Source organism: Phasianus colchicus, chromosome 5, assembly GCF_987193195.1.
Source record: "Phasianus colchicus chromosome 5, bPhaCol1.hap1.1, whole genome shotgun sequence".
NCBI classification, from domain to species: domain Eukaryota; kingdom Metazoa; phylum Chordata; class Aves; order Galliformes; family Phasianidae; genus Phasianus; species Phasianus colchicus.
The window spans coordinates 43881567-43953655 of record NC_143440.1 but is presented as its reverse complement, the minus strand read 5'-3'; the positions used below and the strand labels follow the sequence as shown (position 1 = coordinate 43953655).

At 35.1% G+C, this 72089-nt stretch overlaps 1 long non-coding RNA gene across 3 annotated transcripts; it reads left to right on the top strand.

Annotated features, from left to right (window-relative positions):
- Positions 1–23573: 23573 nt before the first annotated feature.
- LOC149917888 (uncharacterized) lies at positions 23574–71082 on the top strand. Of its 3 annotated transcripts, XR_016467320.1 has the most exons (5): positions 23574–23750; positions 51134–51208; positions 66461–66727; positions 69509–69754; positions 70795–71082. It is a non-coding gene; the product is annotated as an uncharacterized LOC149917888 (long non-coding RNA). The 3 variants fall into 3 exon arrangements; XR_016467321.1 differs by lacking the exon at positions 51134–51208; XR_016467319.1 differs by lacking the exons at positions 51134–51208; positions 66461–66727.
- Positions 71083–72089: the final 1007 nt, after the last annotated feature.

Sequence of the window (72089 nt, the reverse complement as noted above, 5' to 3'; positions counted from 1 at the left end):
ATTCTGATTATATTACTGTCTTTGCAACTCAGTCTATTCGCTTTGATTATTTACAGCTGGGTTTTAAGCAAAACACTGAAACACTATATATTCCAGCATGTTATAGTAATTCCAAAATACAAAAATTCTTTCTCTTAGTGTGACAACTTTCCTTGTTTTGGGTTTTGGCTTTAAATGAAAGCAAGCAGATGGTCCTCACTGATCTGGAATATGTATGAGACATCTCAGTTCTTTTATGTCAGGGCACAGATTTATCTAATCTAACAGTGGCAAAGAAGCAGTTCTTTTGTGTGTTTATTTAACATTTCTGGTTCAGATGGCTGGCAGCATGCACAGTCCAAAGATGGCAGTCCTCAGTTAATATGGTGTTGGGGATAACTAGTGGGGGGAATTGAAATGAGCCAAGGAGGGTGTTGTGTTGTGGTATTGTGCTAAAATGTTATTTTCATATGGAATCTATCCAGAGTAAAAGAGAAAAACAAATTGTCTGCCAAATGTTTTGTCAAGATACCAGTATAGGCAAAAGCTGGCAAGCAGACGTGGCTGCATGCCTGGTGGTGACCAAGTGTTCTCCAGCATGTCCATCCCTGCCTGAAATAGAGTTGACTTAAGAAGAGCTTGTGGAACAGTTTTGATTTATTAAATAAAGGATGATAACATTGAACAGAAAATAGAAAAGCATAATTTTTAGAAGAAAAGAATTTCTTCTGGAAGTGTAAGAGAAAGGTGAAGTTTCATACCAGAGAAAAGGAATTTAGACAACACACTTTTTGTCATGGTACCTTATTTTTAGACAGCTTTTTGAGGTGCAATGTTTTGATGTGGAGGCCCCCTTTCAGACTCCTCCCTCCTCCCCAAAAAGAGTCCATTTCAATTGTACTATAGAAACATCACTCCATATTTAAACATTTCTCTTCCTTAAAGGCCTACTATTGACCAATGCTAGATACAACATACTTGAGGAGGTTAATGCTGTTTAATTATGACCAAAAGAGATTTTTGTGGTAAAGACTACTATTTTAAATAGTTACAATCTCAGTGACTGGGTAATTCATATATGCATTTTAGAGCACCTATAAGGTTCAGATCCCTAGCATTTCTCTTGTGTTGTAATGATTTTCTGACCAGATTGGAACAATATACCAGCCATGAGGACATTTAAATTTGGTGGTTTCTTGACTCTAGGCTTTTTATATGAATTTGTATTTGTTGAAAGTAGAAATATGTAGCTCCCAAAATGGATGCATATAGAATTTTGGATTTGCTTAAGCTATTAATTTAGATACATAAAATAGATCGTCAACAGAATTAAGCTCATTTTTAAGAAGGTACAAAGTATTATATATATTATTTACATATGCTATAGAATAATATTATATGTATTATTATATATTTTATATCACTTTTCAACCTCTAGTTTTTTTAAGTTTTTTTTATTGTTATTCTTCCTATACAGATTGAAAAACTGAGTCGTAGGAATGTGGTGCACTTGCCAACAGGCTAGAGACACTAGGAGTAGATTAGGCGTAGAACATCAGTTTTTAAACTTACTTGTTTGGTTTTACTATATCACTTTTATTAAGGTCAGAAGACAGAGCTTTCCTTGTGCAGTCAACACCACACACACACACACACACACAGTGTTAAAAATGCCAGAAGTAATGTTTAATTGAATAACTTGTAACAGTCTACCAAATTCAACAAAATTTAACAATGTTTGATGCTTGTCATAATATCAAGTCACAACTGCATTTACATTATTTCTCTGTCATTATTTTACTGTTAGTAAAATTTACATGCTTTTTATTGAATCACACAGACTTCCTGTGGAAGACAGCTGTTCACTGTGACAAATCCTGTTTCATCTTGCTAGGCAAGAAGAAATGAGAAAAAAATGGGTTTATGCATGTTAGTCCCACTGCCCATTTCCTCTTATATGGTGTGTGACTAACTGATAGCTAATGGGGTTTAGGAAAGGATGCAACAGAAACTTGTACTATCATGTTCTCTCAGCAAGAGTAATAGAGAGCAGAAAGGCTTTGTGGGAGTTGGGTTGAAGAACATGAGAGATGAGCTTGATATTGTGAACTTTCTTCCCCACACTTGTTTAAGATAAATTAAGACAAGAATGCCTTCTTTATGATTCCAAGCAGGAATAGTTTTCCTCCTGAGAGTTTGCTCTCCCAAGTGATTCCTTATTATGTAAGCTTTGTTATGTAACTGTGATTAGATTTCTGTCTTTCTTAATCAAAATAAACTGTTGTCTTTTTGGCTAGCTATTTCTTTGATAAAGAAATGCTGTAGAAAGAAGAGACAAGATGCAATTTCTGACATGCTTTCCAGTATTTTCTTATATCAGGCACTGGAATGGGCTGCCCAGGGAAGTGGTGGAGTCCCCTTCCCTGGAGGTGTTCAAGGAACGTTTGGATGTTGTGTTGAGGGATATGGTTTAGCGAGAACCACTGGTGATAGGTGGATGGTTGGACTGGATGATCTTATAGGTCTTTTCCAACCTTAGTGATTCTGTGATTTTGTGATATCACTGGAGCTTCTGCTATTCTGCTGTAGTCTTCATAAATATAAATTAATATCTGCATATTAAATCATTTGATTTAGTCATTCATTTACACAAGTTTAATTTGCTACTTAATCCTCCGTTTATTGCAGAGATACTTGGGAGATTCACTGGAACCTCCCTTCTTATCAAGATATGAAGTAGAGAAAATACCTTTTCCTCTAAGCAGTCTATCAAAATGACACAAATTTTTATGAATTTACTGGTATACAGAGTTGATAGTTAAGCCTGGTAAAGTTCATTCAGTGAATTATCAGTACTTGTTTGGAATGTTGAAAACGGAGAAGAAAGGATGTCTTTTTTTAACAGTGCACATTCTCTTTAGGTCACCTTGAGTCACCTTCAGCTTTCTAGCCAGTATGGCTCTGAGCATAGACCAGTGCTTTTCCTCATGCTGCACTACACCAGATAGATATTCACATAGTAAGTGCATGGTTTTACTTCAGTTCATCAGGAAGAGAAAGACCCCTGCCAGGAGCAAATCTCTCTGATGAATTAAATTCAGGAAACTAACTCATTTCAGGGCATGAAGCCTTTCCCAGCGCCACTGTTTCAGTATTAATATCAGTGGTAGAAATAAAACCCCACAGTGTATAGAAAAGAAGATTGTGAACTGTGACAGTATTCATGACCACAGTCCTTGTAAAAATATGTTCGGCTGATTGGGACTTTTTAATATTTTCCGTAATGGGAAGGTGAAAATTCTCAGTGATTTTAATTGCTAGGGAAAGTGTTATAAATGATGCGTTGAAGGGTAAAATGAAGTTACAAGATGAACTAGCAGGAGGGTAAAAGGCATTTGTACAAGAAGGATACTGAGAGATTTTCACTTAATAAAATAAATCAATTTTTAGTTTTCACACTCTCCTGTGTTCTCTTGATTTGCATTGACATTTCTTTCCCAGGCAGTAATGTGCCGGTTGAAAGAATTTTCTCAGTAATGAATGACATTGAACTGATGACAAAGCAGAATGTGAGTACAGTAAGGGAAGAAAATAAAAAAGGCTAGCACAGCTGTTAAGATGAAACACCTGCTGTGAGTGCCATGAAAGGCTGCTGGGAAGCAAGCAGCTTCTGAACAAATCATTTTCAGAAGAAAGCTGAAAAATTCCTACCTGCCCACAAGGCTTTCTTTCCTTTATCTCCGCAGCCTCTTTCCTACTGATTGTATGTGTAGACATCCTATTGATTTCATGTGTATATTTTCATTGCCACATTGTTAACAACTTGTGATACAAAAGTTGCACATAAACAGTTTTTGTTTCAGACTGATATTTAGTCAATTTTTTTCTCTTCCAGTCCAGTCATTTTTAAGATAATAGATAAGATAATTTAAATTTAAGATAATTTTAAGATAACAGATTCGGAGCACCCCACATAAAATTCCACCAAGCCCTTTTTTATAATTCCCTAAGATGTGGTGATAGTTGTTTAAGGGTTTAAACAAATCAACTGTTTCAAGTGATAGCTCTGGAGACCTCCACTACACTGGCTCATCTTTCTCACAAAAAAGTCTTGTTTGAGGAGGCTAAAAATGGCATTTCTAAATCTTGCTTTTAGCAAGTAGTGTGATTCATTCCCTTGTAAATGCATTAGAACGTTTGACAAAAGATGGCACTGATATTCTTTGCAGCGTGCACCCATAAGGCTCATCCTTGGCTGGTGCTTAAATTCAGTTTTGACTGTCATAACGCTTCCTAAAAGGGCATGATACCCACCTAACAGATGGATGTATGAGAGAACAAATATGTGCTTCAACCTTGAGTGCTTCAGGCACTGAATTCCACCAGGGAGTGTTTGGAATGCTGTCTGCTCTAAGAAACATCAGCAAAGACCAAGAGAACTTGGGATTTCTGGTACTCATTGTTAGTTTTATTAACTTTGGCTTTTGATATAACGCAAACTTTTGGCCCTAGTCGGTCATGGCTAGTATTTGCTCACAAAAGGAATGAATGAGAAGGAAAGCTTTAATTGTTTGATAGTTGATTTGAAGATCATGGCAGTAGAACTTGATGTAAATATTAGTGGAGTTTTCCTGGAGTGAGATAAAACTGGCATTTACTGTTGCCTTTTCCACAAGACTGTCTCTTTATTAGTGTTTCAAAATAAATATTTATATTAGTGTGGATAATATTATTTTAATTTAGTCTTCTCTGCATGCAATAAATTCACCAGCTAAAAATTCACTTTTTTTAGTCCTAAACAGGAATATAGTGAATATTGCCTATACAGAATATCTCTCTATACAATTATTTTTCCCCCTTATCTTTAAGTAAACAGTGCACTGAGCACAACTAAATTGTTTTCTAAACAATGTGGAAAAGAAAAGGTAGGTTATCACTGAACTGGAAGAGAACCATTCACAAACTGTGATGACTGCCCCAAAGAGTAGACAGAGAAGAAATATTTAGATGCCTTTTAAGTGCAAATTTCTTTAATGTGGTAGCACATTTTCTGGAGCTGTGTTTTCTTAGTTTTCCAAGTGGTCTCCACCAGAGCTGTAATAGAGGCAATATAGTGTATGTCTATAAAACAAGGCCATGCATAAAAATACCTCTCACATATGCAGATCTGATGATTTTGACAGTTCTGTTCATTTAGAAGGTATGTATTCATGTGTAAGTAATGGCTTACAGAACTGTTCAATTACACATTCTTAATGGAAGAGAATGAATATTTTGTTTCAAAAATACTTTAAATCCTAGCTGTCTTATATATACACCAACATCCTTCATAGTATTTTCTGAAGAGATGGAATCAGATTCATTGCTAGTTAAATTCCTGCAAAGTTACACTATGAATGAATTTATTCTAAAACAAGCATTATTTTATTGCCTTCATTCTTAGCTCCTGAGTAGGCACAGCTTACTATCATTGTATCTTGTCTATTTGCAGAAGATATGTAAGGAGTTTATCTATGTTCTCTTCTGCACTAAAATTAACTGAATATTCTATTTTCTGAGAAGTTTTGGGTTTTGCTTGATTCAGCGGTGCTATTTTAACCTGCCACCTGGGGTCATTTTAATTATATCTGACAAATGAGTCACTGTAACCAAAAGAATTGCATTTCTTTTTCATAAGTAATTACAATGCAAATTGTAAGCACTGTGCCCAGATTTCTGGAAATGAATTGGGCAGAGTTCTCTTTCTTTTCTTTAAATACTTATTGCAGGAAAGATACAAATGATTATATGGAAACTAAAAGTCAATCAATAACAAAAAAAACTATATTTGAAAAGAATCTTTATTCCGTGCAGTACAAAACATCGGCAGTGATGATACCTGCTTCCACCAGATGAAAAGCATACAAAAAGCCTAATCCTCCAGAGAGAGCTTTACAATCTAAAAAATGGAGAAAAATTCTCGGTTTGGATCAGAGAAGCATTTATAAGCCTGTATTTTTATGTGAATATATGCAAGTTATTCATATATCCTGGGTCTGAAAATTTGTATGAACAATATGTAGTTAAATGTTTGCATTTTCAGTGCACAACTTGGATGAAAAAAAAGAGGCAATGTTGTGTATATGGAAAACAACAATAAATAAATGAACGTACCAAAATAATTAATTAAATAAATAACTTCCTAAAATTAAACATTAAAAAATGTAGTTTCCCTGAGAACTATTTAAAAAAAACGTTATTACCTTAGAAGTAATGGCAGAAGAGCTCTGTGTGGTAAACCATGGTGTGTTTCCTGCAGCACACACGTTTTTCTTTGAAATTTATGTCACTGAAAATCGTGTAATGCTGTACTGTCCAAAAATAGCTGCTGATACTTTGGTTGTGATAATCAGGCCATATTGTGTAGTGAACTGATTTCCACCAATTGGCACAATACTGAAGATGCTGGCTGTTAATATAAAAAGTTTGTTTATTGCCAGCAGAGCCCATATAGTTGTCAAGGAGTAGGTAGATTATGAATGTTTTCATGAATGTTCTCTTTCTATTTAACAGTTGTGTACTGTTGTGACATAGAGGACAGACTAATAACTAGAGGTCAGGCTGACTGTTTTATTCAAGCTAATTAGATATTTGTGATGTAAAGGAGAACATTAAACCTGAAGTACAAAGAAAATTTGACTTAACAGAAATACAGCCCCTAAGAAACATGCTGCATGCCTCTTTTGCCAGCAATGTTGCATCTTTTCTTAGAAGTGCTATTCTGAGGTATGTACATTGAGGGCTTGAGTTGGGGCAGCGATTAGAAAAGCTTAGCTCCTAACTATTTTGGAACCCTGAGGAAAAGCTTGGCAGAAATGCTGAGTGAAATGAGAATGAGCTTGAGAACAAGTTAGAGTCATGGCAGGATGGTGCTGATGAAAGTGAGTTTGTGTTGGTAGCAAAACTGCACCTCCATTTGGTGGCAGAAAACTTTATCTTCTGTGGAGATAAAACATTCTTCATGCTGTGTGTCAAGATGCAGAAACACTGTCTAATAGGTTACATCTGAATGAATTGCACCCTGATAAATCTTGAGGAGCTCTAATAATTAAAAAAGCTCCTTTACACATTTTTGAAATGATTTTCCGTTTTGCTTGGACAGATATTTCATCATCACTGTGTGACCTCTTTTAGTTAGGAGATCAGTATAGTGGCTAAATCACAAAAGTACTAAAAACTGATGGCAGACATTCGACTTGTATTTTCTTTTTCAATTTGAACAGATTTTATTATGACATTATTTTTTTTTGTCATTTTCAAGACTTCTGGATTGTGTGCATTTGCAGAAGCATTTACTGACTAAACTTTTCTGAACTAAAGTTATGCCTAAAATAAGTGCAGAATGAGTCTGGCTGTAATACAGCATTAAACATGTTGTTTGTAGGATGAAATACAACATCTATACAAAATCGAGAATAAAAACCTTGAATCATGTTGTTTTCTTGAAATCTTCCTGGACATTACTGGCTTATTTTGGTTTAGGGGAGTGACATAGTAGAATAGAGTACAACTACATACATATTGACATTGTGAGAAAATAACTGTGAGTCAATTATTACAAGGAAATCTTAGTAGTAACATTTTCTGAACATTTTTCAACCAGGTTTCCTAATAGAAAAAAGGATCAGCACCTCTGATGTCAGTTCCCCCTAATAACAGAAGAAAATTAATTAAAATGGAGGATCAAACTTCTAAAATAATACATTTGCCATAGACTGAATGTGATTCAAGTGACTAAAAAAATTCACTGCCTTTGGTATGGCATAGGTGTATGACATATTTGTATGACATATTTGTACAGTGCTAGTAGATAGGGCATTATGTTCATCATCTGGAGCAGTAGCTGGAGATGAGAGACAAATCATTCATATACAAACACTTATTAGTTTCCCAGGTCCCAGAAGCAAATTTATAAGCAAGTATAGGAAAACATTTGAGGATTAGAGGTCTCTGGTTTTTTAGGGAAGATAATTACTGACTTCAAAGATAGAAAGATCCCTGACAAGCTTAATTAGAAAGAAAACTGCCTCACAGTAAGAATAACTTGAATTAGTTATCTAATTCTGTTATTGATGCAAGGAGAAAAACTGAGCCTGGAGTTCAGTGTCAAATTACATTTGAATTTGTCTGTGAGGAAACACAGAGTGTGTTGAAAGAGATAACTTTCATGCACTCCAAAAATAATGCTACCAGCCAATACTTCAGGTAACTTCCAGAATCATAGATGTTGCTTTCTCAAAGTTGTCTGATTTGTCCGATTTGGTTGAAAAATTGGAATAGGAAGCTACCTGTGGAATTTTATGATTTTTTTCTATATCATGAAGAGCATCTGGAGAAAATGACCTTATCCAGGTACAATAGCTAGAAATCAATATTTGCAAATTGCAATACAATTCATATTAGAAAGTATTATGGCTAATAGCTCACTATTGGAAATGATAGAAATTTCATTGGGGCACAAAGATCATCTAACAAGCAGGAAGCAGACTTTGCAGTAGTTAGGTAGAAGGAGATGACTTAATCACTGAATTATTGCTTTTAAAACTTATTAGCTTTCACATCTGTGTATGGTTAGGCATCAGCCTTTGGCATATTGCTGTTTAAAGTACTTATGATCCTAAATAGTAAAAAAGCTTCCTAAGATATATCTGCTAACAAGTAGGATTGTGCAATCAAATTAAGTGCTGTATTAAGTGCTGTAAAACGAAGTATTGAGAAGGAATACACTCTTCTTTTTATGGAAGCCACATAGCTTTCATTTAGACCCAGGTAGGCTTTTAAAATAAGTCATTTAGTTAAAAAACACACCAACAGATGTTTGTTTTTTTCTCATTTTCTTTGGAATCTAGGAATAATTTCTTGCCTCATCAGCACACTGAGTGGCTTTTCAACAAGACCACTGTAGGCTTTCTCAAAGTATACTTTGAAGGTTGATATAAGGTTCTATTATGTAATAAGTGATTCATGACAACAGGGAAATGATACCAACTCAGAAAAATAAAATCAAACTTCATCTCTAAGTAACTCAAAAGAAACCTTGCTTCATTTACTATAGAAAAAGAAACAACCTCCTAGCATGGAGGCTGGGAGATATAGTCTTCCCTAAGTTGTCACCATGCTTTTTCCACACAGAACTGAAAATACTAACACACAGATTTTTCAGCTGATAAATGACTTGTGATATTTACCTTGAGAAGCTTCATACTTTGAATGATAATAGACAGAAAGTCAGAAATCCCATCTTTGAATTAAATTCATCATTCAAAACCATGACCTGACAGTGGCATTTCAGTATCTAAAAGGGAGATACAGCAAAGAAGGGGACAGACTCTTTAGCAGAGTCTGTGGTGATAAAACAAGGGAAAATGGTTTCAAGCTCAAAGAGGATAGATTTAGGTTAGATATAAGGAAAAAATCTTTTACAGTGAACATGGTAAGGCACAGAAACTATTGCCTATTGATGTGGTGGATGCCCTGTCCCTGGAGATTTTTAAGGTGAATATGGATAAGGTCCTGAGCAACCTGATCTAGCTGTGGATGTCCCCGTACATTGCAGGGGAGTTGAACTAGATGACCTTTCAAGGTCCCTTCCAACTTTAAGGATTCTGTGATTCTATTAAGATAATTTCATGTTGTTGTATACATTGCCGCAGCTCCAGTGGATGCTGATTATTAATTCTAGACTGAGGTTTGTACTTTCCCTTCCCAGGCTTGTGTCTACCTAGCAAGTAACAAGTAACTGTAAGAACTGAGCTGGTATGTTTCTATAAATTCACTGCTAATGAAATGTTTTCAGATATTTCAAGGATAACAGTCTAACATGCATACATATGACTAAATTTCAACAGAAAATAAATAGAAAATTGTAAAGAACACAGTGCTTTAGTTAAGCAAAACTTCCTAAAAACATCTTATGTTTGCTTTATCACCTTCATTCTGTGATGGACCAATATTGCTAATTTGTCATTAGCAATAATTAATTGGTAAATTTTTTTTTCTTGCATTTACAATTGTGCTTCTTAGCAGGAGACCAACTGCAATACATTTTCCTTAGTACCAACTGTTATAAGCTTAATTTAGAAATAATATAAGTCCCCTGTTGAAAAAGAAGATTTTAAACCTTATGCTTATTTTCTAGTAACACACTGCAGTCATATTTAAAAAACAAAACAAACAACAACAACAAAACATGAACAAAAAGACACCTGTTTAAATTAGATTAGCTTTTGATTTTCTAATTGCCAGTTGAATAATTTTGCTTTTCACGCTCTGGGTTATATCAGTTGATCACAATTTGCTTTTGCCATTGGTAGAATCTATGTTGGCAAGACCTCTGACAGCATTTTACTCTTCAATGGTCTTAACATTCAGTTTTCTGTTCCTGGATGGCTTCCAATATCACAAAATAACAGTTGTTTTCCTAGTTATAAACACAGCTTTGAATCAGTTAAAAACTATTCTGCTGTTTCTTCTTTATCCTTAGCAGCTGTATAACAGAAAGAATCAGGAAAAGTTCCTTTACTCCTCAAGAATGCGATACTTCATGGTTCATTTGAAATAGCATCTCCACAAAGCAAATTTTATAACAGAAGTAAAGTGTAATGTCCTTGGGTGGCATCTGGCAGTTTGCGATATAGTACAAATACGGCTGGAGACTGTTATTCTCTAGAGCATTTCATGCAAGGGAGCTTAGCCTATGCAAGAATGACTTAAAGTGACATGGGATTCAAGCTGGAGAGTGATAGCTTTAAATTGTGTCTATCTGCACCGAGTTACTAAAATGTGTAACAGTCTTTTAAATCTCTTTCTTTGATCAAAATTCATTATAAAAAAAGAAGAAATCATCAGTGGCATTGAGTTTTATATGTACTAAAACAGTATGCTGGGTCTGACTGGGATGGAGTTTGCTTTATTCAAAGGAGCTCATATTGTGCTGCATTACTTTTATGATACAATATTTTTAATGACATAGCAACATTTAAGTGCTGTTGCAGCTCCAGTGACTTCTTTGCTCCTCATTCTGCCTTTTGATCACTTGAGGTCAGCTCCATATTCAGTATTCCAGGCTGCGTAATGTTATGCTCAGCAACAAAACCAAGGATGTAGTTTTAACAGAGTAGCCACTGCTCAGAAAATATTTGGGTGTTAATCTGGTACCACATGATTTCCTTTGCATTACCAGTTAGTTTTTGTCCCTTCCCTTTCTCTTCCCCTTCTCATTTCCCCCTTCTTTGTTTTTCTTTTTCCTTTATTTTCTTTCATTATTAAAATGTCTCTGTTTTACTTACAAGTTTTTCTCACTGGGGTCAGTAGCTGGGGTCAGTCTACTGCAAAAGAAGTGAACTTAATAAATAGTTTAGAGTAAGAAAATGGTCTCTCAGTGATGCAACAAACTTGACAAGGGAATGTGAAATTATTAAATATTCTGTAGGAAAAAACAAATCATGTACTTTCATGGTAGGGAAAGCAATAGGCTGAAAATATAAAATAAGAAAGCTACTTGTATGTTTATTTCCAGATAATGTACAACAATCTTGCTGAATTATAGTCTTTGTCCTCTTTCTGTTCAGTATTGTCAGAAAAATAACTATACCCTTCTGAAAATAATTGCATGCTTTTGTGCATATCTGCTTCACTTTTTTTGCTGCCGAGGATGTATCTTTCTTTGCATAAGAATCCCATTATACCCTTGTAATAGTAAGTAGGTGGTCTGGAAGGAGATGTAAAACCATTCCCTTTTGCTAAAGCAAATTATGAGTTAAATGGAAACGTCAAACCTAAATTAATAGAAAACTATCTCTTACTCTACCAGTACAGAATAAATGAAGTGATAATTGTTATAAATATTTTTCAGTTTAGTAAAGAAAACTGATAAACCATTTTTTTCTATAATAATAAAAATAAACTTCAATAAATTTACTTATATTTCTTTATCTTCATATCACATAACCTGAGTATTAGAAAAACTTAATACTTAATTAAAAAAATATATATATATTAAGAAATCAAGGCCCAATCATCTCTTTTCTCCAGGTTCACAGTTAACCTGAAGCATCATCTTTTCTGTAACAGAATTCTGAAGAAAAATAACTATTAATGTTTACTCATGTATTGCACAGAGCCCTGTCAATGTGCACGGGTACTTTGCAATTTTGTTCCGATTTGACTTAATGTGACTTTTTTTGAGACAGAGAATAAATTAATCTCTAAGAAAACATTACTTTTCTCCAAAGGAATAAAACCAGGATTGAAGGGAAGTGTTTAAGCCTGGAACTGAGAATATATTATTATATTCTAAAGAATTTTTACTGTGAGATGAAGTGAGAAATTATGTGACAGAGCAGATCATCTGCATTCACTATAGATTGCCATTTTCTAAAAATGGGCTCTAAAGTAATTCTGAAAATATTTTAAAATTGCTTCTTGGGGATAAAAACTATAACAATTTCACTGGAAAGGTATTATTTTTCCAGAGAATATGCAGTAAATTTTATTTGTTTAGGTAGAATAATCTTATACATGTTTTCTTTAAAATGAAGTCAGAAATTTGATCAATATTTCTATTTTGTTGTTATATTGTTGTGGCACTCTGCATTAAGTTTAATTAATATCTGATTCTTATTACAAAAAAAGTTAACCCAAGTATTGGAAAAAAAAAAAAAATGAGAATAATAGTAAAACATGAACATGTTTTAATTTGTATAATTAATATTTTGTCACTTGTGTGAAAATTATATATTCACCTGTAATAAAGTGTCTGACAGAGATAATAATACAGTATATTAATTGCTTATAAAAACAGCTATATTATGTACTGTTTCTATTGAGTGTACTATGCATACCCCTCAAGGGTGAAAGCAAAGCTTAGGAACTGAAAGAAGAACTAAGAGCAGAAATTGTCTCCCTCATTAGTTCTATTGTAATGAAAAAGGTCAAAACTGAGTTGATTTAGAACTCCGTAATTTGCTATCTTGCACCTAAGAGTATCTAAATGTTAGCATACCTAGAGTCATACTAAGAAAATGAAGAATGATTCACATGGTGTTACAGAGATTGTCTATGCATTTGTAAGCATAGACTTCTGAAAGCAGAAGTATGAATCATTAATTCAACTGTCAAATACCTTGACAATACATTATCTCTTGTTTCCCTTAACGAAGACAGCCTGTCATTTGCTTGCACTGAATAAATTCTCTACTTTGTACCAGTAAACAAATAGTATTTTCGTGAGATATAAGAGCTTTCCAAAGGTTAGACTTACAGCAAGGATATTGAACTGTGTCAAAAAATAAGTCTTCACTTTTTCTGGACAGAGACTAAAATAATAGTCTGATCTTCCACAGAAACTGAAGTGTTAAGAGAACTTTCCCTCTTTTACTTCTCAGTAACTAGCTAAGATTTCTGTCTGAAAAAAAAATCTTTTTTGCAGAAATAAATGTTAGACACAATGCAGAAATAAGCTATTCAGCTTTAGCCAAGGGGGGAAAAAAAAAAAAAAAGAAAAGGATTTGATTTAATTATTTATTTGTTCGTTTGCCAGATAATCAGAACTCTGGTGAAATTAGTTCTGGCTTTTTTCGACTCTTCTTTCTGACAAAGAAATGGACCCTTGTGTAATGAAGTGTGCACAGTATGTGTGGGAGAACAACAGTGATAAAGATGCTCTTCAGACAATCAAGAAAGTATTTTAAATTTCTTCTTGCTCCATCTGAGTTGTTGCCTTTCTTTTTTTTATTGCTCTGGCTGCCAAGCCAGGAGGAGAAAGGAAAAATGGGCAGAATAGTCAAATATTAATGAGCATGATTACCTAAGAGTAGCTCAGTTTAAATAACGTGCAGCAATGTCTCCCAACCTGGGCAACAGAGGCAAAAAGGAAGAAAAGGCAAGAAAAAAAAAGTAGTATAGCAGCAGTGGCAGTGGCTCACTGCAAACTTTGAAATGCCTAATAAGTAGCTGTTAAAACAGGGCAACGGAGTTCTCCTACACAATGATGAACTAATCTACATAAGAGAAGAGGATTAGTGTGGGTGTTTGAAAAACAGAAATAGAAAAGGAAATACTCTGTTTGAAAAAGAAGATAATTGGCTACTACTGAAGAGGAAAATTTATGAACACCCTGTGCCTTCACTTATCACCTACTTTTGTACTCCTACAGTAACCAAATTAGTGTATGTTGGAAATACACGTACACTACGTATGTGCGAAAAAGTCATTCAGGTCACCCACCTCATATTCATGTTTACAGTACTTTCAGAATCATGTGTAATTCATGCCCAAATTTTCTAAAAGTGGGGTAAGTCAATCAGAAAGCTGCTTTAAGTTTTCTCAGTTGTCTTTAGATTAACTGTCTAGACCAGGCTCCTGGAGAGTTAAATCCAATAAAGACTGTAAGAGTCTTGACTGTAGAATATATGCCCAATAATTTGCCAAAGAATATTAATGATTCAGTTCAATATCCGTGCTTTAATCACAGGGAAAATCTGAGTAATGTGGGAGGTTCTCCTTCAGACTCGCTCTTATTGCAAAATGTTAATGAAAACATGATTGCATAGGCATAGAGCAGATAATGCATTCATTTGTGCATCTCTCATGTTCTCAGGCCCTCCTTTTCAAATTGTTCAACAGGGATATGAAGAAAGTGCCAGGTCTTGTTGGTTGTTGTTTTATCAGGGCTGGCCCACCTCAAACGATTTACGGATTGGTTACAGAGCACTGTAATCAGGACTTCCTCATAACCCTGAAATGTCTAATTGATTCACCAATTTTGAATTACCTGTATTTGCTCAAATGAACTCCATGCTAATGCAGAGTCATGATAATAGTAGCAGATTTTTCATAAACCACCACAGAATGGAGATTTTATATATATAATGCTGTAATTTGAACAATCTAAGAAATGTTATGATTTCATCAACGTTTAGTTGCTGAGAAAACAGATAAATCTTAAATATTTACATGGAGAAGTCCATGGCTAATGTATTACTTGTTGAAACGTTGCATGAATTCTAATTGACAACATGAATTTTATGCTGCGGGATATTGAATAATGTTGTAAATAGTTGGAAAAGTACACAGTCAAAAACAAAGAAGTCTGAACACTGAAGAGATAAATAAAATTTGAAAATTTATCTTTCACATTTTCATTGTGGATCTTTCCATAATTAGTTGTACTGAAAAACTTGCTTTGTTTTATGCTAACAAAACCTGTCTGACTTATGGCTGAATTTAGAGGTCAAGTTGCATTTCTTAGCTTGAGATATTGAGCATATACAATCCTGCCAATTAATCTAAAACATGCACAGATATGCTGACTGCCATCAAGACAAAGGAGAGCAGTTGGGGACACCACTCATGTCATGCCTGCTATCTGCCTGAATTATTTCTGCTAGGGAAGCATCTGGTAGTCGCTATGCAAATATAATGCCAGGGTTTTCTTTTACTTCAATTTGTGCATGTTAACATAAAATTCAATAAATTATTCCTTTCTGCCTCACCAAAACAAACAAACAAACAAACTCCAGCATAGAAATATAATTTTGTCAAATAGGAGTGTATTATCTTTTCACAGTTAAAATTCTTGAGTCACTGATACTTCTGAATTGTAAGCCCTCACCACCTTCAAGAAATTTAATAAGAAAAAAGACCTTTTCTATGATAAAAATGACTTGCTGAGAAAAAAAAAATCATCATTCTCTGTGTTCTTACGCCCTGGGAGTAAGAAAGTTCTTAGTGTGAGTTATTACAGCTCTTAATTAGAAGATGGTTCCCCAGCTGCACAGACTTAGGCAAGAGATGCTTCTTCTTAGAATGAAATAATTTGGAACTCATAAGCCACCACAACTCTATCAGACTGGACACAGAGAAACTCAAGCTTCTTTTTCTGCTTTATAACGTATGACAGTCAAAACTTCACTCCTTGCCTCCTGTGTATAGAAGCTCTGAAGACTTGGACTGCTCCAGGATAAGGATGTACTGTGGTGCCCTGCTGTAGGGTATGTTAAATATTCTCTGATAAAATGATTGCCTGACTGCACTGTATGGAGAACAAGTTCAGGATATCTGCTAGTGTATGGAAATTCACTGCACTTGGTCTTACCTCATCTCTGTATTGTTTGGAGCTTTGTCCTTTTTAAGGTGCCAAATACAAAAGGGTATTTTCTATAGAGTTACAGAAACCAATTAAAACTTATAGAATTAGACCTCTAGAGACAAGTAAAAAGAGTAAAATCTGCAAACTTGGTTGCAAATCTGAGAATCAGGAGACTTGAGTTTCATTGCTGGTTCTGCTTTTGAAATAATATCTGCTTGCCAGATATAGTTATATGCAGCCTGAGCAAAACTGAAGCAATTCCTGTGAAAACGTTTTGGATAAGTTATCTATTAATTTTGATTTGGGCAAAAACCTATCCTGATCTCATGATGAATGGGCAGCTAAAAGGAATGCAAGTACCAGTTCTTTTTGCACAACCTGGACAGAGTGGGCACTGCTGCGGTATTGGAGCCAAATGTGAGGTACCAAATGCAGCTTTGTAGGTAGCCTAAGTAGTGTGTCCTGATTAATAGCTTTTTTGGATGCATTCAAGGAAAGGAAACTCTTCTGATTCTTCAGGTTACATTACAACTACTTTTAATTCCTGTTTGAAGGCAGGGTTTTATGACTGCCCTCAGCAGACAATTCAGTGTGACAAGATGGAGGAAGATTTGTGACTTATGGTGGAGGGCTGCTTATCCTTTATAACGGATTACCAAACTCTTGTTTGCATTGTAGTTGATACTCAAAGCCATAATGACTGCAGCTCATATCTTATGTGACAAACATTATTTTTGGTAGAGATTTTGGTGTAGATTTTGTAGTTGAGTACCCATGACAGGTTAAAGTAAAAGCTGACAGGAGTCTTTTCTTCAGAAAAAAAGCAAAAAAGCTACCATAAAAAGCAAGCCTCACCAGCTCCCCATCTCCAATAAGAAACAAACAAACAAACAAACAAAAAAACCAACCCAAAAACAAAAAAACAAAACCCCACAAATGTGCAACATACATCACTGACAACATTAAGTGCAAATATCCTTTGAGAGAAATACAATTTATTTACAGCGGGATCTGATTTTGGCTTCCACAGAATATCAGTATAATTGTGGATTACACTTATTTTGCACATACAATAAATGTCAAGGCATACAAAGTTACACTGTTTTGTAACCACTTGTAGCCAATTATCAAATACTTCACTTTCAGACCACCCTGGCCTCCATTTGTGCCTGAATTTTCTCATTCAAATGTGGAAACTCATCTTTAGTAACATATTTCACTTCCAAGTATGTTCCAGTTCATTCACTAATGTTTGGAAAGAGTAGAGAGACTGTTTAATATATGCATTGTAGGAAACAGTCTTAATTATTGTTATGTGGCTGAGAGTTTAATTATTCTCTCTCTGCTACCTGAGAGCTATAGAGTTAAACCTAAAAGACTTCAATTATCCCACTTAGGAGATGTCATTTATAGCTCAGTACAGTATAATTTTTCATGCAATAATTTTACTTTCATATTTAAATGTAGCTTTCTTTAATTTAGATTTTCCTGAAAACAGCCATATTGCTATAAGCATAAATTTAGGTCGATGAACATTAATGATGTCAGTTCACAGCTGTTCTTAACTTAAATAATTACCACTTATTCTCCATGATCAACATTTTAAGTGCCTAAACTAGTCAATTAGAATCACAAAGCACTTTCTTCTGTTACTGCTGTTAAAATCAGGCCTGAGCTTAGGCATCTGTAACATTTATGTTAGAAAAAAATATGATTGAAGCTGTTGATTCATTAACCAAGTTGGTCTGTGTTTGATAGAAGCTTTGAAAATACATAGCATTGCAATTGCATTTAATAAACCATTGAAATTAATGCAACATTAATTACTGATTCTATGAACACTCTAGCATATGCTTCTATTAATTGCACCCATTATCACAAAATAAACATATCTTTATAAAAACAAGTGATGCTTCATCTTAATATTCCTGATTTTGATATCCTCCATCACAGCTGTTGCTACTTCTGTTTTTGTGTTTTTGCTATAAAGACCACCTGTTATACTAGACAGTTTTATTCTTAGTAGAAAAAAAAACTACTAAAGAAGCAAAAAATGGAGTGGGCTTTTAAGCTTTTGAATAATTTACTGATATTTGAATAATTTACTGAAATCTCTTTAAGATTTTTACAAGAAACATGCTGGAATACTTTAAGTTTTTTTCTTGTATTTGAATATGGCTTAAAGCAAAGCGTAAAGTTGTACAAGAATTGTAAAATAATATGTTTCTTTTCAGTCTAACGTGGGTCACTAATACTAGGTTTTTTTCTGCCATAGTTTGATTTGTAATCATAGACAGTATCCTGTTTTTAACTTGTTTTGTGTACAAGAAACTTTTGACAAGTTGTAAGACAAATATTGTTTAAGATAAGACTGCTTGTTCTGTTCTGTCGACAAGAATTCACTCTATAGTAAGCCCCAAATACTTCCTTCAAAGGGGCAATATAACTATCAGGGAAAGTAATACTGGATGAATTTTTGCTTTGACATAATGAGTGATTGCTGCCTACCCCATAAGCCTGTTATTTCTAAGCCAGCATTATCTACTGTGAAAATCTTTCATCAGAGAGAACAGCATGATTTTCAAAGCATCAGTTTCCTTTCAAAAGTGCCTTATTATAAATAGCACTGTAAGAGTACATTGATTCTTTTTCAGATTCATTGCCTTTTATTTTAGATATTCTCAATTTAACACAGAAATTTTTCTTCTTGTGGGAGAAGTTAATCTTAAAATTTTCATCTTTTCAGATTGAATTTGGTTTGTGTAATTTTTAAGTTTTCTGTTTTATATAATCTCTTTCAAAGATCCAGTTGGACCAAACATGGTACCGACTCATTGTATTGTTATTAACCTCTCCCCACAAATTGATTAAATAATTACATTGAACTATGAACTCATTTGCATTGAGAATGTAATTAGTACCTCTTTTGCAGATGTGAAGTAAGAGAGGACATCTCCTTATCTGCTGGTTGTTAGCCAGAGTGAAACTTCAGCATTAACTGCAGCAAAGTTAACTTGCCTCTTTAGAGGCAAGTGGTCACAAATAGAGCCAGGTCTCACTAAGAATTTGAAACAAGACCTGCTGTGTCTGTAGTGTTTCCTTTGATATTGAATGAGTTTATTATAAATATTTTTTGTACTAGTCTTCGTTTATATTGGAAGGTTTTGCTTGTTTTGGGGATAGGTTTTCTTATTCTAGAGAATAAATCCAATAAAATATGTTGGCAAAGAATTTTGTTAAAAGCTACTGCTATTTCTATAAAAACCTTTTGTTATCATGTTGTCTTGCAGTCCTCCTTCATGCACGCTCCAAGTTTGCCCATCTTCACTTTTCAGCGGAAGGCTGTTATTGCCTAGCTCACTGATCCAGACTTTCCTATTTGATCAAACTGACCCATTCTGTGCTTTCTCCCTCTGCATCTAGTGGCATATCCTTGAGATCTGCAGCTTACAGACAAAAGCACTGGTAATATTGTCTTTCTTTGCTCAGTGGCGTACCAATGACAATAGTCATTCAGGTACTTAATTTCAATGCTGTCCTACATCTGGTTTAAAAAGTTTTAAAATGAACAGAAAATTGTCCTAATCAGCCATTTCTATGTGGAGCTGAAATGTTCTTTTCCTATAAAAGTAATCAGTACCATTTTAAAGATATAGAAGACAAAGAGTCAGTAAGTGGGAAAGGGCTATAATTCTATTGCAGGCTATTGTGTTGTCACTGGACTGAGGAGAGTGGTTTGCTCTAACCCTTGCTCCCAGGGCTGTTTTATGTACTTTATGTTAAGCAATCATTGGCTTTACCTCTGAAACTGGTTATGGTGCTGTGATAAATTCCAAGGACTTATCTCTCTCTTTGGAGTCTGGACCTCTTCTGTGTGAAATTATGGCCCTCAGTGAGCTTTTCTTCTGGCTCAGTGTATTTTGAAATCTCCCTAAAGCCCTTGGCCTTCAAGGAGAGCTCTGAAGCATTTATTCTATACTACAGTGCTCTCATCTCCCTTAATTTTTACTAGCCTCTGCCAGAGTGGTGGGAGGCATTTTCTAAAGAGAGGAAGAGATGAATCCTCATCTCTTCGTGTTCAGATATGTGAGCATTGTGCTTTCATTTTGCTTTCATTGCTGTGTGTCAGATAAGATTTTAATGAAAGTTCCAAAACTACTCAGGGAACTCCCTGAACACTCAGGGAACACGGGGACTTTGATATGAGGTAAGGATTGAAATGAGTGTTGTTGAGATGAAAACTATTCTGAGTGGATCTGCGAAAAATTGTATTTCTAAGAATTTAGGCATTTTTATATTATGTGAACGACTTAAAGTTCACATATTTTAATGATTTAGGCACCGCTTTAATTTTAATTCTTTCAACGCTTTAGGTATTTGTCAAGAGATCCCTTGAGCTCTCCATAGAAGAATCTGACTTAAGACACATCATTGGGCAAAGTTGCTTTTTAAATTTAAAACACATCTGTATTCTAATGAGTGCTTGTGACTAGAGATTTTCTGTCTGCTGTCTGTGAGCACGGTTCTGACCATTCCCTTTTTATTCCAGCTCCCTTTTTTAATGTCTGTTTTATGGTGTTTACAATAATACTAACAGGACAGCCTTGTTTACTCTAAGTTATTTTTTTTCATCATGATTTATGTATTTGAATTGTGTTCTCTCTGGGGAGAGCCAAACTAAAGGAATAGAGCGGATGTTAAGTTGCTGATAATTTCAAAAGCCTCGTGAGTAATTTTGAGCCCAAATCTATGTGTTATGAAGATATATTTAATTGTAATGAATATTTTTCTATATGAAGAAAAAAAGAAAAAGAACACAGCCTGGATTCAGTACAGTTAAGCTGTTACTATTTACTACTACCTGAAGTTTATAAATAGGTGCATAAATAATTTCTTAGTTCAGTTAAACATCACTTCAGGTAAACTTTATTTTGAAAAAGATTTGCTAAGCTTTGTAGAATAGCAATGAAAGTATTATTATTGGAGACATTTAAAATCAGGAGACAAAGACTTCAAAATATACCCTGATATAAATTATACATTGTAAGTAGATACAAGATGAAATAATGTGTCTTATCCTTTCTCTGATATGTCAGATCTGGTGATTCAAGTTTTTTTTTGTACAAGTTGACTAACATAATCAGCAACTATTATGTGCTACTGCATGTATCAAATGTAGCTTTTTAATTGGGGCCTAATAAGTCGTTCTGTTACAGTATTAAGAACAACTTGGTTGCTATGAGAAACAGTGAGTGTGTGATCACAGTAGGCATAGGCAACAAAGCTGTTATGTAATTAACTCAAAATTATAGATCAACAAAAGCATAGGTATTTTGGTGCATTCCAAGACACTTAACTTCAACCAAAAAACAGTAATTGAATCAGATATCAGTTACCTAAAGTTATCTGATGTTGCTCTCTAAGTACATTAAGTGATGTTTGACTGTGTCATGGTTTTGTGATTTTTGGTTTTCGATATTCCGCATCATAACGTCATGTGGGGCACTGGGTTTAACTGTTAATGCTCAAGTTCTGGGTACCTGCCCGGAAGAGAAGAACAACTACATTCCCCAGGGGACTTTGCGGTCCCAGAGAGTCTCAAGATATAACTCCTGGCAAGGTCACCTGATGCGTTCTTCTTGGTCTGCTCTTCTCCCGTCTCCCTGCTGCTCGACTGGACTGTGCATCTCACCTCAGCACTACGGTGAGACCTATCCACCTTTCGGACATTCTCTCTCTCATTATATTTGATTTATTAGCTTCAATTTTAATTATATTGTATTATAGTGTGTTATCTTGCATTCCGATACTATATTTAGTAAATTAGTTTGTTTCTCCTCAGATCATTGCTGCTGTCTTTAATTATTTTGGGGTCCCCTGTTCCCTTTTTCCAGAGGCACGGATTTTGTGAAATCCCTCCACCCCGCTAGTCACAGAACTGGGCCGAACCAGCCCGTAAACATTGACAGACTGGATACATCAGATTTGCTATGCAGACATTAAATGGTGAGATAATCTATTATAATGGAAGTGGAGTTAATTTATGGTGGAATGGGCTTTGAATTAAGGTGCTTCTGTTTTTTTTTGTTTGTTTGTTTGTTTTCTTTTCTAATTATTATTTGTCTTCTTATTTGCTGAAATTTTTTGCAGAATGTCCTTATAAATGATAGTTCTTGGATTACCATAATACTCCTGAGTCCTATCTTTGCTTCTCTATAGCAGAATTGTCCTTACCTGCTCGATCTTAGATAATAATAGATTCTGTTCAATTTAATGTTGAAAGTTGGAAACAACTGAATACAGTCGAAATTATTCATAGTAGTTGTATTTAGTTGTATTTATACATTTCTAGAATTAATAGACTTAGATAGATAAATCTCTCTATATGCATACAAACACACATAGATAGCATAGATACATATTTAAAACTGTTGCTTTGGACCTTGTCTTGAGAATGTTTATGATGTTTTCTTCCAGGATTTTTTTTTTTTGCATTTCTGTTGCCATGCTTCTGCTGCAGCCATGTGCAGGAACTCTGCTAGCTGAGAGCTAATAACACAAAGTCATTTAATCTTAACTTTACAAACAGGTCAAAGTAAAGATTTTATTTTTGTTTTATTTTATTTGTGTGTGCTCTCTACTAAAAGATGTTATATTTTACAAGTCAAGTATGCATTGTGGAATGCTTGATACAAGTGGAGCATTCTGTATCTGTTTGCCAGTTGAGGCTCAATAAATATCTAGTGTGCTATGTGCATACTTAGCTTATAATTCAGACAACCCAGTTACAGCATACATCTTTCTAGGATGCAAGCATGATTCAATTTATTATTGAAGGTATTGTTTGAACAAAGAGGACCAAAGTGATTTCTCCTTTGCATTTTTTCTTTTTTGTTTGTACAGACAGTGGGGATGATCCTGTTTGTGTTATTTTTACACCTTCTTTTGATTAGATATCTTTATTATGATGTAGTGTTAGCATTCCAAATGTCCTTGCTAACACACAGATTAGCACGTAGCTGTTGAGTGTTTGACTCAATCCTTTGAATCTCTTGTTAAGATTTTTGCAAAAAAGTGAGTATCTTTCCATCTATTTGTAGCTTTAAGATTTGTTTATTCAGAGAAATTCGAAGCCCTAGGGAAGAGGTAATGTCAATTATGCAAACTGATACAGCTGAAAAAAAAAAAAAAAAGACACTGTTTTCAATACAGTAGTCTTTCTTCCAAACTGAAGGAAAAGCAATGTATAAGGCAGTATGCACTCAAAAACAGAAAAATGCTTTCTTCTTATTTGGGACTGTGATAAGTTGTTTTTTACACTTTCAAATAACGAATCAATCATCAGGGAAGCTCAAACTTTTAACATCCAATACATATATGAAATATTTTAAGCATGCTATTTGGAATTCCGTAAAAGCTGTTAGAGAAAACAACATGAAATAAATATCTGAATCCTTAGAAAGTTCTGGGGAGGGTGGTCCATCCTTAAATGAGCTGCTAAGTGTGGGCTAGCCAGCTGTATCCCATTAGCTGTCTCAGCTGCAGGAGATGTGAGGAGCATGTAAATCAGATGCGGAGAGCTTGTTTTTGTCATGGACTTCGTACGGAAGAGAAGGCTGAGAGAAGTTGTGGCAAAATGCAGGTAAGCTGTCTGTGTATATGCTTGTGATAGATATGTTGCGTAATGGAAAAGAACAAAATAGCGTTTTGTAAGAAGGAATTCTTGTGAGGTGTCTACTCTAACGTTAAATTTGTCCCGGAAGTCATGGGACTGGCTGCCTCAGGTGCTGAGATGACTGAACTCGTCCCTTTCGTTGAGTGCCTGGAGAGCTTTGTATTGTCTGTGTTGAGGTAGTTTCAGTAAGTTCGTTATACAAAACACTGAAGTTTTCAGATGAAAACCATTCTCGAAGAGTGGAAATAGCATGCGAATCTCCTTTTTTTTTTTTTTTTTTTTTTTTTTTTTTTTTTTTAATTAAGAAGTTTATAATTGGAAAAAAATCTTAAATAATTTTTCTTAATCCTTACCTTACACTGTAGCACATTAAGAACTGTAGCACACTTGAAATCAAGCTATAACCTGAAATTTATCAGTGTTTTTAATGATAGGGATAGTAATGTAACAAAACCAGTCTAGGCAGCTCTGGAAGTGACTGTAGATGACAAAGATAATTTTCCTTTCTTTTTCTCAAATCCCACTGGGATGTATGTTGCTGTAGAGTAAAAACTCTTTCCTATGCTTTAGGTTGCATTACTATCTTAAGCATGTGTTCAAGACAAGTCAGGTGGACTTCTGGAGCAAAACAATGACTTTATTCTCAGTAATAAATCAGGGTGACCAGTTGATAATAAATTAGCAAATATATTAATGTATGTATATGTTAGTGCATATTGTAATGTGTATCGATATATACATATTAGTGTATCATATATACCTCCCCACACACATGTGTTGTATGTATGTGTCTACACGCACAGACTAATATATATCTCAAGTATTGACAACTTTTTATAGAGGCTGTAAATGGGAGAAGATCAAGTCCCTGATGTCCCTAGGCAGCTCCTACCACCTTGCAAAGACAGCACTAAAATGTTGAGAACTAAATTTCCAGACTTCAATTATTGTTCATTCTGTGCTGCAAAGTTATTTGTACATCATTTTCACATTGAAAGAAGAACAAGCTTCATAAAATGTTGAGAAATTGATGCTGACTTCCTTCTGTTAAAAGAAGATTTGGGGTTTATCAGTTCTCCAACACTTTTTTTTTAATGTCTAGTTTTTATTTTCATAGCTATATGGGATCTCCATGTTTACTGTCTGCAATTCTCAGACTCTCTAAATGAGATGAAGCATAATCATTCTGCCTTGCAACTGGCTTCTTGGTTTTGCCATGGAAACAGGTTGTAGATTATAAAATGAAGTGCTGCCTATATTGAAAAAACAGAGAAAAATAGTATCCAGATGATTAAAACCTCTGTAGTTAGCATCCTTAATATTTTTCTCATTTGGACCAAAATATATATATGTGTGTGTGTGTGTGTGTGTGTGTGTGAAATTTTAAAGAGTATCTTGATGTGTTTAGAATGAAAACTAAATTTCTTCTTTCAAACGTTATGTAGAAACTACTATGGCAAAAGTCATGGGAACTCTATGGGAAAAACCATGAAAGCTGTTAGCTCCGACCCCACAGCTGTCCAATACATCAGCCTAAAAAGCTGTTCTCTTTTGGGTGCATTGTGCAATGGAGTCAGTTTGTCTGTTTAGATTAAAGAATGTGTGTCTATGTGATATGCTGCATTCTGTGGGGATTTAACTTTTTTTTTTTTTTTTTTTTAAGTTGTTTCACCATGTTTAAGCTAGATGAAATTCCATGTTATGGGCATGTATGTAATACATATAACTATGCATGTGTATAAACATAACCAAGTACTCATCTGTTTTCTTCCTTTTGAATCTTAAGTCCTACTAGAAAACATCATTAGACCTTTTCTCAGCTGCAGTTCCATTTTCATCTCTTTCAAAATCCATAGGCTCAGAGCTGCCAATTTCTACCTTATAAAAGCTTTTCTGTCTTACCCCATATTGAGTCTGTGTTCTGTTCTTGACTTTCTTTGGGGTGGTAGTCACAGTAGTATTCCTATTCAATTTGATTTTAAATTCATAGTGCGATGTATTTTGGTAGTTGCACTGTATCTTTATTTTACTTACTTTAATAAATGTTGCATGAGGAAGTAAGCTTGGAAATACATAATTCACGTTTTATCTTTGGAAAAGTTATTTAAGACTTTACTGTCACAGTGAAAATAGTGTTTCTTTCATACATCTTAATTCTAGATATTTAGCCTAAATGTTCCTACATTACAAGCTTATACTGGAAGATCTGGGGATGTTAAATGTTTTCCTTTCAAATACAAGATTGTGGTGATTATTAATGTGTATGCCTTGTTGAGTTTTCTCAAAAGTTGTAGTGATAATGTTCTTCAAACTTTGGAAAGAGTCCAAAACATACTCCTAAGTGCAATTGGGAAGCATTTGTAGATACAAGCATTAACTTGTAGAGCATGTGGTAAAAATAGTTAGCAGATTGACACTGACTGAACTTGTTGCCCACAAGTAATAAAGCAGCCTGTCTTTGCCACTGACATCCAGGCAGGTAAAAATTATGTAGTGTGGATGTGCCAGATGAATGAATAAATAGTTGTGGACTAAGCAAGCAGGTGCTGTGATGTGTGTTGAAACTTCAATAACATTGCAGTCTGTGTGGATGAGGATGCAATTGGGTAGTCTTGCCCTTAGTCACAATCTGGCTTTTCTGACAGCACATATGCAGTGTCAGCCAGCTCTAGTTTTTCCACTAACAACTTATATTTAAAGGTTAAATTTCATAGTACCAGTTATATAAACAGAGCTCATAATTATATAATCTAACTGAATGTATGTAAGTATCTGCACTTTCTAAAATACAATTGTAGTTGTAAATAACTGTAAATCTGTCCTTTGTGTGAACTTTTTGTGAAGACAATCTCTAGTTTAGTTCCTCAAACTTCTGCATCTGCCACTGTTATGTAAGTTACAGATCCTAGCTATCTGTCAGTGTCTTTCTCTGTATGTTTTTATAAACTTTTGAGCAATAGAGGAGAAAACATGATGTCCATGCAGGAGTAGTTTGCATTTTTTTTTTTCTTCCAGAAAATCTTCTCTAAATAATGCAAATCCCAGATTACACTGGCTATAATGTATCCACCGTTTTCCTCAACAGTAAAGGTGAAGTTTCAGTTCATATTGATACTGAGGTAAACTAACTTAGGTTTAAAAGATCTAGTCCAATTGTAGAAAGAATGGTAATTCAATAAATGTTGGACTGTGATCTCCATGCTTCTGTATTCAGATTTCTTCCAGTAACTGAATTAGCTGAAAAAATTCTACAAAACATGAGACTCTATGCTATAATATATGCAATGATTACCTCAAAGAGCACAGAGCTCTGGACATTCAGTAAAGCTAGTATTTTTTTCCCTCGTACACTAAGCTGTACACATAGGTAGAAGTTCGAATCATTTCATTTTCTGCTCCTTTCATAGTTATTTTTTATGTGGATAAGTGACTTTGTGATTAAACTTTCTGTATATGTGAATATGAACAGGCAAATCAGTTTCTCTTGAGCTTCCATTTTCACATTTCTAAAAATTATAGAGCACACTGAATAATTTCTGCTTAAGTTGGCAGCAGCAAGCATCTCAAAATGTATGTATGCATACAAGGTTTGTGAAAATAGCCAGGCAGAGAAGAAAGAGCCTAAGAATGTATCAAAGGAGAAATATGTGTTATGAGATGCTGAACAGCCTGTCTTTGCAGATTCTTCGTAAGCTCTGTATTGGAACAGGTTCAGTTAGAAATTATGGTTTAATAACCACAAGATTTTAGGAAATCATACGTAATTTTGTTATAGAAAAATGTGCTTCTTTTCTAACACCTTTAAAGACTGTGGGCTCTTAGAGGTATGTCAACAAAGATGATCTATATTGTTCAGTATTTCTTAATTTAAGAACAAAAATTCACTGAACACTGAAGTTGTAGATTTCAAGTCTTAAACTTTGAGAATAATATTCAACAGTATGAGGACAGGCTGAAGGAGCTGGGCTTGTTCAGCCTGGAGAAAAGAAGGCTGCGGGGTGACCTCATTGCAGCCTTTCAGTACCTAAAGGGAGCCTACAAGCAGGAGGGGAATCAACTCTTTGAAAGGGTGAGTGACAGCAGGACAAGGGGAAACGATTTTAAGCTGAGGGAAGGGAGATTTAGGTTGGACGTCGGGGGAAGTTCTTTACAGAGAGAGTGGTGAGGTACTGGAACAGGCTGCCCAGAGAGGTTGTGGATGCCCCGTCCCTGGAGGTGTTCAACGCCAGGTTGGATGGGGCCCTGGGCAGTCTGGTCTAGCATTAGGTGGGAAGGTTGGTGGCCCTGCGTGTGGCAGGGGGGTTGGAGATTCATGATCCTTGAGGTCTCTTCCAACCCTGGCAATTCTGTGATTCTGTGAACAGCTGGATAAAGATCTGGTTAAAATGAGAAGTTGATGCAACTTTATCGTGGTGGTGATAGAAGAAGCTATGGTTCATTTCATGGTTGTATGATCAGATCTTCAGGAATACACAAAAGAATTATGGATTGAATGCTCTTTTGGGAAGACAATGTGATGTCATTATTTGTGACATTCAAATACTGGAAATGTTTGTCTTAATTTCTGAATGTATACAATTTGAGCATGTGATTTTGGTGAAAAACTACTGACAGTAACAGTTGACCCAATTATTAAGGAAATGTAAGTCTGCAAATATGAATTTGTGACTGAAATTTTATGCAGAATGATTTGGGTATTATATTATGAAGCCATGAGCTGTAACAGAGAGGGAAGATCTATCAAAGCAAGCGTGGTAAGCTCTACTACCTCATTAATTTCTATCTGTGTTGCCTGGTTAACACAATGTAGGGTAGAGACAAGAACAGTCCTGTTCCAGAAGGTTGCATAATTTCCTATTGGATTACAGAAGTCTATAACAAGATGGAACTGTCTAATTTTTTACGTATGCATGGATGTTAAGGCAACAAACCCACAAAATACTAGATGCGCTCATGGCTAAGAATTTTGAGTGATTAATCATGTTTGCTTGGGGAAAAAAAAAAAGTTTTCTAGTGTCTTTTTATTAAATGAGTTCCTCATCCCAGTAGGTTTTGTTGGTCTGACTATCTTCTCTGCCCTGTACAGTATAGGTGTATGTCCCATTGCTGCAAGACTTCGCTTGGAAATCAGTATGAAAAAAAGTGTTCTGATTTTGTACTTTCCTGGCCTCCTCAAGAAGTCTATTTTGTTTCAGTTATTACACTTTGAGTTGTTGTTTAGAGGGTTAGAATTATCCCTTCTTTTCTGAACATTACGCAAAGTAACCTATAAATAACTTCACATGCAGTTCACTTCAGAAAGTTGAGCAGAGGGCAAGAATAACTCAGTTGATCTAAGATCAGTTCTTGAGATCGTTTTTGACTACAAGGAATGCATTATTTAGTTTTATGTCTGAATTCTTTGCATAACAATGGATTTTCAACAGCTGTCCTTGGAAAATATATAGCATAGAACTGAATTGGTCTTGATGATCCCTGCTGGGTCCCTTGCATCTTAAGATACTTTATTATTTCGTGATAAATGTCCTGTGATTATGGGGAGGAGAAAGAAGCAATAATGACAGTAGTAAAAGTTGGATTTAGGGTAGCAATAGAAAAGAGCAAATTTGCTGGGGGAAGTGTTTGCAAAGAGTCTAATAACTAAAAAAGATATAGAAAGGTTATGCCTACCATGTTTATCAGAGATAGTTATGTCTCAGAACCTGATCATAACTGGGATGTCCTACAAAGCAATGTTATTTAAACACTGTCCCATAGGACATTGCAGTAATGTAGTGTTCCTTTGAAAAGTTACAGGAGGCAGCTCAGTAAAGCTACTTTCTTATGGGGTGCATGAAACTTTGGTTTCTATAGACAAACATGTCTACTTGCATTTAAAACTGAAATGCTGATGCTTTATTGGACTTGAAACTGTGTGTAGGCATAAGTAAAAACATGAATGAAAAAAGGAAAGCTTGACTGCTTGCTTACTACTTATAGTCTGCTTTTCTCTTCTGAGCATTCCAGAGAGGTAGTCTGAAAAGATTTGCCTTTATTATGGTGACTGACTTTGATATAACTTTGTGCAGTTGGACTATTCTGTCAGTTCTGAAGTCTTTACCTTGGTAATATTGTGAGTAATGTATTTTCCCAAAGCAGTGTTGCATATTGATATAACACATTAAAACTAGGTGTTTCCCAGTTTAAGGTAAAATTTGTGGCTTTCCTACTGGCTTATTGCAGAAGAACTGGTTTAAGTCTTAGAATACCTTGTCACCTCTGGTGCAAATGATCTTGATTTGATTTTAGTTACAAATGAATTCAATTCTACCTATGTGTGTTATGTTTCAAAAGAGTCAGCTGCAGCAAAACAAAAAAACATTCATGACTGAAAATGTGCTATTGGTGACTGTTTCAGTACTCTTTATTAGAGGTTCAAAAAGCCACAGCAAAGAGAATCAGTTTAACCCTGAGAGGATGCAAATGTTATGAATAATAAGTGTATATAACAAATGGATGAAAGAGGAAGCTAATAATGTAGACGAAGAACTGAAAACTTCAGAAAACCAATGAAGGAAAAACCGAGGGTGAAATATACAGTTAGCAGAATTAAGAAAAATAAGAGGATTAATATACAAAGAAAGATAAATCAATTTTATCAATGTGTTGCTGGATGGAAGTAGTAGAACTGATTGTGTGAATGTAGAAAAGGCAGACAGGTTCAATAAATATTTGTATTTGGGGTAGAGATGGGAAGGAACTAGATGATGTAATGCACTTTCCTTTCCAACAGCAATTAAGGAGATTAAGTAACAGCTACTAAACTAGGTGTTTTTAAATCAGCGAGTCCCAATAACTTCCTTATTACAACCTGTCACAAGTGCTTTCTTTGGCAGCTTGACAATTGAGCCCTTTTTTCCCCACTTTTTCATCTTTTCATGTACTGCTACAGATATTGAGCAACCATTCAGCAGTTTTCTAGAACTTATGCATAGCCTATTTAAATCTCCTGTTAGTAATACTGTACAATTCCTTTGTATGTTATTTACCATGGTTGTACTTTTTCCTTTCCCCTCATCCATCGTGGGTTTTTTGAGCTGTAAAATTGCATGATATTTGTCTTTGAGGCAGGAAAATGTGGAATTGTAATTTTTTTCTTTCACTATGTGCAATTGTACTACTGTTTTTGAGACCTTTCCTAAGAATAATGTCTGAGAATCTTAAGAAAAAAAAAAAATTCTCCTGTGGTCTGCCTGGTATTCTGATCTTATGTTTCCTGTTAATATTCATCATATCAATAGCATTATAGAAATTGTGGAAATTTTATTCTCTAGCTTGTTTTCTGCTATAAATGGCAATATTAATTAGGGAGAGAATGGAGTTTCAGGCATCATTATTTTGCTGCTGGAATTATCATTTTTCATAGTTTTCATAGTTCATGAACTTTATATGATTTTCTCTTTGACTTTGAGCTGTATGCAGCATACCATTCTTTTTCCCTAATGTGTTACTGATGGTGTGTTATGATATTAAGACAGCTTTGCAGTTTGGGTTTAGGCATGTTTCTCACAATATGCAACCTCTTTGGATCCTTTCCTGGCAAATACCAACGACTGGAAACTCCTGCTGACAGAATGAATAACATAACAAGGAGAAAATCAGTAATAAAGTACTCTTAAGTCTAACAGCATACAGTGTAAGTAACAGAACTAGTCAAATTGAGTGTGGAAAATACAAAGTGGGCGATGTAGTTATCCATCGAAAATCCTGAAAATGTGTTGAAAATTTTGTTTTCTGGAACACACAACAAAATTATGGATTTACTTTTTTTCAAGGAGTGGTTCAATTCAAAGGGGAATTAACTCTAGTCTGCGTGAGGGTAGAGGTCAAACACGTTTTGCTTGTGATCATTGATGGCTCTTGAAGATCTGTATTTACTTTACAGCATGAAAAATTCTATTTACTTGGTTATGTTCTTATGAATAGATTTATCTTGCTTTAGATAGAAGCATCTCTAATGTTTCATTCATACTTAAAATTTTAAAATAACTTTAATCTACTTCAGCTTAGTAGTATTATTTATGAAGCTTTGTCTCCAGAACCCTATGTATTTTGCTTTGTGCTGGCTAATGGTGGATGACAGGATTTCTATATGATTATATATATACTTTTTCAAAGTGGCATCTTGTCCTTTTTTTAATAAAGTATCTGTTCCTTTAATCTCTGGATTCTTTGTTTCCCTTCCCTATCCCATTTTTTTTTTCTTCCGTCAAATTGAAATGCTTTTCAAAATAGCACTTCTCTTCTTCCTGGAAAGTAGATTTGTATTCTTTGTAGGGTGCAGGTGTGCAGATTTGCAGTGATTCATTGTTAAATATCATCAACATCACACCAGAAGTTTTAGAAGTGTTAAGTGATAGAATGAAAAGTACAAGGATAAATATGTCCACTTTTATTAATGCAAATGTCTGAAATAAATCCTTCCTCCTTTGTGGGCTGAATGGAGGTCTTTTACTTTTGTTTGCACTGCAAATCTGTTGCGTAAATGAGATCTGTCATGCACTCTGTATTAGTTCTGTGTACGATATCCACTGTTGCAGAAAGCTTATTAGCAGAAGGGCAAAAGAAACACACTCAGTAGAATACCAACCACACTTTAATCCTAAGTGTGCAGTAAGGAGCCCCAGAATAGCTTTTTTTACATGCAGTAAACTTTATTTTAAATATCAAGTGGCTTCTGAGGATAATACAGAACATGCTGCTGACCTCACTTTTGAAACATTCTGGAGTTGATGTTAAAGAGTTATGGTACGTAATAGTTCACTGGGAAACACATCTTCTTGATGTATGGATTCAGTAGCACCATTTAAATTCAGAGAACTCTGTGAAAACACTTCCTGTGTTGCTGGTGTTATAAATATAATTTGCATTCTAATATCACATATTAGCTGGTTCCTTCCAAATACTTTTCAACGATATTTAAAGAAATTCAGCTTGCATCTACTGCATGCATGTTCTCCTGTTTTTGAGTGAAAGAACTGCCTAAAGCTCATAGTGCCACCAGTCATGCTAACAAGATGGTTTCAGATTCATATTTTGTTTGGGATTTCCACATTCTATTTTGTAGACATAGATATTTCAACATAGTCTATAATACATTTTAATACTACAACTAGAAAATGGTAAGGTTATTAATAACCGGCAACATGTTTTTTATACCAATACAGGCCTGAAATAGTGAGAAGTACTGGTACTAGACAGAGGAGCAGTCTTACTGTCAGCATGGGTTCAAAGTAGATATAAGGCTTTAACTAAAGGAAATGGAAACTCTGAGCTTCCAAACGTTTTGTTCTTCTCACTAAGGTTGTTTTTGACTTGCTTGGTTTCCACTATTCATTTGTTAATTCTGTTCAGGCACTGGTAGCTGTGTGAGTTGTTTAACCTTTGTTGATGAATTCACAGAGCTGTGCAGCATCACTTGTATTTGAACCTTGAATGTCTAGCAGATACACTGAGTCTAACTTAAATTGTCTAGCCAGTGTGGGATCATGGTTACTGTGCTTTCTCATTCGTCTTTTCAAGTCTCTACTGCTCTTAATTTTCTGCCTGTCATTTAGTTGCTGGCATTCACTGAACTCAGAACACCTCCACATCCTTTATGATAGATTATGTTGAGACTTGACTAGTGAAGTGCTGTCAGTAAGGGAGGATGCTAACAAAGCAGATGAACTATAAAGAAATGGCCACATGCCTGGGCGCATAGTAAGGGTTCTTCAAAAGTCATCTCAAGGTGGTGCTTGAATGCAGGAATGAAAAGGCCAAAGTCGGTATTTTCTCTTTTTGAGGCACTGCAATGGAAAAAGGTAAAGTTCATTCAAACAGCCAATAGAGTGGTGATTGAGGCACGGGGACATACTTTCAGGGAACTGACTTGAAGGATTTAGATGTGTTTTGTGGATTCTTTGACAGGCTAGTTGTTATGAGCTCCATATTTACGTGTGGGACTTCAGTGCAGTCTGGCAAATCCTCTGTGTTTTCCTCCCAACTTGAGTCTGCGTTACTGCCACTCCTGTATTGCTAGCAGTATGTCTAGCTTCTTGGCAATCAGTTTGACTAGCAATTGAATTGTTTCAGATGACTGGATGGTTACAATTTTTTTTTTTTTCAGGAGAAATGTATTGCTAGAACAGTATTTGAAAGTACTGTCTAAATGTACAGTTGCAATTTTCTATCACTTCCACAGTTTCACCCACTTATATATATTTTGATGGCAAAAAAAAGAGATGAATACTGTTGAATGAATGCAGCACTTAAGAGATTAGGAGAAGCTGTGATGAGGTGGGAGTCAGCCCCTTCTCCCATGTAACTAGTGATAAGACTAGAGGGAATGGCCTCAGGTTGTGCCAGGGGAGATTCAGTTTGAATGTAAGGAAGTAATTCTCTGACAAGGTGTTTAGGCACTGGAGCAGGCTGCCCAGGGAGATGATGGAATCACTGTCCCTGGAGGTGTTCAAGAAACTTTTAGATGTTGTACTGAAGGATATGATTTAGTGGAAATATTCATGATAAGTGAATGGTTGGACTGGATGATCTTAGAGCTCTTTTCCAACCTTAGTGATTCTATGATTCTGTCCGCATTAGAGCATTTTCATGTTTCCTTTCCCAAACATTGGAGATAGTAATATATTTCAAAAGAGGTGGTTAGGTGGAGAGGTTAGTTGCTGGCAGTACTGTCTCTATAACAACCTTCTCTAGTGGCTGGAATATGTTGGCATAATTTCTCAAATAAAAGCAAAGTAGCTAGATGTAAAGAGAGAGTATGAGTAAAATGGAGTCCAAACTATTCTGAAAGGTTAAAAATGACTGCAGAAAAGAACTAAGAATTAGATGTAGCTTATGTTTTGCTAACTGTGGAATGTATCATGATGGCAGTTCTAATATCAAAGATGTTTATTTGTCTTTGGTACAGTGACTGGGTTATTTTATTTTTGAAGCTCCTATCAACTGTGGTGAATTTTCTAAAATCACATTTTGAATCATAAAGCCTGTCATTGCTTTTTTGTTTTTGTTTTTTTTTTTTAACCCCTAATATGGTATGATATTCACTGCTAGTCAAGAGTAGAATTTATGGCAGATATTTCTTGGTGTGCCATGATTCTCAGACCCCCTGTTTGGGCAACATTCAGCTTTGTCCACAACATGGAACGTTCAAAAGGGTTAGATCTTGGCAACTACAAATTCAGTGTCTTGTCCAGAATAGCACAAGAAAACCTTAAGATAGCTAGTGTTTAGATGCCCATCTCTTCAGCTGAAGCATTGCAGTTGTTTCCTCCCATTAGTACATGCAATCTTTATACACTTATTCTTAACAAAATACTGCATTTGTATTTTACTGTTATGCTTCATATATTAGAGAAATAAAATTTGACTTGTGAGGAAAATCCATTTATGGATGCAGAGGGGAAAAAAAAATGTTTTCAATACATTTAAGCAAGTCCATATCTCAAACCTGACTTTCCCAACCTTTTCACTTAATTCACCACTTATCCTGAAACTTTCACACTGATCGAAATAGGCAGGCTCTGATTTCTTTCTGACAGGAAGCTGGCCAATTGTTAGCATCTTTATCTTGGTATGAAATAAATCTTCCTGTCTTCCTTTTTTTTTTTTTTCTTTTTAAACTACATTAAGCTACAGATTTCCTTCAGAAGTGCTAGCAGTTAGTAGTTCGAAAAAGCATAAAGCTTACTCGTGCCTTTTTCTTCAGCCTTGAAGGACTCATGCTGAACATAAGACTAGTATCACTGTATTTTATTCAGTGACAAACTTCTTTCCACTCGTATTGTACTAATACTTCTCTGTGCTCTGCCCTTCAAACTAGACTTGGTCAGTAGCACAATGAACATTACAAAGTAAGTGTCTAATTTCATTTCATAGGAAAAAGGTGTTTCTTTTTTGTTGGAGAGCTAGGCTAAGTGCAGTGTTTGAAATCTATCAAACAAGAAAATCTTCTGTAGTTGTTCTTTAAAAAGAAGTCACCTGCAGCTTGGCGTTAGTTGGTGCCCTTTAACATATCGAATCTCTGGTTATGCTTAAAGAGGAGGACAATTCTCTTTACCTAAATGCTGCAGTACTTGTGCCATGCTGGAGGTCTTAATTACTGCCTCTAACCCCTTAGATATATGCAATCTTGTTTAACTCAATTGTTTTATGTTGTAAAGTGCAATCTGATATGAAAACCCGAGACTTCTTATTTTATTTGGATGATTGTATCTCATTGACAGTTCTAATTGTGCTGATATGTCTTAAAAAGATATGTTATAATAAGAGTAGTCAAGACAGTTATCAAGAATAAGTCTGGGCAATTTCTCATTTGGGCTAAACAGAACAAGAGTTTTCAGAAGGAAAATATATCTTAGAGGCAGCATGCCTAGAGCGGATGAGAGTGTGAGCTGGATTATATTTTCTTTATTAACTTCAAAGACTGAGTTATCAGTGCTTGTTCTACTTTTTGTTTAAGATGCCTCTGTGGTGTCTTTTTTACTTCAGGACTAAGACTACAGATTTTGAATTTCTGAAGCAGTTGTCAAATAGATATGGGAAAACAGATGCATGTGATTTATTTTAAAACATAACTTGAATCTAGTCAATGATTTCTTGAAAAGATTTTTGTATCGTGCAAACAAAACATATTATAAGTACTAAAACTAGACTAAAGATTTGGCTATTTACATTAAGTCAAGTTAAAAACTGCCTTCTAGAAACTCTCACTCATTTGGTACTGGGGTGCAGCTAAACTTCTCCCTCTTATATGTAAAGTTTTCCTAGGCCTCTGAAGCTGTGCTATTGGGCATGCTCAGAATTGTCACCTCATGGATCATACCTAAGTTCAACTGGGGTTTGCAAAGAAGGTATTTTGCCTGCATCTTCTGCAATGCTTGATGTGATAGTTTTTTTATGTACTTTGTGACCCATTTTAGGTCTAGAAAAATATCTGCTGCAATTACTGGGAGGGGAGATTAAAGGATAGAGGTCAAATCAGATGTAGATGTGAGTCAGAGCTGCTGCAAGTTGTTTCTTTCTACAAGCATTATTTTAAGGCATAGAAACATGTCAAATCTAGCTTATGAATTCATCACATTTTTCATTTAACCTGTTACAGGGATAAGATGTTTAATGTTAGTCAGCCCCAAATTTCCATGTTGAATTAACTGTTAACTCTGTCATGTGCTACTGCCTCTCATGATTCGTGAGAATGTGGTTCCCATTTCTGCCTGTCTCATGTGACAGTCACAACACAACAAGCCAATTGGCTGATGTCTCTTCTTCCCAATAGGAATCAATTCATATCCTGTAGCTGCATTTTTGTTTGTTGTCATCTTAGTGTCTGTAACTATGAATATTTTTACTGATCATAAGATTCTCACTTCTCCAAATCCATCAATATTTACTTTATTTGCTTGTTTATTATGCAGTGATGGAATGTTAAAAATTCCCATTTGAAAAAATAAAGAATATTAGTCCGCCCTTTCAAGGAAAACAAAATCAAAGAAAGATTATTAGTTAATAAGAAAGATATTAAGAAAACAACTAATTACACTGTCTGTTGGAATTCTCTTCTATGTGCTGTCTGGCATGTTTCAGCAGATTTTTCACAAGCTGGAACAGATTCTCTGCTTACAAGTACTAAAGAAGTTTTAATGGTCTGGATAGTATTCAAAAGAAAATTAATTAAAGAAACTATTTTCCTGGTGGCTATCAATCTCATGGTTCTCCAATACCAAGCTATGCTTTTCTTCCCCTTTCCAGCATACTAATATGCTACCAGTTTACAGGAGAGTAATTGCATTTTCATGCCCGTGGCTTTTCATGCATTCCATTTTAGAAAGCTGAATGGTTATTTTTATTGATAAAGCAAGAAGTAAGTAGCATCTCCTAAAATCCTCCTGTTGACCTTTTCCTTTCTTCCTTTTCCGAAGCTGTCTAACTAAAGAGATGCTAGAACTAAATTTTCTAACAAATTAAGTGCAGTGACATCATTAGGCCTTTAAGTGTAGTGGGCCTGAGATTTAATTAAATGTCAAACAAATATCATACAATTCTGCCAACAAAAACAATGTTATTTGCAGAAAACTGTGGTGTGTCACTGCTTTACCTTGTTTTTTCTTTGCCTAGTGATACACTGGCATTTCAGAGAACACTTTCATAGAATATCCTGGGTTGAAAAGAGCCACAAAGATCATCTGGTTTCAACCATCCTGCTATGTGCAGGGTTGCCAACCACTAGATCAGGCTGTCCAGAGCCACATCCAGCCTGGCCTTGAATGCCTCCAGGGATCCACAGCAACTTGTTCTAGTGTGTCACCACCATCTGTGTGAAAAACTTCCTCCTAGTATCTAACCTTAAGCTTCCCTGTATCAGTTCCCCAGTTTATTAGATAGCTGTTCTAGCAAGCTTTCTAGTCTTTGATGTAACTGGTGTTGCCCATTGCTAGAGATAACTCCTTGAACTGGAAGAACTTCAGATGGAAGAGGCTGTGTTCGCTATTTAATCTTGTTGTAGAGGTGAGTGCAGCCACTCTTCAGGAGGAGACCTGAAACTGGTTTGCCATGAAATCTTGAAGAGGAAATTGTGATCAGGAGCACTTTACTTCCTGTCAAGTTACAATCAACTTTTGTGAAATCTATGCTGTTCATCAATATGTAGTACATCCAGAATGAGGCACTGATACAACCAGATTATATGCATCTCAGTTTATCTTTATTTTTTTTTTTAATTAATTTTTATTACTATTATTAGTCCTTATACAGAATGCTGTGATGATTTTTGGCATTGTAGAATCCTTAGAGTTGAAACAGACCTTGAAAAATCATCGAGCCCAACTTTCCTGCAGTCAAACCAGGTTGCCCAGAGCCTGATTCAGCCTTGCCTTGAAAGTCTCCAAGGTTGGGACATCAATCACATCTCTGGGCAACCTGTTCCAGTGCCTCATCTCTGTCACTGAAAAAAGACTTTTACCTTATAGCTAACCTAAATCTATGCTCTTTGAGCTTGAAACCATTTCCTCTTGTTCTATCACCAGACCCTGAGGACACTGCATTTTAGATACCTGGCTCAACAATATTGCATTAGATTTGACTTAATGGAAGTTATATAAGTTTAGCAGAGCTTAACAGTTGCTGAAGGCTGGTTATGTCTCAACTGATAAATTGTGCTGATTTTTTTGAAGGCCAGTCAATAGATACATTTGATCCTGTATTTCGTTGCTTGACTGATTTGTATAAAATGAGTATAAAAAGAGAAAGCAATACTTTTCCTATAGTAATTGAAAATGTGCCTCAGATTTCAGTTGTTCTGGTACATTGACGTTAATTTTATTGCATTTACACCTGAAGCATGGCAGCACAGTATTCTATAAGAGCTGGGTTTTTGGCATCCCTTAACAATCTGTGTTTTTTTGAGTGTATTATAACAAATGAGCTGCTTTATTTGATAAATTTTAGTTTAAAATTTCCTGATTTTTCTTTTTTCTATGGTAGAATTTCTGCTATCAAAAAGTTATTTGGGATCCTCCTGGAGTCTAATGGATGTGCAATACTGTACATAGCCTTGTACCTCAACTCTGGGAGTCTTGCCTGTATGTAAATCCTCAGTATATATAATAAGACAGTGACAGTGTTGGAAGTCTGTAAGAATGGATGTAGCATGGTGCAGTGGAAACAGGGAAATAAACTGTAAGAAGGATCTCTTCTTTAGTTCTATTTACTTTAACTGCATTTCTCATGGTGGTGATGGTTTTACCCGCTCAAATTTCCAAGACTTTCTATAGCAGTAGATTACGAGGCAGAGGAGAAAAAAAACATACTTGTATATTCATATCACAGGTTCTACTATTTTACCAGATCATCTTTGTGATGATATTTAAGTTGGAGCTGCTTGCTCCATATATCTTGTCATCTGGAGCGACTGCTTTATCAGGACACTCAGTATTTTTCTTTTCTTGATTGCGAAAGGTGGGAAGGGCCCCATAAGTGAAAGTAAAAAGGCAAGAAGGCTTCACAGTGACTGAGAATAAGGGGAGTGAAGGGGGATAGTTAGAGATAGTTTATAGAAGCAAGAATGTAGAGCTTGTTAGAAAATAAGGGGTCGCAGACACTGGGTCGGAAAATTGAGGGGCATGAAGGTCATACCGTAAGGTTTGAGAACAGCCCAAGGACATTTGGCAGGGAGGTTATTAGATGCCCACAGGGCAAGAAGAAACAGGTTTGGGGAGATGCCCCCTTGAAAGGTCAGAAGCCTTCGTGAGGAAGACTACAAATCTTCATCCCACGACCCACTACACATGCTCAAGAGTGGAGGGGTCTGCATGCTAGTGAACTCTCAGGGGTGTAATGAATATGTATCCAAATTCTGGGAAGACTATTGATTATGTATTAGTTCAGCCTATATCTGTAGCACAATTTTTCCAGGCGATGTGCAAGTTAAGTGGATCTACCCCCTTGCATCCGGCGTCTGTGCATGGGGAAAGTGATACTCAGTAACAGTTGAGAATACAGAGGTGCACAATATGTTATTCCCTAGGCTGTTTATGGTAATAGAAATTCTCCTGAAGGAGTATCATACAAGCAAAGAAGGTTTGAGTCCCAGTCTTCATCTTTTGAACAGGCTGTGCAACTGCCTGGCCCCGCAGTGCAAGAACATGTGTTGCAGGGTAGAATGGAAAGTACCGTCTTTACTTAATTTCTGAAAGCATGGTGGGTCTAATATGTATCTAAGCTAGCTTTAGTACCACCTTATTAACTCTTCAAAGAAGGGCTAATAAGCTGAATAAATGTGTACGTTGGGTCACAAACCAAGCACCCTTGATATAAAAATATTATTTAAAAAAAAAAAAGTTTGTGTGTGTGGGGGGGAAACACTGTTTCTTTTCCCATTACCCTGTCAGCTTCTGAAGTAGTGCTTCATTATTTTGGGCACTTGGAAATTGAAAATGACAAAAAAGTGATTGTCTCAAAGGCCCGGAGGAGAATTGGAGTTAATGTTGTGCAGAATTGATGTAATTGCTCTACTTCAGAGAACATGAGTCCTGGGGAGCTGGACGTGTGCCAGTTCACACCGCTTGGCTTCCATTCAGCATTCTCATTTTGCTGTGATTTGGGTAGTGTGAACAGATATAGATTGCCTCTCCTCTGTATGGATTAATCCCAAAGGGATACAGAGCCCTGATTAGTTACAAATTTACCAACTTTGTTTTAGAAAGCGTTGACTACCATATTTACAAATGTGTATGTATGTAGGCATATAAGGGATTTGGAGAAATGGCTATGTGACTGTACAGTAATAGTACTCCTTCCCCAGAGGCTACTCCTACATATAGCAGCTGGGACAGCCTCAAAAGTTAAATCACATTTTCAACAAGTTTCTCAAAGATTTGGCATAGTCTTGATTCTCATTATAATTCTGTTACCACAGAAGGGATGGATTGAAAAACTCATAACAAAACAGATTGACATTTCAAGCCCTTTTCACCCATTATTTACAGTTTGTTGCCTTGCTGAGTTTTACTGAAAGTCTTATTTTGCTTTTTTGTTGATCATCTGAAAACCACTGGGCTGAATTTATGCTATCTCTTCTCTGTGTAATTAGTTCTTAAATGTTTCTAATTCACAATGTAGTATTTTTACATATGGAAAATAAGTGTATTAAGAATTTATTGAAGTTTTGTAAGTACTTTCCCCTTAGTAAAATTGGGAAGAAAATTATAGTGTGAAGGCTTTGAAATATAATTTTCCCTTCAAAAACTAAGCTTAAACCTTACTTAATAAATAACTTCAGCCTGTTGATTGGACACATTTTTTGTAATGGCTAATAGAATTACTAGTCACTGATAGTAGATAATAATTTAACAGAGGGATGAAAAAAGTAGTTCATTTGGTGGACTGGAAATGCACTTTTTTTTTTTTCAATGTGCTCCACTTGAACACAATCAGAATACTGAATATTGCTCCTGTTTTAGGGACTGGGTTATGAGCTAGTCTCTGCTGTCTCTCTAACAGAGTTTTATTCATTTACAGAATGACTACTGCATTTTGCACTATTTTTAACAATGTTGGCAGAGAAGCAGAAGGAAAATAAAACCTGCAAATAGTTTAAGTATTTTTTTTTGTAGTTTTAATTCCTGACACTGAATTTCAAAATGATTTGTGTTGGTTCTATCACTATGAAATGAGGGATGAAAACTTTTCTCTCAGAAGCCTACCTTTATTTAACTTAAAGCAATATAAATATGGTAGTAACACTTGTGACTAAGTAGAAAGACAGAGAATTTGATGTGGTGGTTCTGAAATTAACTGAAATCAAAGTCAAAATATCCTCTGGCTTTAAAAAATAAACAATTATAAAATTTGTGTCCTATAACGAATAACATTCATATAGATTATTTGGTAGATGGGGGAGTATTCTGGTTAAACAAGATGTGCTGCTCCAGCTGGATGCATGTAAGTTTATGGGATCCCGATAGGTTTAATCCCAGGGCATTCAAAGAGCTGGCCAATGTCACTGCAAAACATCTTTCAAAGAATTTTTTCGATGGCTTTGGGAATCTGATGAGTTCTCATCAACTAGAATGTGGCAAATATTGTCCTAATTTTCAAGAAGGATAAGAAAGAAGAAATCTCAATTATACACTTGTCAGTCTCATTCAGTGTCTTGCCAACTTATGGTGGGAATTATTCCAAGAGTTAGCAGAAAAACACCTGAGGGAAAAAATAATGCAGTCATTGGTCACAGGCAACATGGATCCATGAATGAGGGAAAATTTCTTTTCAAACATCTTAATCTTCTTTTATGATTAAGCTATCTACAAAGCTGACTGAGGGAAGCCAGTTTGTGTAATTTTTTTGGTTTTCAGCAAAGCTTTCAATACTGATACACTATCTTGTTAGGCAAGATAAGATGTCCAACGTACAACTATACAAAACCATAATGTGATGGGTCAGTAATTGGCTGATGGATCGAGATCAAAGAGTTATAATAAATGGGGTTACATCAGGCTCGTGGATAGTTACAGTTGAGATTCCACAGGGCTCTATCTTGGGGATAGTTCTGTTTAATGTTTTCATAGAATATCAAGAATCAGTGGCCCTGTCATTGTGTTCAATTTATACTGGAATATACAAATGTCATCTTCATTTTCTGCAACTCCATGCATGTGGTCACTGCATTTAAAGCTGACACAGTCACCAGCAAAACTTGGTGCTGTTGACTTCTGATGCTTTTTATTCTTTCACAGTGAAAGGAAAATGTTTCTGTTCTGTATTTGCAGGCTACATCTTTTTACCAATATGTAGTTCATTGATCACTAAGGGTGTTTTGCTATGTATTTTAGCCATTAGTGCTTTTGTGCAAGGATTTCTTTGTTGTCCATTACTGATGCAGAGAATCTGAATGCAGTTGTCTTCTGCTGCAAGTTTTAGTGGTAGTAAGGTAATATTCATATACAGCTGTATTGTAATACTTTAAATGCAGTTGTGCAAGTGAATTGTAGCTGGATGCTGATATTCTGGCAATCTTTTTTGCCTTTATGCTGGGGATAGGGATGTCTGGATGATGATTAACTATCTGAAATCCGGTTGTACTGTGTCCACCTGTTCACTAGTCTGCAAAGCACAGATTTCACTTCTGCTTTTACCTAGAAAGCTGAAAAGTAGGAAGCAACTAAAAAAAACCCTTTGCCTCCCAGTGAGGTATATCTGAGCCAAATAGTTTCTGCTAACATTGGCTGCTTTTGTAGGCTGTGGTGATTGTTTAAGGTATTTCCCTTCATTCTATGACTCTTCTCTCTGCAAAACGAGGAGCAAACTTTTCCTTTCTTGTACTGCTATGTGTTACTGTTAAGGTCTGAGTGGATGCTGCTGTGCACCTGAGGGGGTGGACGTGTGGTGCACAGGGACAAATTCCTCTATAATTTTGGGCCATCAAAATGTTTTTGGAGGAATAATTTTTACTCTCTCACTGGAATCATCAGGCCTAAGTGAGACCAAGTCTTTCTCCATTTTACAGCCTGGTCTAGTCAGAAATATTTACATTGACATTTGAGGAAATGGTTGCATTTTTCTCTCATAGCATTCACTGAAGTGTTCCTCTAATTTATACTAGTGCTACTCATGAGTAACCAAGCACAACAGAATCATTCATGTTTACTAGAAAAGGATAAAATTAACAGTATGTGTACTCAAATGTGCCAAAGGATTTTTGTATTTGCATTTCTACGTGCAGTCCTTCTGTTTAATCTTACCAGCTTTCCTTCAATCCATGATGAATCTTCAGTAAAAGAAATGTGGAAGAAATAATCTCAACAATAATGCATATGAAAAAATACTTGGAATTATATGCTAGTGAAAAGAGAAATTCTGCTTTAATTGATCATGGTATAACATACCCTTTGCATTTGTTCAGTATGAATGGTATGTCATTAATACTCAGGTTCTGCTAGAAGTGATAGCAAATATCTTAGATGCTCTGGAGAACATCCAAATCCAGTGAGGTAAACAGAATAACTTCTATGTCAACTTCTACTTCCTCTATCTTTATACACGCTGACAACTGAGAATGAGATACCATTTCATTTCTTTACATTGGAGCTGAAAGAAGAAAAATCACTTCAGTCTAAAAATGTTAGATAAAATGTTAGGATTTCAGGGAAAGGAATATTATCTGCATTTCTCCTGTTTTCATAAATATTTATAGTATTCATTTCTCTATTGAAGAAAAAAGAGAAAGTTATGGAGAAGGGAATCAAGAATTATTAAAGATGCTAAATGATTTCTCTTTGAAGATTAATTAAATAAACTAGTGTGTGTCAGACTCAGGAAGAAATGATTGAGGGGTTATGATGAAGCCTTGTAAAATAGGGTATAATGGGAGACAATCACTCTCTCTTCCAATATAGGAATGTAATATTATCAGTTGAAATTAGCAGATAATAGAGTTAAAAAAAAAAAATAATTGAGTAAGTTAATATGCAGTTTCTTTGACATGGAGAGTTTAATTATTTGTCAGTAGGCATTGTATGGTAAAATCTGATATATACTTAAAAGTGTCTGGGCATGTTTGTGGAAGAAAAATTAAGTTCTATTTGTGACAACATACCTGCTTTTTCTTGAGAAATCCTTGTGTTAGAAATCTGTGAGACTGTGAAGTGTTCTGGGGAAGAATCGCATGATGCCTGGTGTGTTGCCTGTGCATCCATTATTGGTGCATTTGTGTATGTAGAAGAAAAATAATTCTGATACTTTTTTTTTCTAAACTTTATTTCTTTATTTCATTACTGGCAAAATGAGTTCATATTTACTATAACCTCAAGTGATCAGAAGTATCTGTTTTATCATTTTCTATGAGAGATCAGAATGCTTTGTACATAAACACTGAGCTTAGCTGTCTTTGCATTCATCTTTATTTCACAGCAGGTGAAATAGTACTGTTGTTCCATATAAGTACATACAGGGTGTATCCTGATATTCAAAAAGTATACTGCCTCCTTAGACTGGAGATTTGCTTTATGGTACATCAAAGTTAGAAGGATATTCTGCTCAGCATCAGCCAGTCACTGTCAAAATACTAAATATTAGTGTGGTAATACAGTAGTTGTTCAAAAGGAGGAATTGTGTATCTTTCCATATCAGAACATAGACATATAGGAGATCACTAATCTACTTATCAGCTTGTATTTAAGTATGTTTGTGCTTGGCTTATTAACAAATGATTTCAGTTGAAACTGCAGGAGAACTTCAGTTACACAGACTAGAGGCTAAATTGCATTCTATCCCCAAAGCAGCTTTAATGACCACAAATTCTCAGGGTTTTGATTTTACAGCTCATATGGGTATTTAATTTATCATTAAGGACATGATCTGTCTAACACTGAAGCATGACTGGCATGATAAATAGCAGTGATTTTTACATTTTCTTATGGACTGGTGAAGGCATGAGTGACTTTTCCAAATGCATGAAGAAAATTCACCTTTTTACCTGAAAGAGAAAGAATTAAGTACATTAAGATTTGCTTATTCTCTGTGGACTACTTTTATTCTAACTGGTGTTTTCTTTCTTCCTCTATGTGAAATAAAAGTAGTAGGAAGTAATATTCTGGTGCTTTTACCAAACTTGTGTTCTTGAAGTCAGGACACCTACAGCTAGGTCAGGGTGCTCAGTGCTCAGGGAGTCCAGCCTGATTCTGAATGTCTCCAGGAACTGAGATTTTATTGATGGTGAGGAGAAAAAGAAAAAGCAAACTTCACTGACTACCAAATTTATTGTTACACATGGGTAGCTCCAAAGGTAATGTCTCCTGTTTATTTCTGTGCAAACTACAGTGGCTACAAAGAGTACAAGAACAGTATTTGATAGAGCAAATTCTTAGCTGCATAATGCTATTTTTCAACCATCATTAGATAAGCATTTTGACCTGTGATGAACAAGAGCCTGCATACCGCGCTTATGAAAATCTGCACCAGTGGATGTGATTGTTTCACGGCTGTCATGTCAAAACTGTTGCAGAAGTTCACCAGTTGCCATCTGGCTGTTCTCATATTCACTGTTGGTCTCCATAAACTTTCAGCAAGTGTCAATGAATATCAACAGGTGCAATTTTAAATCCTCCATGTGGAAAAAAAAGTGACACACTTCTGCTTCATATGCACTTCGATGTCAGGTACAATTGTCCCTATGCTGCCATCTGATTCATGGCGACAAAACATAGTGGGATATTGGTAGGAAGGTTCAGTCTTTTCTGCCATATTAAATACTACCAACATCCGTCTCTGATGTCGTAATAAAATAAGAGGCATTACTTTCAGAGCAGTCCTGGGCTCCAGGGGTTTGGTTTCCTTTGTTAAATACACCTCTAGTAACAAAAGGGTCTTCTGCTTTAGAAAGAGCAACTCATCAGCATTGTCATAATGATAGCTTTCATACACTGAAGAATGAGATTAGGCAGGAAGCATAGAAGTATTTTGTATTTCTACTTAAAAACAAACACGTGCGCGCACACACCAAAAAACCATGTTTATCTAGAAAATGCAGCTAGCCATAAAGAAACTGAGGTTTCAGCAAAGTAGCTTTTCTTACAGATATAAGAACTGACTTTTGCATGCTTGCTGTGAATGCCTGTTGCTTTCAATATTATGATAAATCATAGACATTATCAGCTTTGACTTTATGGATTGTAGATATTCATAAGCACAATCTGGATGTTACTTTCAATATGTGTAACATCATAGCTTAGAAGAAACTGTATTTATCTTCTGCTATACTTGTATTGTGTTCGGCTGTAAAAGAACACTTCTTTTTTAAGAGAAAGGAAGGTAACATTTTGAAATAGTAATCCAATTAAGCAACAAAAAGGCAATATAACAATATTGTGAATTGGACACAAGTTCAGTGTGCATATCTTAAACATGTCTGAGTTACTTTGGAAGATTATTTTTATTCTTTATGTTCATAAACATTCTTGTTCCCACTCCCTTTTCTTTGTTTTCTTTATCTTTTATATTTTTCTTCACTTATTTAACTATTCTATTCTAGCAGAACAACCCTTGAGACAATATTAAACTATTATGTTCTAAAATGTTGGCAATCAAAAAATGACCTCTCTGATTTCAGTCTTTTATTGTTAATAACACACAATTTTAAAAAGTGATTCTGAGAGCATTCTGGAGTTGTTGCATCAGAGCTTGTTGCAATTTGAAGTGTTGCAGAGACCACGGAAAACTGGAATTTCTGATGGAAACATCAGTTAAGCATGAACTTGAGTATTGGTAATGATTCCATTCTGATACAGTTTTTATTGTAACAGATAATTCCAGGTTCCCACAATAGAAATATATCATTCACTGAAAACGCTAATAATGCTTAGAGCCTGCTTCTGTTTTCATTTAGTATGTTTAATCATCAGCAGCATGAGGGAAGATTAAAATTTAAAGATCTGTGTCTATATTCTACAGTTATTTGAAAAAAGTAATTTTCCCATTCCATGCTTTGTACTGCCTTCATCCTAGCTTTATCCTTTCTGATGTTATGAACTTCAGAGGGCTGAGAACTGTCTCAGACACGCTGTCAATTAACTCTGCTGGTATTAAAAATAGGGAATAAGTTACTGTCCTGTAGAAAGCACACTACAGTCATCTGCTGAGGCTGTGTTAGTTCTAGATATGGGATTGGAAAGTGAATAAAATGTTCTCTGAATAATGAAATGTTCTTTTCAAAATGTATACTGCTGTCTGATGCTCTTCTTGCAGTAGAAGTTTTTTTGATAGAAGGCATTTGTGAGGGACTGCACAAGGTTGGCTACTCCCAGTTTTTATACATCATTAGGTAATCAATTTGATAATGAGGTAATTATCACCATAATTCTCATTGATAAATGTTCTGAAATAGTAAGTTCCACAGATACATTCCACGTCCTTAGCAAGCTTACATGATACTATCTAGTACTGTAGTGGTTGTAGATTAAATTAATTTTCTGTTCAATGTCATCCTTTGAGGATCTCTGCCCTTGTCAAGAAGAAAAATTCATTCATTGTACAGAACATGAATCACTGAAGTTGGTATTCATTGCTTATTAATGTTCTTCCACCCTTTAAGAGTGGTGCTCCTCCAGTTTTTTGGAACTACATCAGTTTCCCAGGATTCCTTAAGTAAAACTAGTGGTATAGTACGCTTCTTTTTTATAACCATTGCATCTGTTGATTAGTAATTAACAGAAAATTATTTGTCATGTTTACTGTAAAATTTCTTATTTTGATGCTTTAAATTTTTCCTATTAAGTACAATTACTGCTAGCAGTCCTTTTGTACTGTCCTTGTCATCATATGAACTAGATACTGCCTTCAAATACAAGAATTAATTCACATTTTAATTGTCTAATAATTTCTGAAAATAATTATAACTTGAGTAGTTGATTTACACATTGACTTATTAAACTTCTAGTTCTTGATATTTTTTTTAAAGTCTTGGTATTTTGGATGTTAACATTGATACATATTTTGATTACTTTAATCTCATTTACTTGTTACATGGGATTGTTCTTATGTGTATGATCTGCTATTAATCTGTTTGTTTGTTTCTGGTTATTGGAAAGAATTTACTTAATTCTTCCTTGCTTCTGTATTTATTTTGGCTCAACAACCTTCTATGTGTTCAAAAGATGATTTCACAGATTATTTTCTCGGATGGCTTCTGATGGTCCCAATGTTTTGTTAAGAACTGCCATTATAATTTCCCGATAAGTTATGCTGACAACTAGTTTAAGATAATGGGAACAAAATCTAACTATAAAATATTAAAATCCTCCCTTAAAAACTACGTTTCTCAACAAAATTCCATTCTGGAAATATGTTTTTATTGGAAAACACATATATCATAAACTGAGGTACAATTCTGGACATATTTTAAGTACTAATGGAGCTGCTGTAGCTCATTCCCAATTCAGTCTGTTATGACCATGCCTGTCTTTCAAAAGATAGACTTTTTTACAGAATTCTGAAACTCTAAATTTCTAACTTAAGCAATAAAGTATTGTTTACTTACCTGCCCTTCAAGTAAGTTTATTTAGTGTTGTAGAAAAAGAAATATATTTTCTTCATGGTTTATTATTAAAACTGTAAATAAGAAAGCTATCATAGAAAAAGCAGCTCGTTATCTCAGTTATGTTTTTTTTATTGTCTCAAAACATGCATATTCTATCACACCTACTTAAATTAGATTGTAGAGGAATGCTTTTCATTTTCATACTTCCCAGCAGTTGTTGCTGAATCACTAAGTGCATATCAGCTTTCTTGGTCCTTACATGTGAAGCTGAAATAAAGAATTCAAAGAAAAAAATTGAAAAAACTCAAGTATTATAATGTGCATAGTATTTGTAACGTTACATATAATATATACATATGCACACACTCTATTTCTAAATCATTAAAAAGTAAATGGAATATATACAAATTAAAGGTGTTTTAAACATTTAGGTTTTCTGCAAAAGTGCTTGTACCAAGGTAAAATGAGGTGCAGGAGTCTTATAGAAAATGTTTGTTTTTCAGTGTTTATACTGAAGATCATTGTCCTCACAAATGTCATCTTTTTAATTTAGGAGTTCTTATAATATCTGTCATCATATATATGCTACTGGTGATTCTAAACTCCTGGCTCGTGCAAGGGTTTAGGTTTTTACATCAGTGGGGCTTTCTATGGTGACTTGTTAAGGAGGAATGGGATTCACCCATTTTTTTTCTATTTTTATTCTTTGCAGAGGAAAAAAAAGAGATAGGACAACCTTTGGCAGCAGCCTGGCAAACTTAATGAGGTGTGCTTTAAAATAAGAAAGAATGCCCTGAGATATTGTGGAGTAGCTTCTCTGGAGATATTCAAAATGCACCTGCTGCACTTCACTGAGCAATCTACTGTAAGGGAATATTTTATCAGGGAGGTTGGACTAGATGATCTCATGAGGTCACTTCCAATGCTAATGAGTCTATGATTTGCCATCTCCTTATACTATGTTTATTCCATATTGTCCTAAATGTTCTTACTCTCTGGATTTCCAAGCAACATTTGAACTAGCATAGTCTTTAAAATGTTTTGATGTAGCTTCTGTAACTGCATGAGGAGTGGAACTACATTTTATCATGATCTGGGATCAGTCCTTTTCACAAAGCAATTTTTTCCTGCTAATGCCTTTGTGTTGTTTTTTTTGTTTGTTTGTTTTTCTGGTCATATCATCACTCCTTTGAAGAAAACTGTTTGGTAATTTCTGAGTTTCCCATTCGTCTTGAATTTTTTTTTGTGCTTATGCATGTTTCTCCTGCATATCCAATTTTGAAGTGAGAATTAAATAAAATTTCATTTTAAATAGACAATAAGGCTGTATTCTAGGCAAAAAACAGGGTACATGTTAAACTTACTAAATAGTTGATGTAACTGCTAAGGATTTTTGCCTAGATTAAGTGACAATGGGTTTTTATACCTGATCCAGAATAGCAATGTTTTTCAATTTTATGTATTGTAAGCTCTTGTGCTTAATTTGGGTATATTTTTATTTATACAGTGAAAAACTATCTCACATCACTATAGACCTGGAGTGTATGGTAGCATTTTATTGCTAACAAAATAGAAATAAAGAAAATGAAACAAAAATAGCTTCATCACCTTTGCTTAATGGCAACATTGTGCCTGTGTTTTGTCAGGTAATGAAACTTAAATTTTTGCTGGTTGAGGAAATAGAATACCTTTGTTCGTCCATTATTATAAAAATGAGATACCACATAGAAAAATGTGAATGCTTTTATCACTTCTTAGATAATAAACCATATTTGTCCTACAGTAGTGTGATGTGCCATGTAGCATTTCCTTCGCCTCATGGTGAGAACTGCTTGATGGAACAGAAATCCAGGAATTGGTGATAAAAGCACTTGAAATTCATTGTCTGTATCACTGTTTACTCTTATTTAGCATAAAAACTGTTCGGTGCCCATGGCTTTGGCACTCAGATAGTACAACACCTGCTTATCTGAAGTAAGTTTACAGAAAAGAAATAGAATAAGTAATGTTCTTTCCTATTGTGGCTCTACTTCACAGCCCTATATTGGGGACCATCTGCTACAAAGTTTGGAGTTAAACATGGTGGGGCTGTAATGAGGCTTTTTAGAAGTTTCAGGAGCTCCTAGGCAGAAGTGTCATGTATGCAGGTTAAAGAGCGATGTTGTTGCTCATTTAATCAGTTGTCAAAAATGTTGGACACTGTAGGGGGTGGCATGACAGTGGTATTTATTACTCATTATATTCACAATTATTCCAGCGGATAAACTGGAGATGGGAATGTCCTTACAGTGCTATACTCCATGTGATTCTAGCTGAGGTGGTCCTTCCTCTTGTGCAATCTGAAAGTTAATGTTTTGTGGCTTTTGCTGGAGAGAAAAAAGTAAAAGAACGTAACAACTGAAAATGGTTCAGCCTTTTCTTTCTTCTGACTCTGAAGTCATACTTTCCCTGAAAATGGCAGAAAAAGAATCTTTTGAGAGAGACAGAGCAAGCTAAGCCATGAGACTATTACTGTGAGTAATAGTGAAGATGAATTATCTAATTGCCTCTTGAATTAAACTACTTTATAGAAGGCTACTATCTGTTATCTGTACCTCTTATGCTTTGTGCTTAGAAACTGACAAACATTAACTTTTTCTCTTTAATGCTTATTTCAGGAAGGAAACTAGAACATTAATTAGAAGTGAGCCAGATGATAAGCTGATTTCATCAGTTTTCTTCATTGGCGTGATAGTTCTGTGTTGTATGACACTTCTATTAGTATTTGATTGGATCAAGATTTTCCTGTTATCTTTAAGTTATTGTTCAGTATCTGTGGCACAATCCAATCTCTGCTTCTGAGGTTTGTACAAAGCAGAAGCAGATGTTTGGATCTTAGGTTTGTGTACATCAGCTGATGTTAAGTGTACTTATAGCAAGCTCTGAAATAGTAAGACATAATATAGCATTGTGAAAAAATGGGTATTTTATTTGTTGTAGCAATGATAGGGTTTTTGTTCATTGTGGAGATTCTAGTGCACGCAAATTAGATGACTATGAGGACAAAGTCATTTTGAGAATGTGGCACAAGAACACCTTTCCAATGTAGAATAAAATTATCCTTGCCTTTGCAACATTTTCTTTAGTGACTGTTATATTGAGGATCTCATTTAAGTGGAGTTGTATCATTCTAGCTGTTTAAAAATCAAGTACAAATGCAGATTCAGGTGAATGTGATTATAATTTTTTTTCTCCTAGAATGCATCCAGTGGCTAAAATTAACCATTTGTGAACAATGAGATGCATTATTGCCCATTGCTATATTATTAGTTTACTGCTAGCATCCTTATGAAAATGTTAATAAATAGTTTAGTTTAGAACTGTTTAGTTCTATATCTGTTAGCATGCACAATCTGGTCTGGGTAGACAGTTATACATTAAAAAATTACCTTTTACTATGCAGCTGGATTGTTTTAAAAAATAGGCATGCATTTTTTTCAGCAAAATAAAACTCAATGCTAGAATATCAATGTACAACATCAATGTTGTTACTTAATCTTGGAAAAAATTACACAGGCAACTAAATTTAAATGTACAGTGTAGTCTCAAATATCTTGAAGTGGATAATCCTAGTACTTAATTAGAGCTACTTATATTTTCCTGTACTTAAAAACAGGCATAAGTCTCTGGAAGAACAGAGACTGTTTTTATTATTGTATTTAGTATGTATAGTTTAAACGCATTACGAAGTGACTCTTTTAGCCATCAGTGAATTGTTTTTCTTTTAATTGAGATAGCTGTTACCATGTAGAGATAATTGTTAGGGAAAAAAAATCCTATTTTTTTCAACATCTTATAGAAAAGATTCTCTAACATTGTCTTGAAAAATAGAAGGAGAAAAATCTCTCAGACACACTGGTTATGTAGATGAATATTTACTTCCTGTACATTTGTTGGGCAATAAATTATGCAGACTATATATATATATATATATATTTAACTTCTTACTGTGTATCTTAACATCAATTTTTCAGTTTGTTTACAGTTTGTTTTGGTGTGGTAGAAATTTCAAGGAGTTTTGTTGTTAAAATTTTCTTAAGTGCTGGCATTGCTAGACTATAGATAGCATTGATGGCCTGAGTCAGGTTCAGAATGTGAAATGTAAGAAGGAATCTTACAGAGAGAAATAATACATATAACACATTTGCATACTAGACAACATGACTTTTCAAAAAATACAAGGAACAATTCTACCCCCCTCTAAAATATTACATGAAACAGTTTTTAACAGTTGAATTTGCTGGAAAAACAGACTTTGCAAGCAGGAAGACCTGCCTTGAAGCTTGTTTATATGGCTATAATGTTTCCATCTTATAATTTTGGAATTGTATAATTTTGGAGCATATTGTAATTGCAGAATACACAGTTAATACCATTACATAACAAATGCCCTTCAACATATCCCCTTTTATTTGAGAAGGAAGAGAAAGAAATCTGTAAATGTTAATATTATAAAGGGAGTGATTATGTCTAATGTAAATTCAAACGTAGGAATTAAACGTATCATCTCCATGTTAAGTTGTAATACAGCTTTTCTATTTTAAGACAAATATTAAAAGTAAGCTGTATGTGTCATAGTTCATTTTGTGAGTATGAAATTTCACAATTTGTTTTGTTGATATGTCAGTATATGATCTGCAGGTATGTGCTTTAAGTTGATGCTAAATTAACACTGGGTGCCTGTTTTGAAGTCTGTATTGTACATGTCTAACCAGCCCACTCTTTCTGCAGGCTTCTGAGATAAAAACAGCCTGACATATCTCACATGTTTTTGTTTCTAAAAATCATGTTAGAAGTTCAGATATGTTGTTACATTCTTCATTTTGGGAGAAGAGCAAGGTTTCTTGATATGTGCCTACGGATACTGAGTGTCTTAAAAATGTGAACTTACATAAGGTCGTCTTCCCCAGGCTGACTCTAGTTCAGGAATTCATGCCCTAAACTTGAGCAAGTCACATGTGAGAGTACAAAAACAGGTACTTTACTTTTTGTCTTAAGTGCCTTGAGATAGCTGACAGACTTGCAAACATAAGGTATGATGAATAAGACTTAAATGGTTGTGTTCTGTGTTGGTGGTGTTGTTCTCTTTGTGTTGTTAGGAAAAAAAAAAACCCAAACAAACAACGTTGGAGTCAATCACGTTAATATAAGCCAATCACTTTGCTGAATTCAACCTTCTGATTTGTTCTACTTTAATAAGGTTCTCCAGTAGTATCCTAGAAGAAAATAATTGATTACTTAGAATTCCTCCTTCTATGGAGATATTTAAGAACTGTCTAGATGTCTACTGTGAGACCTATCATAGAGCACCTGCTTTAGCATCGGGGTTGGACTCCATGATCTCTTGAGGTCTCTTCCAACCCCTGTGATTCTGTGATTCTCATCCAGTTCTGTAAGCACTGAAGGGTCCATATTCAACTTCGCGCTCTGATCCAGTTGTGCTTTCTGTAGGAGGTCTGGAGCAAGGCATGAGAATGTTGCATGGAATTGGTGTTTCTGGTGGGGTAGTTGGAATGTAAATCCTATGGGCAGCATGAAAGTAAGAAGCTTGTGCTGCAAGATCAGAAGGAGTTGTCTGATGGTATACAGATATAGGCTTGGTTACTTCAGCCATATTCCAAATTCCTTTCATTTCTAGCAGATTAGTTCTGATGAGTAGAGCTGTTTAAGGTATACAGGACACTAATAAGCTCATTTGACCTGAAAATTTCTTGTCTTTTTTTTTCAGTTGGTGGTTTTATGTTTTTATGTCAGCTATACCCATCAATCATCCCAACCACCTGAGGTCTAGAGGGTGAGAAAGTCATATAAGAGAAAACAAGACACCTAAAGCAAAATTCAGCAGCTAGAGCTCTACAATCACAATGCATATACATCCTAGAGAGACTTTTAGCACATTCTTGGTTAAGCAGCCATAAAACCTGTGGTGATTCTTTCAGACAAATTAACCCCAGTGTCAGAGCATTGGATTCTCAGTATTTGGTGTCAGATGAAAAGTTAGCCTTTGTGAACAATAACCAATAACTGCACCAGTGGTGCAGTAACTTGTTAAACTTCGCTGTAGGCTTTAAGTTGTATTTGAGCTTGAAGGTATGAATCCTGTACAAGGATCTCCAAAATCTGGGAATAGATCTGTGAATTTCCATGTGAACTAGGTTACTGCCAAGTTTTCCTGCATTATTTCTTCTTATGCTGCTCAAATACCATGGCAATGTTTTATTTAGGCGAAGTATCTAGCAGGGAATAAAGTTATGCCACAATAAATTAATACTCCCATCATAATGTTCCCTTTGATGGGTCTTACATTGATGTATCTGTGATAAATGAAGTTCCTACTCTAAATTATAAAGCAATTTAAGAGAGCCTTCTGACTCTGAATTGTATCATTGACTTAATTATTATTATGTTTTAATACATGTCTATTAGTAGTCTTTAAGCATAATTTTAACATATAGGTCTTGCAAGAATCTATGCAAGCAGATAATAAAATTACCCGAAATAAATCATGTAGATGGAGTAAGTATAATGCAGTCTTAAAACTTGACTGTCATGCGTATTTATAGATTACACCTTAATGTTTTAACAAAAAATAAAATATGATTAGTAGAAGTGGTATGGAACGTACCTTTGGTGTTTTGTAAAATGACATATCTTCTGTGTCACAACTTCTGAGAAGATTGTGGTTATTTCCAGACACTGTCATCTCTAAGCATTTATAAATGGAGAACCCTTATCAAATCAGAAAATCTGGGTATTTTAAAGATTTCCATGGATCCAAGGAGAACGTGACGTTTAGTCCCAAATACTTGGACTTAAGAATTTCTCTGAGTTTTTCTGAGTAGCTACTTGTTTTGAATTCTTTTATTTATTATGGAAAGTCTGGTAATGTTGAAGATGCAATTATATATTATTGAAAATAATGATGCTTGTGTCTGTTCCTTGACATATATATTCACTGTATTTAAAATAAAATATTTAGCAAGTAGTTCTTTTTGAAAAATCTTGGAAGAAGTCTCCCTGAGGACTATTTGAGTGCATGGACTGAATGCTTTTTCATTATGATGAATGCCTAAGTGTATTGTACTTCATATGTACATATATATATTTTGCAATATGTGCTTGAACAAAAACAGGTCAGATTGCTCTTTCCAGTCTTTTAAAAAAGTTATCTTTAAAGAAACAGGGAAAGTAGAGGCAGGAAATGAGAGAACTTTTTGCCTTACTCAGATTGATTTTTCTACTATAGATGGACATTTCTTTGTCTTTGCACGAAATACATCAGCCATGGGGATCTGTTGAAGATAGTGGGATAATTTATCAGGTGTATTACTCCGAGGCTTTCTTTTTGTCAAGTTCTTCTCCATATAGTAAAAACTGTAGAAAACTTCACTTTTCATGCAGGTTCCTTAGTGCATAGCTAGCTAATAAAAACACTGACACAATGTCAGGCTGTGATATTTTTCCATTGAAATTCACATAAGTAGCTAAACTCTAATATCCTACAGATTTCAGTCAGGCCTAATATAATTTGAACTTCTATCATTTAGACTTCTGTACCTTCCTTTTGCCTTCAGGCAGTCCATAATCCAAGTGTGACTCTTAGATTCCTAATATCTAGGCACAGTGATGTACAAAGGTAAAGCTTAAATTGGTGCTTGACGGGTCACTTTTGTGTTCCTATCTTGAGGGTATGAGCTAGCACTGCACTGTTTCCAACTGAATTTCTATAATGCAATTTCTTTATCAGGACTTAACTGATCAAGTCTGAGGTTAATAAACTTCACTGCATTGAAGGTTTCAGGTTTATTATGTTGGAATCAATATAGCAGACTGTGTGAAAAGTACTACGAGTACTATTCCAACAAAATGCTTCAACTGAGAAGTGAAAACTGAAAGCAGTTTTAGGTGAAAATGATGGCAATGCTTACTGTGGGCAGTGATATGTGGGTTTTTTTTGTTTGTTTGTTTTTGGTTTTTTTTTTTTTTCAAATAGGCTGTAGTAAAATGTTGATCTTGGGAGAGACTAGTGCTTTTATCTCTTGGCACATCCTTATGAATTGCACACAAGTTTTCATGAAAGGAAACCCTGTTGCTGTATCAGAATATTAGATGACTATAGAACTTGGGAAAGCAGATGACTTGCTCATGTGCCAAATTCACAGGAAAAAAGAATGGCAATTCCTGTTCTATTTTTGTGATATCTTTTATTGCAGAAGTAGCTTTTTTTCTTTTTTTACCTAGTTTGCAGCACAGTAAGAAGTGAGATTTATTCACTGTTTCATATTAATGTTTTTTGATGGTGTATTTACAAGTTTAATGCTTCTGATCTTTTGCTGATCATATGTAGGGGTATGAAAGTAACTACTCTTTCCTTCTTGAAGTTTGAGGTTGTACTAGAAAAATATTGCTAAACTGATTTTAAAAATGTCTAGAAGTTCTGGAAGAGTATATGTGTAAATTTAATAGCAGAAATTCTTGGAATACAAACAATCAAGTGGAAGCCAGTCAAAGGTTAGTTTGGACTTCTGTGTTTTTCTGAATGAGTTAAGCCCATCTTTAATACTGAGGTTTTTTTCATAACTCTGGTGGAGCTGAACTAAGAGCACAAAGTTCAAATGTTCACAGCATTTCTGGAATTCTAGAGACTTTAATCTGCTCCTAGAATTAACTTGAAAAATACTAGTATTAGCAACAGGAAAGTTTGGAACACTGGAAACTTACATTTGCACATTGTAAGAGTCAATAGGAGTTTAATTCCTTTCCCGGTGAATGGCTATGCTGGTGTTGAACAAAGTGGTCTTAATATTTGAGAAAGCTGAGAAATAAACCATCCTACTTTAAAATGACGTGCAGCTTTAGGTGAACAATGCCAAATTTTTGGGGGTTACCTTGATGTTGTGTAAGAGACTGTATAAACCTGAATGTGCCCTCCTGTAACACTTCTACAACTCTCCACCTGTGCATGGTTCCCTCAAGGCCAAAAACCTTTTAAAACGATGTTTTATGGGAGACAAAACAGTGCCTCTACCGGTCTAGGTAACTTCCGTGTAGGGAAATTCCGGCTTTATTTTTCTGTTGAAAAATCCAAGCCCTCTCTTTGATCAAGAGATGAAATGAACTTGTAAATGCTATCTGTGATTCCACATGGCATATTACATATGGTTGTCATTACTGATGCTTTTCTGCATAGTAATTAATGTCTCAAAGAGCTGTGCAGTGAACTTAGCCCCTAGAGGAAGACAAAATACCGTGTCTGGGGTAATTCTAAACTCATTTAAACACCAGGAAGCAATAAAGTTTTTTTCTTGCTTTTCTTCAAATAATAGCCTAAGGGGAAGAGTGTCTCTTCAACCACTGTTCATATGTCAAATGATGTTTTTAACACCACAGGCTGTTCACTATATGTATTAGGTATAGCTGAAATAGTACTTTTTGCAGATTTTCAAACTTTTATTTGAAAAGATAATGCCAAATTTATTTACAAACAACAAACCAAGTTTAAACGGAGGGACAAAAAAAAAACAAAACAAAACAGCACATACCGAGGTAAGTAAACAGAAATATAAAAGCATGTTGACACAAGTTACTTCAAAACAAGTTCAGATTGTGATGCTGCGAAATGCTTATGTTGTCCTTAAGAGAAGCTCAAGACATATCTAGGATAATTATTTCTTAGTTAAGAATTGAAGAGGAAAATCAAAGGGTAAGAAATAAAGCATAAAATTAGCAATCCAGTGTAACTCAGAAAGTGCTTTTTAGGCTGTCATTCTCAAAAGTGTAACTGCAATAGAATCCTGAAAGGCAAGAACACATTGGAAATCTGTTGGATTTCAAACCAAATGAAACAATGCTTCTCCATTCACCACCACCTGTCATTTTCTGAGTTTTACAGGTTTTTTTGTTTTGTTTTTAAATTTGTTACTGGAGCTGTTCTGCTGATAGTAGCGGTTAAGAAGCTGGGTCTTACTCTTCCTTTTATGCCTAACGTTTACTAAATTTAGAACTCTGTATGATTTGTGTAATGGGTAAGTTGAAACCTGTACATTTTACAGATCTTTGGCACTTAGTATTAGCTCAGAGAACTCTGCTTTATATTCACAATCTTTCCTTTTACTGGGTGCAAAAAAGCCCCAAGATTGCTTTGAGGAGTGGCAAATGCTCAAGTTAGCGTGTAATCACAGTGGGATGTGGCTTCTTTCAGTGGCGATTATAGTTCTCTGAAATACTGTTTCTCTGACTAATTTAGAAGCTGAATAACGTTCTAAATATGCCTGTTCTCTGCTTGTGTTTCTTCTGCTCTTCGACAGCCTAATGACGAAGGCTGGCCTCCAGAATCTTTGTGTTTTGCTTTGCAGTTCCATGTGCTTAGCAGCTTGCTGTCTGTTCAGACATATTATTCAGTTGCATCCTGCATTGTTTTGCCTCTTGGTATGTGCTCGCATTCAGGCCAAAGAGCCCAGTCCTGACAAAGTGGACAGTCTCCGTTTGGCAATTGCAGCCAGACAGATGGAGCTCCTTTCTATTTCTTCTGGCAGCACAAGTCTCTTTTTCAATTCTTTTTCTGGATCATTTGTTTATGATGGGGTCCTCTCAGTTAAGTTCAAGGAGCTGTTGATAGAAATTTACTTTGCCTTTTTGTAGATCTGGAGCAGAACTGAGAACCCTAAGGAATTACTGCTCTGACAAAATGTATGGGTCATGGTATCCATGTTCTTACAAAGTTAAGCACTTCTGTTGTACTGGTAGTTAAGAGTAGTAAGCGTCACCCAGTAGTATCTTGATGATTTTTTGAGGTCAGGGATTGGCTACATTAGGCTATTATATTACCACAACACAAGATTTTTGTGACATTGAGCAATTAAGTAGACAAGGCAAAGAAGGGAAACCCAAGAAAGGGAGATATTCTATGACTTACTCATTGTCTATAGAAGTAGAAAATTCTCAAATCCTATCGTAGTTGATACGAAAAGAAGTTTTACTGCTGCTTTTTTGGGGTTAGGCAGTCGCTCCAGGTTTGCACCTCCATGCTTAGTTCCACGGCCCTTGATGTACTTAGGTCACTTATAATGGGAGTCATTACTTTCTATGGAAAATACAATAGCTACAAAGAGCACGTTAATGCTATTGATAGTGCGAATTCACAGATACAAAAAGCTATTTTTCAACGTAGTCACCTCCATTAACTATGCCATTTCACCAGTGATAAACAAAAACCTACATGCTGTGCATGTAAAAGGGGGGCGGAAAAAACGTTGAAATGCACCATCCTTTGCCTCATTCTACTCACTATACTGACATTCACTGTTTTGTTTCTAGAAACATTCAGCAAGCATCAGTAAATGTCAGTAGGCAGAATCTTTTTCACATGGAGGAATTCAGTTACACACATTTTGCTTCATCTGCACTTCAGTGCCAGATGCCAATTGTTACATTGCTCCTCTGCTGCCACCTGTGCCATGACAAGATGTAAAAATATTGACTAGAAGGTCCAATTTTTACTATCATACACCAACATTCATCTCTGATGTTGTGAGCCAGCATAATAAACCGGGAGACTTTACTTTTGGAGTAACCCTTGTAAATACACAACATGATCTGTCAACAGTGAATTTCTTGGAATGAAACACAGCAGCAGTTTAATGGTACTCATCCTGCATGTAGTTTGTACCAGAAGAAAAGAAAAATTTTCAAATCAACCAAAACTGGAGGGAGAATTTTAGCTAAAAGAATATAATTATTTAAATTATAATTCAAGGTGGATATATAGGACAAGAACTGTTATAGGATCTGAGATGACCAAAACTGGTTACGCATCTCTCTGCTTCTACTCCCACATAAACCCTCTCCATGGAACTTCTCCTTTTATTTTCTTTAAAATCTGTGAAATGTTCTAATTTCATGAAGACTGATGTAATTATAAAGATTCCTCCCCTCACTGCTTTCTTAGACAAAGGGGTAGGCATAATCTTGGTGTTAATGTGATGACCAGTGAAGCAAAAAATATTGTAGACTGACATTATGGGAAAGGAATGTCTTGTACCCACATCTCAGTAAGTGCTAATGCTGCATCCTTGATGAGAAAACATTACTGCACTTCATGGATTATAGATTCTTTGTTCCATGCTATCTTTATATATAGTTATACTCCTGTTTTGAAATAAATATGGGTTATTTTCTTTCCTATATGATGCGTATTTAATAATCAGTCTTGTTTGTAGCTTTAAAATTGATGAGTATGAAAATAACAATTGTTCTATGGGAGGAACACAGGTTTTTTATTTCTGGTGACTGGCTATGGCAGTTTATCTTTCTGTGTCCTGTTTTGCTAACATAAGAATGTCTGTGAAGATAAGTAGACAAGTAGACATTAATGTAGTCTGAGAAAATGTTAATACTAAACACAATATGGGAATGAGCTGTTATATTTGAAGTATAGATCTTTTATTAGCAGAAGTTGTGTTAAGAATCACCTGTATGAAATTGTGTTTCTTCTGTAAAGATGAGGCTCATCTAAAATATTTATTTCCTCTACTCCATAATTTAAGGTCCTAAACTTTTCTCAGAAGTCCTGATTTTGATGATAAAACATTAATTTATAATTTTATCAATCTTGCTATAGCTGTTGACTGAGAACTGTTTGGCTTTTCTCTTACGGATGTCAGTACATTCTCAGCATAGGAAGTCTGTTTCTTACTCTGTATTTATTTGCTAAAGAATGCACTTTAAGCACTATATATTTACCTTTTTACAACTTTTTACATTTTACTACTTGTCTCAAGGTCAGAAAAATTTTCTTATGCTAAACATTTCGTTTAACATGAGATGAAGATGAAGAAATAGATTTTCAACGCAAAAGTTGAGGGGTAAAAAAATTCTATATGCAACTGTTGCTCAGATATTAAGTTCCTTAAAAGAACAAATTGGTGTATTGCTGTTAATTCTGTCAGCCTGTTTCTGAAATGTGAGACAATGTACATTTGTCCTAGTTTTTATGTATGTATGCTTTAATATATGTGTATATTCATTTATGCACATATATATTGACAGAACAGAGCTATTTCTCATTGTGAATTTATCAAATGCTGAAAGAGGCAGGGAAATGTGAATTTTGTATTGCCATTTTCCGTTATCTCAGATTTCATCTTCATGATCTGTTCTTAACATATTAATGAAAAGTAAGAGGCTAGAAAATAAAGTTAATATTGCAAATTTAACTATTGTCCAGCAAACCCTGTACTGATACTCCTGATTGTCATGTGAAGATTAGTTCATCTCAGAATATTCATACAGTCTTTTTTCTATTTCTATGTCATTAAGAAGGCAATTTGATCAATGATACTGTATTTTTAATCAGAAGAATGGTTAAGGATCCATCTTCTCTGCAGAATATAAAAGTAAGATTACTGCTCCTCTGTGTAGAGGATACAAAGATGCATAATGTAGTATAATTATTATGGAATAAATTTATTTAAATTTCAGTGTTATAATTCTGTATGAGATAGATGAATATTCTATAGAAAAGCCTGATTTTTATGAAAGAATATCATGGAAATACAGATTTGTATATATACAGATTTGAGAATAGGCTTTCTGGATTCTGCCCTGTCAAGATTCTGAGTTTTCTCCTGCAAATTACTTTATTCATCATGATCCTGTGTTGCAATACCTGTCTACTTGTGAGTACTTGTGAGTACAGATGATAGCTATTCTCTTTATAGAATTCTTCTGCATGCTCAAAGGCGTTCATTGACAGTTTCAGTAGTGCTGCATGGTGTTTTCACTGGAGCCATTTATACTTTAAACAACCTTGCAAGCAGAGGTTTTTTATTGAATATGCTTTTGTATTTAGCAAGAGGCTTCCATATAAAAAATGATTAGCTGCATTTGTGCTGCTGGTTTTTATTCAGTTCCTCTTGGTACAAAAGGACATTCAGTGTGGAGGCTTCTGGTGAGGAGTACGACTGAGGAGAAATCTTTTGAACTGCACTGAGCTGAGTAAAATCTGAATTGGTGAAATAATAAAAGTCATTCTTCTGTCATCTTCTTGTGAACGCTTGGAATCACTGACTCTAACTGCAGAGATCAGCTTTCAATTGCTGTTGACCTATGATGGACGTGACTTAGCAATCAGCTAGGAAAATTTTATCCAATTAAAAATCTCCTGGGTCATCCATTCTCTTCAAAATGAAGAATCTAAATAATAGGTCTCATGAAGATTGACAATTCTCAGCATTTACTTTTTTTCAGACATAGACACAAAGGGAGAAGAGAAAGAAGAGGAGTCAGTTAAGTGAGATAAATGTGAATGAGGGTCTGGAATATGAGGAGGAAACAGGCTTATTAAGAAGCAAGTAAAAGAATGCTTCAATAATTTAAAGTATCTATAAATCAGTGAGGTCTCATTGGTGTTTAACCAACAGTTAATAAGGAACAGCAACAAGAACTGATGATGTGATGATTCAATAGACACATTATAGAATGGATAGAGTAGAAGTGAGCTACCAGGAAGGAGCGAAGGAAATGACAAATGATGCAGAAGACAAATGCTCAGACTACAAATTAATTCTCTCATGCTAGGAAATATAGTATTTTGTGAAACTTCAGTGGCTACATCAGTTAGAATCTCCAAGAATCTCTTAGTACATCCTATAATGTACGCGGGTTTTTTTTGTACGCATGCTTTACCTTCTATGGCAATTGTTGAGATGTATTTTTTTCCTACAGAAATCTGCTCATGTAATTTTTTGATGTCACTTCTGTTAAGTTACTTGCATCTGATTTTTATTATTATTATTATTATTATTTAAATCTTAATCTGAGTATGCTTTCCTGTTAGAATTTATCTATCTCCAGGTAGTTATCTCCCTCTTTTTTGGATGAGTCACTAGGAAAACAGATCTCATTTGGTGTGTTGAGTGATTAAAGAAAATTGTTTCTTTGTCCAGGCAGAATATTAACTGCTCAGTCAATTCTATTCTATCAAAACAAACAACCTTTGAAAGAAATAAAATTACGAACTGGCAAGGAAATTTCAGAAAGATGGTGTATTCGCTCACTTACAGGTTACTAGCTGGTTTGATAGATGGTACTTTTGAAAAGAACTGTACAGTTGTAAAGATCTTCATATCCCAAAACCAGCTGTTCTGTCTGCAAGAGAATAAAAAATTTCTAATGTAGTATAAGGTGACATCTGAGTAAAAAAAGTGAGATGTTAGAAATACTAGAGTAACTGAGATCTTGGCTAGTAATTTTATTGGTAAGATTTCAGATGCGGAATGGATTTTCTTTTACAACTTCAGTGCACTGTGGTACAGATGAAATGAATAGAGCAGTTTTAGGTAGGTTACTCTCAAAATATGGAAAAGGAGTGTGGAACCATCTCCATATGGGCTTTTTGTCTGGAATTCATTCCGGTCTTAATTCTAACGGGTTACTTCAATGCCATGCAGAAAAGATGACTAAATTGTAGGGCGCTTGAGAAAAGTTTAGTATATTAACTGATGTTATTTGCTGCTGTTCCTACTAAATAAGACATTACTTGTATTACAGTGAAAAATGATTAGAATTACTTTCCTTTAAATGTTATTGATGTGAGGATATCTACAGTTGTGTAATTCATAGATTTAAGATAAGGCACAAAGGAGAAGCTAATTGTTTGAGACATGAATTAAATATATACATATAAAAACATATTTCAAAAGGAGATAAAAGCATGGTTCTTGGAATTAGATGAAAATGTGTAGTGTCACTTTTAGGCACTTTTTGGAGTGGAATAAATGTGAAATATTTCAGAAGATTAAAGTTACATGTCTCTTTTGGTCTTAGTAATTTTAATAATGGTAATTATAATGTACATTAACTATATTGCTATTCTGACTTATGTAGTTATGGTAGGACTATGACAGAAAGAAAAGTGAGTGTACTTTAAGTTCTAAGTGATCTGACGTGCTTTAGTGTTAATTGCTTGAGCTGTTAAATAGCTACATCTGTTCTAACAATTTCCCTCCTCAAATTTAAACATGTATATTTACATTTCTTCCGATCTTTGTAAGTCATAATTATGTACGTAAACTCTTTGGGAATCTATAGAAGATGAAGTGGAATTAGATGACGAAATGGAGTTAGACAAAGTGGAATTAAATCTGTGCTAGGCTGATGGGGATTGTACTTAAATGCCTGTCCAAAACTAAGCTGGATGCTCTGCCAAACTTGATGTTGGAAGTATGAGGTGCTGAATGATGTGTCAGGGTGTCTGGATGAAATACATGTTCACTCCTAATCTCTGACTGAAACCATTATTCTTTTACTGCCATTGTGGTAATAAGCGGCAGATAGAGCTAGAGTCCTTACTGCTGCTGTTACGAAAATCTTTTAAAGGGTTCTTATCAGTTTAAGGAAAAAAATCCAGTTTCAGATAAGTGTATTTATTTGTAAATCACAAATCTTAGATGTATTCCACTAATGAGTTGAATCATTAATCAACCTCTCTTCTCTTCCAAAAAGTTCACCATGATTTGTTTAAATATTTTTTTCAAATTATTCACAATTACTTCAGTTTCAGGAGTATTCATTGTTTACCTTGCATAGAATTATAATGATCTTTTTTCTGTTTTAAATGATTGTTTTTGGTTTTTTTTTTTTTCCCTGGACCTGGTGCATTAAAATTTAAATCATTTATTACAATTGCTTTTGCAAATCATCTTCTGTGATTAAATTTTTTAGATAAGGCCAACAATTATAGTGTAAATTCCTTCCACATGCAATGTTTGCTTAATATATTTCTCCTATTTGATTTTTTTGATCCCAAGGGACACAGATTTTCTTTCTTTATATTTATTGTGGAAAATAAAATTGATTTTAATTTACTGGTGGATCACTGGCAATTTAACAATGCAGCAAAGTGTATAACGGGGGTAAAATTCCTACTAAGTAAATATGCAATAATGAGTAATAAATTGTAACTGGAAATATGAGAACATAAACCTCTGCCTGCTCGGTGATTATTTTTTTTTAATCTTAAAGGAGTAAAAAATAAATAAAAATCCCCAAATGTATTTCTCTTTTATTTCAGATACTCGTGGATTAGATAATCACCGTCTGTGATAATTGACATTGATCTAGATACTCAGAAGACCTTCCTTCCCTAGTGACAGTAGTGACTTCTCCGCCAAGAAACTAGACTTTTCTGTGTCAGTTGTAACTTTGATTTCTAGATCCAAAAGTACAATAGAAACTCAAAAGTAAAAATAACGCATAAGGCTTTGAACCTCAGTGAAAATTTTTGTTCTGAAAGAATGAGTCCAGGACCATGGCCAGATGGCTTTTGAAGATCTTTAAGGTTAGACACTACAATGTGTTCCAGTCATCTTCACAGTTCTTCTAATGTTTGAACAGAACCTCATGCGTTCTAGTGCGTGGTCAATGCCTCTTTTCCTGTTACTGGACACTACTGAAAAGAGCTTGGCACTCTACAATCTCTCTTCAGGTATTTGAATGTGTTCACATGATTTTCCAGTCTGAAGTCTCAGCTATATCAACTTACTCTGAAAGCAGAGATGCTGCAATTGTTTGGCTTTTTTCTGGACTATCTCCACTGTGTGCATGAATCTGTTGTACTGAGAGTCCCAGAAATGCACATAATACTTCAAGTGCGACTTCACCAGTGCTGAGTATGGAACAAGGTTCTACTTCTTTAACTTGCTGGTAGCTCTCCTGCTAATGCAGCCCTGTATAATGCCTTACCTTCTTTATGATAAGAGCACATTGCTGATTTGTGTTGAACTTGGTGTCTACCAGAACAACCAGATCATTTTCTGCCAAATTACATAAGAGTTCTTATGAATGTATTCAAATACCTGAACAGAGGGTGCATAAAGGATGGGAACATACTTTCTTCAGAATATGCCAAGTGTTTTTTCAACCTGGGAACAGTCTTTCATAGTGCTGGACTTCATGCTTCCATGTCTTAATTTAACTTAATGAAGTTCTTATCAGCCCATTTTTTTTAAACATTTTGATGTCTCTTTGGATGGCAGCAAAGGCCTGTCAGCCACTCCGGTTAGTTATGCATGAACAGCAAACTTGCTGATGCTACATTCTGCACCATCATCCAGATATTAATGAAGATAATGAACAGAACATAACCAGTACTGACCCCTGGGGCATACTGCTACTCACTGTTCTTTAAGCACCCTTATGCCACTGATTACCGCCTTCTGCTACCAGCTATTCATACAGTTTTTATGCCAGCTCACTCTCTGCTCATCTAGCTTGTGGTTCGTGAGTTCTCTATGATGAATCAATGCGAAACAGTTGACAACTGCACTGAAGCTGAGGTAGACAATATCCAATTCTCTCTCCTTGTCTGCCAAGACAGTTGTTATTACCTAGGCTACTTTATTTCCAGAAGGAAAGATCATCAGCAAGATTACGTAAATAGACTTAGGGAACTGTGATGAATGGCTGAGACAAAATGTGACATGTGGCCTCCAGTCTTTGAATAAAGTTAAGTGAACGGAGTGTTCTTTCCCTCTTATTAATGGTTATAAATTATTTCTCAGTGTCAATAATTTCTTGATAGAAGCTGAAAGGATGAAATACCTTTGTTGTAGCTAACCTGATTATTCACTTATGTTACAGGTTACCTTATCTAATACTTGTACATATTTTGTGACAGATTAAGCTTCCACTGTTCTAGTTTTTAGGCCTTGAGAGGTTCAGAAGCAGGGTTGTTCAGTTCTTCCTTTGGGGAGTCATTCTGCTTTGGGTAGGGAGTCAGCTATTACTGTCAAAGAATAGTCCTGCAGTTGGTTATAACGGACCCTTGTGTTGCCTTCTCAGTTCAAATGAGTATGTAAGAATTTTATACAAAGTATACAGGCCTCAAATAAATAGAAGATTCTTAAATATTCATCAGAACAGGGATTCAGGCTAGAGCATCACTGGTGAATACCCTAGTATTCTGCGGAATCCTTTGTTTGCTTTTCTATTGCTCCCTGAATAGCTAAATATTTATTACAGAGCAGAACAGCTTCATAAGTAGACTCTACTCCTGCCACAGATCAAGCAGGAAATGAAATTAGTATCTTGGTTACCTACATGCTATGTTAAGACTTTCATTATCAGATTTCTAGATCTGAAGGGAATCTTGTCTTTCTTAAGTATTTTATGAGAGCTTGTGAGGTGAGATACTATGCTGTCAAAATGTGTCAAGAGACGTTGAAAGTCTAGACTGTACATTCCATAGTGCCTGAGGAATTACTTAGCACTGGGTACTATTCTGTGGTTGAAGCATTACTTGAGACCTCAAAGGGGAGGAAAATGGTGAATTTGCAAAAATCACATTTCTCAAATGCTGGATTTTAGCACAGAAAGTGGTATTTGGGCCCTAATTTCCTTATTTGAAATCCGTTCCTTACATGTCAGGTCTTGATAATGGAAAGAATTCTTAAAAATAGACAGTGTCTGATCACTTTCATCTTTACTAAAAATAAATAAAATCAAAGAAATGAAGACTTTTTCCTGACTAGCAATATATTTATCATGTTTTGAGTAGAACATCTGTGTCAAGATAGCTCATTAAAAATGGTGTCTTGGGTGACCTTTTTGGAGTTATGAAGATTCCCTTTTTTCAAGTTTGTAGATAATCATTACAAGTGTCTGAATTAGAATGATAATCACACGCTATCTGGACAGTGGAGTTTAAAAAAGTAACACTGAATAGGAAATGTCAGCTTGATCCATCTGATTTTTCTTTTTTTTTTTTTTTTTTTTTTTTACATGAAATGGTACTTATACTCTCATTAGTCAAGACTGCTGATTGTAAGAGTCCCTATTAAAATTTGTTTAAAAGCTCGTATTTAGCAGCAGATATTGTGAAATATGCAATGGGCATGAAAGCACAATTTTTTTTTTTTAAAGGAATAAAAGGGAGGTGGAGAAGGAAAGAAAGAGGGAGGATAATAAAAAGGGTGGAAAGGGAAAGAAAATAGCAACATTTAACATGTTATACAATGCGTAGCTATAGTTTGAGAGAAAAATAATAAGCTTAAAAACAAACTCCTATTTCTGTAATAACAATCTGTTTACCTGCATTTACCTTCATACATGTTTTCTTTAGGTAGACTGGAAGCTGTGTGGACCAGGGGCCACAACTTTCTTTGAAGCATCCTGCTAGATGTCATATGATTACATAAAGATTTGTAAGGGACTTCAAATCCCACCTAGTTACCATCCCCTGTTGTGAACTGGCTGCCCCCCACCAGATTAGGCTGCCTGGGGTTCCATTCAACCTGGCCCTGAACACCTTCAGGGATGGAACCTGCACAGTTTCTCTGGACAGCCTGTGCCAATGCCTCGTTGTTCTGTGAGTAAAGAATTTCCTCCAAACACCTAATCTAAATCTCCCCTCTTTTGGTGTAAATTTGACTTCTCTTTTGTGCTATTTGACTTATTTATTTTTTCTATTATACTTTGTTTTCTTTTAAATGTAATGTAAATTTATCTGCATTACAGAATACTCCTTATAAGTAATGCATTTATTCAATGCAAAATATTGAATCCTGCTCTTGGCTTTTCCATAGCTGTGATAAACAAAACTGCTTATGTCAGTGCAAGTTTCATACAAGTATTGGTAGGATGAAGGTCTGACTAAAAACAAAAAGTGCCTTTTCTTGAACTCCATCTATTTTCTTTACATGCTGTAGAGTATAGTGTCCAGGAAGACATGAAGAAAGCAATGTTAAAATTAACTGTTCCTTAAATTACTGTAGTAAGTCCCACTTATGCCAGCTTTGTGTTTGAGTGGAGAGAAAAAGGAAAAGTAGTTCAAAGACTAACACTTCTTTTGTGCATGTTTGCCTCTTGTTTAGATGTTAGAAAAATAACATTGGAGAGGCCTTTATGAAAACTGTGGTTTTGGGAGGAAGAGGTAGATACTGTGCTTTCAGTTTTTCATATTGAACATCTATCTTGCGCTCAGGGGAAGACGAACATCTTAACACCATTCTGCATTAGATATTCTTTTGAAAGTAGGCTATATCCTGGAAGACTGAGATTTACTAAGGAAATCCAAACATCTTGAAGTGGTACAGCTTGGGAGTACTGAAATGTGGTTGTTATGAACCAGCACAGTAAATTGAGGTCAATGCAAAAACACAATCCTGTGTAGATATCACAGAGCTTCCATATCTTCTAATGTTATCATGAATGCTTTCTCCCTTGGTGCACATACTTTAGCACGTTGATTAGGATCAAATCTGTGTTTTTACAGTGGCTGTTCTGAATGCCTGTGTACTGTATTTTGATCATCACTAAGGAGTTGTTCTGAGGGACTCTTGCTCTCTGTCTCCTCATCTATCATAACTGCCAGTTTAGTTCAGTTACTTTCAGGGACTTTGTTCACAGCCCCAGCATCCTTCTGTCAGGTGACCTCAAGCTGCACTGGGACCACAAAGCACAGGAGGGTATTGTATAACGACCTGGGATTTAGGACTACTTTTGGAATCCTTTCTTCACCATGCTCTAGTTGAAACCCAGCATCTGGATGAAATCTAGATTAAGAAGTGAAATGTCAAGGATGTTTTCTACGCTCTCTAGATTACACCTTATTGTGTTTGGATTATTTTTAATGTTTTGTGTTGCTAATCCAATTGTTTCATTGTTAAACAGAAATCAAACCCTCAAAAAAAAAAAAAAAAAAAGCGCAAAAAGCCCATGGCCATTTTTTCATATGTAGTATAGAGAAATGCAACTGGCCCTTCTTTGCTAGGACAGCTTGTTATACTGAATATTTCTTCACCCTTGCCAGACAGCAAGCAAAATAGTATAAAGTAATCTGTTGAAAATAATGAAAAATGTTTAATAGTTAATGTATAAACAAATCGAACACATTAGATGCTCTCTTTTTATGGTTGTAGAATCATTTTGGGCTTGTAATTAAGATTGACAGGACGTGACTGTATTTACTAAAGAGAAAATGAAGTATTAATTGTTCTGTTTTTCTATACTCAGTCAATGTTAAATATCTGTTCTGCGTCGTCTGTAAACTCTAACTGATGTGAGACTTAGGAATTGTTCACTCAGTTCCAAACTTGCCCTTTTTTTGTTTGTTTACTTTGAGCATTTCAGTTTGCTTTTCTGCTTTGCTGCTCCTGTCATTTCTAGCAAAATAATATCAATAATCTGGAATGTTCAGTTTTTCACTGTCTTTGAAGTTGTGAATAACTGATATTTTGAGAGAAAATGCTGTCGAGGGACCTGTTAAAATAAAAAGTACTAAGACAGACATAAGATTTTATATAGCTGGCCTACTTCTGAGATCTCAGGCCTGATTTTGCTAGTAATGTGAGCTTAAGGAAAGCTAAAATCAATGGCATTCCATTCCAGTGGTGGGCATTGACAGTTTTCCTTTTGCAGAAGTATCTTCTGTATTACTTAAAGCTAAATTTACTACTTGTGAAATTGTGAGTTCCAAAGTCAAAAGATATAATGTAGCTCTTGATGCAGAAGATATGAAACCATAAAATCACAAAGCGTCACATCCTAAAATAGGTAATAACACAATTTAGTATTTCGTATGTATTTTTAAGACTACTGTTTTCTTCCTAATATGTGAGGTTGGATGATTAATTTCAGCATCAGACAGACTGGAATTGGGGTTTTCAATCGAAAACAAAGTATTTTTCAAATACTTTTGGTTT